The sequence below is a fragment of the Pelmatolapia mariae genome, linkage group LG15 (assembly GCF_036321145.2).
Source record: "Pelmatolapia mariae isolate MD_Pm_ZW linkage group LG15, Pm_UMD_F_2, whole genome shotgun sequence".
Classification (NCBI taxonomy): Eukaryota; Metazoa; Chordata; class Actinopteri; order Cichliformes; family Cichlidae; genus Pelmatolapia; species Pelmatolapia mariae.
The window spans coordinates 7157140-7219173 of NC_086240.1; the positions used below are offsets into that span (position 1 = coordinate 7157140).

The following is a 62034-nucleotide window of genomic DNA, read 5'->3' on the forward strand; positions in this document are numbered from 1 at the left end:
CTTTTGGCAGATGGGCTAATGTCCTTACAGTGGCTGAGAGAGGGGGCCTATATTTAGTGTCCACTCTCTCCCGCTTAACAGGGGATAACAGTGGCCCTGTTCTTCTTTCCATAGCTCATCCATTGCTGCTTAAATTCACCAAGAGACCAACTGAGGCAGAGATGAAGGGAAATGAGTTAACACAGAATTATCATAATAATAATAAACACCTAGATTGAGAGCTGTAATCTCAAATGACTCAAAATAGAAGAGTCACTAGTTATGCACATCAGAATCTTTTCAAAAGCAGGCATGAAAGCAAAAGGAAAAGATAAAGAGGAGAAAACATAAGCAGAGTGTCAAGGAGAGAGACAGAAGAAAGGAAAAAGATGAAAGACAGACTTGAGTAACATTTTTTTTTCCACTGTCAGCAGGGAAAGTGACATCTGGAGGCTGAGGCTTGCGGGCATTAGAGTGATGCAGACCTGGAGCCAATCCACTCAGCAAGTTACCATGTGTCCCTGGAGACCTGGGCTCTGCTGGTAGTAAGGTTTGTAAATTCATGATACCTGCTTGCCGTTTCAGATTCACTTAAAGCTAATTAGGTTGGCACACAGTGTGATGACGGTCGTTGACGCTCATCTGTGACGTCTCACTGAGGGGAAATCCTTCACGTTCAGCTGTTACTTGCTGGCAGCAAGAGTCATGCACTTGTGTGGATGTGCGGGCACTTCAGAGCATTGACCTAATGAGGACTTTTCTCTTAATGTCAAAACCTGGACACCAAATCCAAATGCCAGAGCCATTTACCTCGGCTAAACTAAAGTTCAAGGTGGTGAAACGTCTAGTAATCATCATGCAAAGTGCTACTGCGGCTGGTAGTGTTTGTGATAAGAAAGAAAAATCTTAAAACATCTTATGTCCAATGGGCTCCTTTTGTTTTTAATTAAGAAATTGCTGCACTTGAACACAATCATCAGATGTTTATTTTCAGGTTCAAACAGGATTGCTGTTGAAAACACTGAAAAACAATGAAACAATCTCTTTACAGCAACAGAAATCCACATGGAACAGCTCAGAGCAGAACGTACAATGAACATGTGTAAATGTAAATCTCAACCACTGTATTCACCAAAGCAGGTCTCCATCAGCCAAAATTAATACACAGAAAAGCACCTTTAAATTCAGTGACACAACCTTGTCTGCTAATTCGGCTGAACACAAAGTGTACAAAAATAGAGATCGATAGAAAAATAGAAGATCTGACTTGTTTGAGAGAGAACATTCTGAGTGAAGCGCAGTGTTAAAAACTGGAAATATACTTCCATCACTCCACAATTGTTACAAAAACTCTACTTAAATCTCAGATGAAACACTTTAATGCCTTTCAAATATCCGTGCATTTTCAGTTCTACTTATCTCATTATTTCTTCACTGAGACAAATTTCAGCAGCTGTTAACTGTGTTCTCCTCTGCTGGGCCCGAGCTCTGTTACGACACCCTTGCACACACAAACCAACTTCTACTCCTTTGACAAATTTAGAGCTTATAGCTTGTAACACAATTGTTCTCTTTTTCTGTTACATGTGGTTTTCTTTTAAAGCAGATACATTATGGCAAAATGCATTGGAACTGCATACAAAATGTCTTTATGCATTTGATTTAAAAAAATCAAAAGTGTTTTAAATCTTTTACAATTTTCCAGTGTAATTTTTAGAAAACTGATTGCCCATGTTTTAAAACTTTCTGTTTAACATGTGTTTGTTACTCAAAGGTACCTTGTAGAGTTTGTTTGATTTTAGGAGCTCTAATAGAGCAAAATCTTTGGTTGTATCGTGCATGTGTATGAGAACATGCATACATGTGATGTCATGCATGAGGTCCAGGGCTGGCCATCTGGCCTGTAAGCCAATATAAGCATTTGCATTTGGGTGGACGTACCGGTCTTTCAACAACACGTCAGGAAAAATAGTCAGCGTGCCAAAATGGGTAGGAGTAAAAGGGAAGGCACTTGTGGAGAAAGCCAAAAGACCAAACGCAGATGCTAAGTTTGTCAAATTAAGGACCCGTGGGCCATAGTAGATGATTGTGGTGGCAGGTGCTGTGAGAAGAGGCCCGACAGCCGGACAGTAAATGGAATAAAAAACTTGCAATAAGGAGAAGCTAATTTAATTCAGCGTTTTATATAGCACTAGTTGACTTGGCTTTACTTCAAGGCATTTTTATATTGCAAGAATGCACAAGAACCCCGCCGATCAGACAATCCTCTGCGAGCAACTACTTGGTGACAGTGGAAAAGAAGAACTCCCTTTTAACGGGAAGAGAACTCCAGAAGAGCTAGACTCAGTTAGAGGCAGCCATCTGCTGCAAGGAGGGGAAAAGGGGAATAAAGATGAGCATAGAGAGACAACTAACAATGAGTTGGCTTCTTAGCACTACATTATAGCATGAGGCGATGATACTCTGGATTCAGTGAACCAATCAACACCGACCCGTATTGATGAACTTGGTAGACAAGATAGCTTTTTTGGAGTATTGTTGATAACATTGCAGTTAAATTATTTTGGCAATCTTTGGTCAAATTAATTTGGCTAGTATTTTCACGAATGATGGTGTAGCTTCCTAGCTAGCCAGTCATCACACCAATGTTATAGTGAAATGCATATAATTCGTAATTCTATGAAAGATGTTATGCCAACAGATAAGACTGCTGAAACAGTCATATGAGACAGTGAATCTTTAATTTTCTCCCTGTTGAGCTAAAACCATCTTTAAATGTTGATAAGTTGTCTCAGTGGAAAGTTTTGGTTATTTTTTGTTAGCCAGCATTTATCATTAACAGCGTTTTTAGGCAGTGAGCTTGCTGTTACTCTTCTTGGAGCTGACTTTTCCTTGGCTTTACAGTTTATTGTCTACTTTCTCCCTCTCTCCCTCCCACACACAGGATGTCATTTGGGATTTTTTTAGGATTCATTGCAGAAAGTCGTGCATTTTTGCAGAGCCCCCTTTATGAAGCGTGCAAGTTCCTCTCGCTTGCTCTTCATTCCCTTTTCCTCACTACAAACTTTTAGTGTTTTACGGGAGCATCACAGTTGATATACATATTCAGGGGAATGCAAAGATGGGTAGAGGGTGACCTGATTGTGGTGGGCCAGTTTAAGTGAAAGTGCTGGACCTGACCTATTTCTCACAGTTACGCCCTGATGAGATTGCTGCAGCTGATTTCATGCCATGAACTCACTTCAGCTTTTTAGACCTTAGGGAAATAGTGTAAACAAAGAAAGAAACTCCACAGGGTGCCTTTAAGTAAGCTTGAGTGGTACATCTGAAAAATCTGTTCTTTTAATTTGCATTTCAGTTTGCATCTGGCAAAGTGTACAAAAACACAGGAAAATGTGTTTTAATAAGACCGTATTTTGAAATGCACAATGGGCATACATTTCTTTCTGTCACATTTCACCCCGCACATGAAATAGGTTGCTATACACTCCTTCACCTTAGTTTGCAACCCATCTCTCATTTTAAAATAACCATGCATTATATTTTTATAAGTATTTTTTAGACACTCTTGCCACCCACCTCCTACAGATGATGAGATTATGTTGGTACTTCCTCTTTGGTAATCAGGATGTGTACTTATCCAGCAGCACTGCTGATAAGAGCATAATCTTGAACCAAACACTGTTAAAAACATCAGGTGGTCCGATACCTCCCTCAGTGTTAGAGACCTTAGTCAGCATTGGTAAATTTTCTGACCATCAGTACATTCATAATCATTTTGAAAATGTCATGAGACAATTCAATACTACTCTAAGATAAAGAATCACAAAAAAAACAACTCTTCCCTTTAGGCTTTATCTAGGCACTTAAAAATGTATTCCTGTACAGAAATAAAGCATGCATTGTTTTGTTGTTGGGTTTTTTTTGTTGTTTGTTTTTTTGTTGTTTTTTTTTTTTGTTGTTGTTGTCAGAGTTCAGAAAGAAAAACATGAGTAACAAAGCAGATCTTTGGGTTGTAAACAGTACTCACTTCCTTTTTTTGCAATTGTCTTTGAAAAAAAAGTTCCAGTCACCCACAAACTCAGTGCAGACGGTAAATATGTGAATGAAACCATCTTCTGCATCCTTTGCTGCTCTTTGCTCTTTGTGGCCATTTGTGATCTCATGTTTTGGTTTGCAATGTGAAGAAGATGTGCTTATTACACATGTCAAAACCCACAGCACACCAGAACACTATCCTGTCCAGGCTATTTATGACTCAGAGCCTCAGCGACGGTTTGATCTACCAAACCCTCGAACTGGCAGGCCAGCCCCACTCACTGGCATTTCTCCCTGTGTGCTCACCTCCTGCTGTGGCATCCTAACCCGGGGGGGGGAAAACATTTCTTTCTCTTGCTGCTTTGGTCCTGATTCCTTGTCTTCATTTTCTTTCCTTTCCTTGATTCTCTTCTTCCTTGCCCAATCTCATCTCTTGCTTTCCTTTTGTCCTTTCCACAAACTTCCGTTCTCAAGGAGGAGATTAAAAAAAATCATCACTCCTCCCTTTTATGAGTGGGTGGGAGTCCCAGCAGTTACACAGTGGTGCATGGACATACAAAAGGTTTAGTTACAGGGCAACCAAGTGGCGTACATGGGGTGCTGCAAAGAAGCAAGGTACTGCTGAGGAGGAGAGGGTGGGCATGAGTAGACAGGCTGAACCTGTGCTACGTAATAGTTGCTGAAGTTGCCATCAGAGACATACGGAGCCGGCTGGTAGAAGCAGGTGACATTGGCAGCATTGGGTATGGCATTCTGCTGGACCAGAACCCGAAGGGCCAGCGACGAGATGAGGCTGAGTGTCTGACGCCTCTCGTGGCCCATCAGGCACACAGTGCTCTCTTGCACCACATTGTACAGCGTGGCAAGGTAGTCATACTTCCTGTCCTCCAGGTCTACAAAGTGGTTCTGCAGATAGGACTCCAGCTTTCTCCTCTGCTCACTCACATCAGGAAAGTCTATGAAGAATCGCGAGCACATGTAGCGCTGCAGCAGTTTCATCTCGGCGTCGGAAGCTGCACGGAAACCCCGAACCAGCAGGTGGCAGTACTTCAGCAAGCCCCCGCCGCGTATCTCCTCGGGGCTCCTCGTGCAGATGAGGCGCTTGCGCAGGTGATCGAGGGCGGTGGGGAAGTCACCATAGACACTTTCCCCAAGGATGGTGGGGTGGAAAGTTGCAGCCATTGGGTGCTCCGAGCACTCGTAAAAGAGGAGGAGCGAGTCCAGGCGGATCTGGAAAGAGTCCACGCTGAACTCAAACTGCCGGCGAAGAGAGTCCACAAACTTGAGCTCCACGTTCTTGCCACGGTTGTTGGACAGTGAGATGAGACTCCAGCGATCTGAGTCGTTACACACCTTCACCATCTTCTGCACATAAGCCTCCTACGAACAGACAAACAGACACAAAGTAAAACATGAAAAGTTTCTACACAATAGGAATCATGATCTTCAAGTAAATGTCATATTTTGCAGGCTTTAACCAGCACACTGAAATCATCAATGAAAACTTAAAGACACTGTTGGAACAAAGAGAGTGGACAACAAGGGTTTTATACCCACTTTATATCCACACTGGAATTCTATATGCCCCCTACCTTTTTTATTTGTGTGTCATTAAGGGCTTACAAAAAGCACTGCATTATAAGATGAGTAACTAATTGTATATATCAGCTCAAAATCATTCAAAAACTCGAGGCCCTCCTTCAAACCCTCTCACACAGTCTCACAATCTCTCAACCCCTCCTCCTCCCCCACGTCCTTTTCACAGCTGTGGTAAAGTGAAGTTCTTGCAAAAGTTTACCAAACACTTCTTCTTTCTCTGACCGTGACCTGCTCACCAGATGAACGACTGCATTCTGGGTCAGCAATGGAGATATAATATGTTTTGACAATGTTTAAAACCAGACTTAGTTTGAGCAACAACTCCACATTAATGTGCACCAGATAAAAATCTCTGTCTGGCCTTTTACTCATCATGTTTTGCTGATCACATCTGTTGGTGGGCCATTAGTAGCCTGGGTAGTCCTTGGTATCCAGGTAACTGAGGGCCAACTGATTAATGTGGATCTGACTCCAATTGGATTAGACAGAATCCTCTTTGAACTGGAAACCAACCTTTTTACTATTTGTAGGCTTATATCTCTATGCTGCACTGACATATTCAGACTTATTAGAATTGGGTGCATTATAAAATCTACAATGTATGCAATGACTGAGAAATTTGAACTAATTCTTCTTCATGTATAATTCAGGAATTGAGTAATTTTGAAGCTCTGCATTATATGCGCCAGTGCTTCACAGTTCTCATAAGAATCATAATTTGCTCCGTTTGTGAGTCACAATTCTTCATACACTACCTTTAAGGTCACTGGTGTGATCTTTTCTTTATTCACCCCCTCGGGCAAGAAGTCTAGAAGTGAGTCCAGCACTATATCTTTCACTATCTGAAACGCCATCTCCCCTTTCAGCTCGGCGCAAAATATTAAGTCCAGATCTTTCCATCCCAGACCGCTGTCCTCATGCAGGACGTAGCTGGCTGCTGATCCGTTTAACCGCACCTCCCGAACATGTATCCGCTTCTCCTCCATGCGGCTTCGGACCACCTTGACGATATCTCGTGGCTTCACCTCCAGGGTCGGGAAGCTCCATCGCCCGTGAATGGGGATGGAGCCCGTGAGGATGGTGTCCAGCCGCTGCACTTGTTCCCAGTTGAGCACGCTGAGGTTGATGCTCTCCCCGTGCGAGTAGCTGTCAGCTGCAGCGCACTCAGCGCTCTCGATCATGTTGACAGGAGGTAGAGGAGGATGTAAACGGCAAAACTTTCCACTAACTCCGTCCGGAGCTGCGGCATTAGCCGGAGGCAGCGTTCTGTGGAAATGACCCTTAGGAGCTGAACTCTGTCACAACAACAAGACGGTGAACGACAAAACGTCTTTACGCATGACGAAGAGAACAGGTCGGGCGGCGTTGCCCTACTTCTTACATAAAGTCTGCTTCTCCAGACAAATTCAGTTCATGATCTTGTCAAGCTTTCGCTGGAAGACTACGCGCTCCGATCCGTCTCCGTGTCTAACCTCTGGACAGCGGGTGTCAGCTGTGTCGGTTCTTTCTTTCCGTTTCAGCTTTTCGCGACGTCCCAGTAGCGCTCTGACGCATCCATCTCAACCGAAAAATCCACTGGAGAAGTTTTACTTCTGTCTTCTTTGACTCGCTTTTTGTTTTTTTTGTTACGCACAGCTTATTGCGTATCCATGTTGAGCAAATTTACGCACCGTTTTTTTTTTTTTTTTTTGCAATGCGCGTTTCCGATCCCCACCTACTTTTCAAAAGCAGTGAGCGACTGCAGTTTGTCTTTTACATTTTGGCCGTTTTGGAGCTCGCTGATACTGCGCGATGCACGGAGGTCCCACTCCACGGCTGCTGGAGAGGTTGTGAACAGATCGTTTCCAGTCCGAGAAGCGATGGGGCGGCTCGGTTTGATTGACAGCCCACACCAACTAACACCACCCCCTCCACCCCCTCCGCTTCCCATGGTTAATTTCAGTGGCTTCAAGCTTGAATGCTGAGGCGTGTCTTTAGAAGAATAAAAACTTTTAAATTAAAGTTCTAGCCTTCAGAATCGAGGATTCGTATCCACAAACAGTCACTTTTACTCAAAATCCCATCATTCCGGAGATGCAGCCAACCTACACTTGTCTTCCTGCAGAGGGGAAGCCTGGTCTCACTGGTCCAGTATCAGCTCCCCCCTGTTCAGTTTGACAGAAACCTATGCACGTTATCAAAATCGGGTACTTTGAATTCTTTCCAACCTTCCAAACAGATAAATTTGTGTAAATTACACAAATATAAAACACTACAATTTTACTACTACTACGTGAGGTTTCATATGCACCCTCTCTAGAGATGTTTGTTTTTTCTTCACTAGTTATGACGCAGCTCATCTTATCTCCAAAGTCACACATCGTGAAACCACATTTAATGCGCAATTTTAACAACAGTTTCTGTTTTATTTGTTCTCTTAACACCAACATGAATGTTTAATTTGAGCATTTCTCATATGTGCGATGAAAGCTGTCGGTCATGTTCTTGACTGCGGTCCAGCTTGGGTATGGGCCACCGTCTCCCGGGTTAGTTGTCATAAAGAATCTGTCAGTGCGGAGCTGGGCGCGCATATCTGCGTCACTGCAGACGAGCCCATAAACCAGCTTATCGCAGATTACCCTCTATGTGCAGTGTCACACACGTTAACACCAACACACAGGAAGATGCGCTGTTAGCAAGTGCACTTTCACACATGAGGGTGAAAGTATTGTTATCCAAGAATTGTTTTTGTGCATGCGCAAAAAGCTAAAACACCGAAAAGAAGGAGAAAAGTGATGATAACCGTGAGCCAAGTTTTGAGTAGGACTGAAGCAAAGATCTAATAACACCTGTCAGAAAAAGGGAGGGATGTAAATATGAAAACGCTACATTTTACAGAAAAAACATAAGATATTTGTATCTGTTTAATATCTGTTTGGTATTTTAAAGTCCGACATATGACTCCAGTGAATAATCCATGTCAGTTTACAATCTGATAGGCAGCATTGAGATCAAGTTTACTTTAACTATTCGCCTCAGTATCAGTGTCACTCGTTGATGCAGTGAAGCATATGGCAGCTGCTTTCACTTCTTTGTATTCTTGATGCATTAACAGCAGCTACTTAACATTTAAATAATACGGGAAGAATCACATTTATGTGCAAATGCAAAACTTTTAGCATTAGTGCTGCTGCTGCATTACAGGAAGTACTGTGCCATTATTTCCACACTGCAAATACAGTATGTAGCTCTGTAGGTTGACACACAACAACAGCAGGTCAGTCACACTCGTCACTTTCCCCATTCACCAATTAGCTCAGTTTAAGCCTTACTGCTTACTGTGAAGCAACTACTTACCTGACCTTTGACCTGCCAAGTGGATGACACCGGATTGGTTTCCGATGTCTAACCACTATCCAGGATTTCAGACAGACCGCATGCCTGGCTGCTAAACTTATCTTCATATATGGAAACAAATTTGTGCACACAAGAGTATCTTGAGGTGCGCACTAAATTGTAACCTATCTGTTTATGTGTGAATTATTATTGCACAGGGCCCTCTTTCTATTCAGGAACATGACAGTAAATGAATCAGAGAGTTTTTTTTATTAAAAAATTCAGATGCAGACACATGAAGAAATCTTGGCATCCTGCGTTCTGATCACACTTAAAATATCTTTCCATATCTTCTGCATATTCTTTTGAAATGTTTCCATGTTTTCCTATTAACCCACTATGTCTTCAGTCTCTCTATCCTTTCCTGCTCTTTGCTCATCCTCTTTCCCTTTCCTGTTTTTACCATTACTACAAAGGAAGTTCATTAAGAGATTACAGTGAAGTAGTTAGGTGAATGTCCATCCACTCGCTTCTTCCCACTCTTAACACCTTCTATTATTTTCATATATAGCATGCTGGATCATTTTAGTATCTCAAAGATTTTCCATTAAAAAAAAGAAAAAAAAAAAATCCACATTTAACCCACATGTATTAGCAGCGTGCAGGCCTGCTGACCACCTCCAGATGTAAGACTTTGAGACATTGTCCTGGTGAAGGTCACATTGACAGGAAAATTAGCCTGGCACAATTATGATGGCAGTTCTGTGAGTAGCTGCAGACATAGCAGCAGGGTGTAGTAAAATAAGTAAAATAAGCGTATTAATGTTGTTAAAAGACCTCCAACCATCCGGGATATTTGCTATTTTGGTTTTCTGGGTGTTGGAGAATCTCCTAAAATACCACAGGCTGCATGAAACTGCTAGGCTAAATGAAAGTATTCAAACCTATATGCATTTATATTGCACCGTGTGAAAATGGCAAAAGTAACCGAAATACATTCGCAAGATTCAACACCGTCCCCAGGCAGCCAGGCATAAAAACTTTAGGCTAACAGGATAATAAGGTAACAGGATAACAGGCATAAAGTCTACTGTCTACACGGGCAGCTAAGTCAAATGTAGGGATTTGTACGGCTATCTAAATTGTCTCTGTGGTGAGCAAATGGAGCTACAGGAAGCCTGCAGGGCAACAGCATTTATCAAATAAACTAATTACGCAATTACAAGCTAAACTTTGTCACACGGTACTTAACTGACTGTTTAACACTACTGAACATTGTTTATGCTTCTATTCATTGAATGGGAGTTAGGGGGAAGAGTTTGTGATGTGCGACAAGAGTGTTTGCATTTGTTCTTGAATTGTTATTTTTGTCACCATCAGTTCTGGTGACTTCAGTGTGTTTTTTCTTTCTTTTCTTTCTGGTACGTTTGCACAAAGAACTAAATATCCAAAGAGATTAAATAATACAAGTTTTTATGATGAGGATTATTTCCTGGAGTATTTATTTATTCTTTTGCCAGGATCAACACTACATTAAAACCTCAGTGTTGGCGCTGCTTATTGGGAGGTGCTTTAGGGTCATTTGTAATTACATCAAACTCATTTTAGCTTATGGGCCACATGCAGCCCAGTTGGATCCCAAATGTTTCAGACCAGTAAAACAATTGCATTATATATATATATATATATATATATATATATATATATATATATATATATATATATATATATAAATCTTTCAAGTGTTAAGCAGTACGATCTAAAATTATTTACCAGAGCTAAGGCTTCTTTAAAAAGCTGAAGTCAAAAGTAAGACACCTGCATCCCACACTTTAAACAATTTACCAGATATCAAAGGCATGAAACCTCACCGACAAGTCATATTTGTTGTCTTTATAATTCAAGCGACCTGTCAAGAGATAGAAATACATTTAAATTGCCAGGCACGTTAACAGTAGAAAAGAATTTTATTTAAAAACCAAAGTATTTAATAACAGCAATTTAATTTAAGTGGTTCATCCGAAAAGAACCACTTAAACTAAAATATAAAAAAAAGCTTCCTTTGCCTTCCTAAAGCGCAAAAGAATCTTGTGTCTCAGTGTTTTATTCAATTTTCTATGATATTTTTTGTCTGTCATGTCACATCAGGGCCTGCTGAAATATTTTGCATATGAGTTCCTGTTGTTTTGCCCACAATAACTGTTACAATTTTTAACAAACACTTCATTTTAGCACTGGCGGTGATGCAATCATGCAATTGCAGGCCACCCTGTTTCTGCTACTTAGCATGCAACGCTCGGTCTTTAGCCCGTTGCCCGATCACGTACATATAGCACCGTAGATGTATAGCGGGTATCTGCTAATGTCGACAAAGACAAACCTCAGCAGTATTTCCAATCAGTTTTAACCTTGACCTTCTGAAGTGACCTCTGTTGGCCTCAATCAACCCTAAAGAATATGCTCAGTAGTGTAAGCCCCCTGCTAAACTCTTCCACAGCCACTAATGAGATTCATTGCACTGCTGGAGTGTAAGTCATGCAGCGCAGCGCTCGGAGAAGGTCCTCCACATGGTACTGTGCTAACGACAAGTTTAAGAATTTGTTGAAAAGAAGCCCCACCAGTAAAACCACAATGAACCCTTTCCCTCCTTTTATGCATTTCATACGATTATAGATTAAGAGATTTCATGATTAAAAGTTTCCATTTTTGAATTTAACTTGTAGACGATGTGTTCTCTTATCAGTAAAAAAGACACACACACAAAAAGCCGACCACAATCGACTGTGTCACAGTGTCACAGACGTGCATTGCTCAAGAAAGAAAAAGATGTAAAATTGTGTTTAAAAAAACTTCAAAGTCATTCAATGACCATAAGTATATTTTTACATATATGATTAATTGACCACATATTAGACTTTTTTTTGTACAAGGCTCCTGCTTTGCTTTTGGAAAAATGAAAAGAATAATGTCTGTGAGCTGAACTCAGGTGAATGTTTTAATGCAGCCCCCCAAAAATCACAGAATAGCCCACCACCCCGCAGTTTTTCAGACTGCTTTCTTGACTTGTCATAACAAGGGCCAAAAGACTGCTCTGATAAAATAAACAGGAAGTGAGTCGCCCAATCTGTGACTCAGCTTCCTGTATGATACCGTGGTTGGAGATGTTAATACCACAGCAAATTTCTCTGATGGTTTCTGTCATGTGTAAACAGTTGTACCGCTTGCACACACACATTCATAAACATAAAATTGTGTACATTAGAAGCCAAAGACTAAAATTAATTGGAAGTAGTGACAACATGCAAACATGTTACAGTTTACACCTCGTGAGGCCAGCCTTCCTAAAACAACTTTAACGGGTAGTCTAAAAAAAAAACAAACCCAAAACAAAACTTGGTTTATTAGTTCCAGTTAATGATCATCAGTTCAACTTTAGTTAGAAACCGCCCTAAACCGGTGGTTTCCACAGTGCACAGTGCAGTAGTACACTAAAGTGAACTAATGATTTTTATCGTGTACACTTTATTCAGTCTCTAAATGTGTTGAATATTCCCAGGTTAATGTGTTTAATCATAGGGCCACACAGTAAATTCTACCGTCTGGAATTATAGAAGCTATATAGAAAGAAATGTGAGACATAAAGGTTTTTAAACTCCTCTGTAGATTGATTACATGGCCTCACATGCAAATGGAAAATTATAAGAGAACATTACTTTGTATTAAAATGCTGATCATTCTCACACTGAAGTGTCAGCAGCAACCAAACTGGACATAAAGTGGACTAATCAGAAGCAGTACACATATAGGAAACTCACTCTTTGTCTGATAAATTTGCTTTGATCTCCTTCTCGCATTGTTCTTCTACTTTCATGAGGAAACTGGAAAACCCCTGACAAGTCCCAGCAAAGGTCATGCTTACGCAGCATGAAGGTACCACAGCGCCATCTGCTGGATCATCACAAACAGCCCGGGCTGAGCTGATCTGAGACTCAATGAGCAACTCTATTCACCCCCCCGTAGGTGGCGGTCTTTTCTACAAGTTAAAGGTCAGCGTATGTGTGTCAGTTTCTCAGTTTCCCACATAGCCGCACACACAGAGACACATTGCACAGCTGTGCTCGGTAAACAGTGTCATTCAAGAGCCAAGATAGATCATTTGATCCCTTAATGCGGTGTATGATGATTCTGTTATTAAAAGCTGATTGAGTGAAATGCACTAATTAAATGCACGCAGCTATGACACAATCAAGCGCATTAGTCATCCATCTTTTGAAGCACGTCTCTTCTTCTCTCTGTTCATCATTTGCATCATATGTGCAGACTGACTTGTTCTGTTTAAGATAGTGCTGATGCTGGAGATACTGTGGGTATCTGCCGTGGGAAATCTGCGTGAGCACCGCTGGTGTTGCATTTGATTCTAATATTGTTCCTAACCAATTAAACTTTGATACACGAGACCTGTGTCAGCGTTATTTGGTAGCTTTGTCTGCTGCTTCTCTGTGGGTCGGATGACTCAGACGACTAGTTGCACGTGCAGCAGAGACGAATGCTTGGGATCAACCCCGTTTTGGCTCCGCAGCGTGATTCATGGGGACAAACTGTGCAAAAGTAGGAGGAAAGAAATTCCCTTGAGATATCTGTGAGGGCACATTTCCCAGATGATAATTAAGGCTTTTGATCAGCAGCATCTTTAAGTCAGGATTTCTTGCGTGTGCATGTGAAAATTGAGTGAAAAATGATATTTCCATTGAGCTTCACTTTGAAGCATCTGTAACCGGTTAGCTGCCACTACGAGTGAAAACCCCTTTTTCTCCAGTATCAGTGACAGGGAATGTTGAAATCTCATACAGAGGGGAAATCGAAAAAAAAGAGGACAACAAATGCACATGTGCAGTCACACCCTGCTGCTGATAGCAGTCAGTCTGCTTTATAGGCTCAACATTGACGATGTAAAGTCAAAGTTAGGTTGAGGCTTATTGGTTGAGGGCTCCAGAGGAACAAAGAGGTTCTTAGTGGGAAGATCTCAGTGCAGCTGCAGGTGATGTGGCAGTAATTTTGTGCCTCGGTCAGTCATTTGGCACTTTGCTCTGTCATGAAAGGTTTAGGGTGGAGATCCACTCCTCTGCTCTTCTGAGTAGGTCTTGACTGAGCAGTGATTTATTTAGGGTGAGGTGTACTTTTCTCACACCCACGGAGCAGAGCATTGGTGGGAGATGGGAGGGAGCAGGTCAGTGAATGGAAGATAAAAAGAGAAAAATGCACTCTGGTGTGTAATTGAGGTCTTGGATGAAGACATATATGAGTGAAATACAGAGCAGGAGATGGGAAAAAAAGCGTGTAGTTGGACGTCTTGGAAGGGTGGGGAAGAGGAGGTTGGAAAGCATAAACAAAACATTATGAGCAGAGGTGGATAAATGATAAAGAGAACCGGAGCCCCTGCAGACCACATGACTGCCTCACATTCAGCATCCAGGGTGATGTCACACAACACAGCTCTTTTCATTTACCTTACATGGGAGTGCTTTCCATCCTTACTAATACTGGGCTGTTTCTCATGTCTGTGCTTTGAGCTTTTCTCTACCTTTTTCCTCTTCCTTGTGAGCCAACTTTTATCTTCTGCCTACACTCCCTTCCTTTCTTTGTGTCCTTCAGAGAGGTATTTATTGTATCAGTAAAAATTCTGATTAAAAGAACATCCAAAACACCCGAGGGACCTCATCCAGGTTTAACAAGCCATATAACACACATGTGGCATGATGCCTCAGTTTGTACCTCACAGGTGTTAGCACAAGATTTTATTAAGAAACGAAGTGTTTTTCACAGCAAGTAAAATTGATACATATGTTTCAGAATCCTTTAATGCCCTGTTTTATTCATTTGAAACTGTAAATACACACACACACACACACACACACACACACACACACACACACACACACACACACACACACACACACATATATATATATATATATATATATATGGTGAGTGGAGGTGTATAAGTTCTTTTAAGGAAAACAATATCTTGATGGTAATGAGGTCAAAGTGATTAACAAAGTATTGATCACAGGGCCAGATGGAGCTTTTTGCAGTTTGTCTTAATCAGTCTATTTGATAAAGTGAGCAACAACCCCTTGGCTCTTGTCTTTGGATTCAGAAACATTGTTGAAAACCTTCCCACGAACATCCAGTGTTGTTTTCTGAAAATCTGACACTAAATGTAACAGTGATAAAGGATGTCTGTGGTTCATGTCCCAATTTCAAAGCAGCTGTGTGTTTATGTGACAGCATGTTTGTAATCTTTAATACACTGAAAAAATGACCAGAATTCAACATTTCATTGATCAACCGCATTTCACAATCAACTCTTTCAACTATTTCTTTCTTTGCTGTTGAAAAATGTGCATTCCTGGAATCAGATAACAAAAAGTATTCTTTGCTTTTGCCTCAATAATTGTTACAGTCTGTTTGTAATCAGAGCCTTTCCTGTTTAGGGCAGAGAGGAATAATTCAGGAAGCCGTCTTGGAGATGGAAGAGGGCAGGTGGAACTCTCTGGATATCAGACAAGAGACTGGGAGTGAAAATGTTGCACTGGAGACCGGCTGAGAAGGCTGAGATTGTTTGGGGGCTGGACTGGTGGTCAGCAACAGAAACAACCATCTTCTGAAAGCTTGGCGTCTCGCCACCAATGAAGAAACTTATCAGGAGGCTGAAGGGGCAAACAGTGACAAAGTAGTAGACAGGATCCATTTTGAGGCTTGGTAAAAGTTGGCCAACCTGAAAGGCAAGAAGATGGCCAGGAGCAGCCTACTCTAGATGCAGGTGCTTGGGGAACAGGCTCAAGCAACACGCGACCCCCTAATCAAGGCAACATGTGACTTTCTGTCTTATATTATGGCTGTTAGGGACAGACCTTGACTGACTCTGGCTGCTTAGGACTGCTTGAAACCTTCCAAATCAGTTTCAGGCTTCAGCAGCAGGGAAGTCACTGAAGGCTCTAGACACCCAGGCAGGGACTGTGGAGAACCCACTCCCCTTTTAGGGTCCATACACTTGGAATTCTTGGGCTGGGACTGTGCAGAACCCACTGAAGGCTTTGGACATTCAAGGTAGGACTGTGCAGGAGCCACTCCCACTGAAGGGTTTAGGTACTTGGACTCTTGAGCCTCGGACAGTGCAAGGCACACGCAGGACCCTCTGACACAGGACATATGGGACCTTCTGGCTCAGGTTCCATCTGAGGTTGCACAGAACCCACCAAAGGCTCTGGACACTCATATTGTTGCTGTACAGGACCCACTCTCATTGGAGGGTCTCTACACTTGGAATTCTCAGGGTGTGGCTTACTGAAGGCTCTGAATACTCAGACTCATTGGGCTGGGGCTGCACATGGCACACAGGCTCAGCTGGCTGAGGCCACACGGATCCATGTGCATTTTTGGACAGCAATCTAAGAACTTGCAGCTAGAAGTAAAACAAGGATATTCTTTTACCAACAGGATAGCCTAAAGAGAACGGAGGTCAAAAAGAAAACCAAAGTGTTGATCACAAATAGAAGTTTTGTGCAATTTGTCTTAATCTATCGATTAATAAATTGAGCAACAACCTTCCCACTACTATCCAGTATTGACAAACCGCCAGTGCCATTAATAAAGTTGTTGTTTTCTGAAAATCGGACACTAAACAGTGATAAAAGATGTCAGTGGTTCATGTCTTAATCTCAAAGCAGCTGCATGTTCATTTGATAGTATCATTGTTATTTCTAACGCAGTCAAAACATTTCCAAAATTTAACATTTCACCAATCATTTGCACTTCATGATCATCTCTTTCAGCTATTTCTTTCTTTGCTGTTGAGAACGTGCATTCCTGCACTCAGATAACAACAAGTATTCTTTGCTGTTCCGTCAATAATTGTTGCAGTGTGTTTATAATCAGAACCTTCCCTGTTTAGAGCAGAGTGATAAGAAATGTGTCTTTAATCAAAAGTAATCAGCTGATGATGCTGGCGTGTGCGCATTGAGCCGAGTTGGACCCATACCTTCACCAGCAGCTGATATAACATCAATCCACTTCTATTTTAAGGATCCTGTGCTGAGAATTAGATAATTAGCTCATCCCAGCTTTGTCAAGATACAAAATTATTAAAGTGACATAAAGTGCATTCACTTAAGGAAAGACAGGTCACTCTGAAATACACCAGTATTTCACAATTAAATCACTCAAACTTTCCTGCCAGCTGGCTGCTGCTGTTTTTGTGAAACTCGATCATGGGAATGTGTCAAAGGCTAGTAGATAAAAAGTTAGATTAGAATCAGCAGCTGCACATTATTTCACTTTAATATTGTTCTTACTAAAAAGCTTGCGATATCTACAGTTCAAGTATGGATGTCAATGAATGCAGAAATACGCATTATTATTGATTGGCTTGATTTTTTCCCACCTACAGCAATGAATTCACTCTCGTTTCTCTGTCCAGTTTATTAAAAATAATGCAGTTTTCAGTCCACACGAAAGAAAGCAGTTAAACTGTGCATTTTAATTGCAGGAATTATTATTATTATGTTTTGTGTGTGTGTGTTTTGGCTGTTGAAAGTTTAGGATTGGAACCAGAAGACATAATATGAAATATAAAACGTGTGATGTTTTGCTTCCAAAAAGCAAAAAAAAACAACAACCAAAACCCCCCCCAAACAAAACAAAAAAACACAAAAATGCAAATTCAATTCAAATCTGAAAGGTAAGAACACACACAAAGGTCACATATTACTTACATATAGTTACACAAGTACGATATCTTCCTGTGGCCTCCTCAGGCTGCAGGGGTTTGGAGGTGAGAGCATTACTGAGAGAATCATACACTGAAGCGACTGAGCACAGGACATACAGAGGTCATGTAAGGACAGAGAAATTGCGAATAAAAATCAAATGATGAGTGAAAATCTCTGGGTTTAGAGCCAGTTGTTTGTGTGTTGGCTACTTGGATACAATAACTATATTTTCCATACAGATGGATCCAGACAGACGCAAAAATGATAAAGACCGAAGAGATAAACATACAGCTGGGAGGTGGATGATTTAACTGTGTGTCATTATCTATTTGGTGTGAAGTCTCAGCTTCGCCAAGCTGTCTCCCACTGTCTCACATGGCTGAGTGAAGTTTTCTGTCTCAACCCGAAACAGTGAATCTGGCTTTTTTGTTTTGTTTTCTTTTTTTTTAAGAAGTGGAAAGCTCTGAAAGCTTATAGCATTGTATGACAGCAATGCTAAGCCCCAAGACTGGGGGAAATGCCAGACACACTGAGTTAAAGTCAGATTGATAGAATCTAGCCCCATTAAAAGCAGACCTACCAGCAGTGAACCTCCTGTCTCAGTTCAATCACCACCATGGATTCCACATGCACTGGCTGCATGCTGGTAAACACAACTCATATTCACCATTAGGTTTGCCAATTCCTCCCCCAGTTTAAAGGAGTGCCTTATTAATAGAGTTACAAAAGAGACATGTGGCATGGTTTAAACCTTTAAATCTCAACTGCACTGTTTCCACAGACGTTCAAATTAGTTAGCCTCTGTTTTTTGTTGCAGCTGAAACAGAAGCAACATGGAAAGGTCATTCGCTCCACTTCCTAGTCCTAAAGCTCCATCAGTCAGATGCTGTTGTGTCTGCGGTGAGATTACAGTGGAGAATAATTGTCCTTACTTTACACTGATAGCTAAATGATATGAGGTAGCATTACTTTTCAAGGTGCTAAATCTTCATTATCTTACTTACAACCTGTTATTTACCACCACGCCCTGAAGGCAAATGCAGTTTAACAAAGCGTGCCTTCTGCACAGTAAAAATCAAAGAGCAATACTGGTCTAGAATTAAGTAAACTTTAACCACCATTTTTCCAAATCGACATTTTTTTTCTTATGGAATACAATTATTGCATCTGCTATCAATATAATACGCTGATTCTTTTTTCCAAGATGTGAGGAGTTGCAATTAGTGACAAAGGCTTAATTAATCAGCTTTTTCAGCTGTTAGGTAACACTTGCAGACTCACTATTTCCACAGAATAGAGAGAGAGAGAGAGAGAGAGAGAGAGAGAGAGAGAGAGAGAGAGAGAGAGAGAGACAGAGATATGTGTCCAAAAGCATGCAAGCACTGAATATTACACCCACATGTGAGTTTTAAAGTAGTCGTTCGCTCAAAAATGAGCAAGAAAATCGGTGAGGTTGCCTGCTGAATTTGGGTGAGAGGGCCTGGCTCATACAGAGCATTCCAGTCTATCCCAGTGGTGCTGGGCAGGACCGAAGGTCAGTCTGCACACTAGGCTCAGAAACTAACTTCTTCATGGACATCAGTTTGTGTAGACTGGCCTTTAGCAAGTGCGCATTAAGATTAACAAATCATAAAGTTACAAAGTACAAACCATAAGGAAGTGCCTCCAGGAAAAAGAAAATCCATTAAAGCATCTGGACAGGTGTTTCTGTTTGGCTGTATTGTGTATATGTAAATGGTTCAATGTGTTGGCACTGGAGGTTTTCTGCTACGTAAACAGTGTTTTTGGGGACGGGATCTTATGATTAAATGATTTTCAGCAATTTTTCTTTACATGAGATATTTTGTTTATTATCTATCTATCTATCTATCTATTGATAATCTTATATATGAAAATTTTGTGAGTTTTTGAGGCTTCAGTATCATCTGCAGGATTTTTCCCTCCTGAAAAACCTAAATAAAGTGCAAAATGCATTTGTAAGTAATTAAAAAAATGCCAGATGTAGCAAATAAACGTATATAAAAGTCATATATGGGAGCAAACTTGTCAATATGGTGATGTTTATTGGTGGTTTAATAAACTCTTCATTTTCAAAGATTCTTATTTGTCAAAAGCTTTGTAGTAATTATTTCAGGGTTTAAGGGCTTAAATTTGTAAGATAAGAAACTTTAAGTTTTTAAACACTATTTTGTTTTTTTAATCAAACTTTCACTAGCATTGCTATGGATACAGGTTTTATGTCTTGGTGACCATCCATCCAGCCATTTTTTTCCCACGCGTCTAATTCAGGATCTAAGTGGATTCTATCCCAGCATTCAGAAGGAGCGAGGCGGGGTCTGTCGCAGGACCAACACCGAGGGATAGACAGTCATTCACACCTTTGCATTTATGCATACAGTCATTTTAGAAATGCATGTCTTTGGACTGTGGGAAGAAGGCTGAGTACTTAGAGCAGGGGTGGGCAATCTCAGTCCACGAGGGCCGGTGTCCCTGCAGATTTTAGATGTGTCCTCGAACCAACACAGCTGATTTAAATGGCTAAATTAGCTCCTCAACATGTCCTGAAGTTCTCCAGAGGCCTGGTAACGAACTAATCATGTGATTCAGGTGTGTTGACCCAAGGTGAGATCTAAAACCTGCAGGGACACTGGCCCTTGTGTACTGAGATTGCCCACCCCTGACTTAGAGAGAACCCACAGAGGCCTAAGGAGAGCATGAAGATTTTTTAGTAACAACATGAGCAATTTGCAACTCTGAGACAAAGGGGAGTACATGGGTACTGTTTAGCTTAACAGAGCAAGAGGCCAAAAAGCCTGAGAGAGCATTTCATGCAAGCATAAAGAAGTCATCCTTAAACCTGGTTTGCAGCAAGTACTCACTATCTTGCCATGCATCACTTTGCAGCTTTTTAGTTTTAATTTCTTTCGTGTCCTATTGGTAAACACATGGTGCTCAGATTTCTAATGCACATTGCTGAGTGACAGAATAAAGAAAAAGAGCAAAGAAAAAACCCAGTGACAGTTACTGTGGAAGACAGAATAAATGCTAAGTATGCACCACACATTTGTGCTGGAATGGAGAAAACATGTAAAGCATGTACAAAACACACAACCACACAAGGCCCACAACACACACACACACACACACACACACACACACACACACACACACACACACACACACACACACACACACACACACACACACACATTTAGAATAACAGAACAACAAAATCCTCCTCCTCCTGTTGGAGCGCTAACATGATGACAGAAACCGCACATGTCAGCCTGTTTATGAGATCTTTGCTTATTATAGCAGTGAGACATGACATAAAGGCTTCACAGATGTTTCCTGATTCAAACATCACCACATATTGTCACAATTATTTGGATTTCAGGTTGCTTTCAATTCAAATAACGATAAAGGAGAGGCAGAGTTTGTGCAATAAAGACAATTCAACCTTTGTAAATTTTCACATTTTTGTACGGGAACAAAACAAAGTAATTGAGCTTAACATTTCTGCAGGTGATTATGTCGGCTAAGTTCCTTACATAAATTCGGAGAGACAATTCTTGCATGTTTACTTAGAATGAACTGTGGTGTAGAATTAAAAACAAACTTAACTGAAAAATATCCCATTAATAAAAGTAAATTATAATGTCTCTCTTGCCATTTAACCACAGTGTAGTTTTGAGTATGTGAAAATGTATATGAAGTTATGAAGTGGTCTTGTAACAGCAATAGATTGTGTTTTTGTCTTTTTTAATTAAAAAAAAAAACTTTTGTGAAGGACAGTTATAGCAAACTGAAGTTGTAGTAGTAATGCATTGCAGAAGTGCTGATATTATTAAATAAGTAAAGATAATATTTTTAGTGTTACTTTTCTTTATGCCAGAATATCATTTTAACAGTAAATAAATAAGTAAATATCAATTAAAATACAAGATTTCTATATAAAATTACATCTAAAGACTCTGTGTACACTGACGTAATCATAATTTAACAATAGTTTGTTGTAATTATCAACCAAGTTATTGATTTTACAAAAATATTCTGCCTGTTTTATGTGTGTGATATATTATTTTATTACAGTAAATGTGGATTAAACATAAAAGATTTTTAACATAAAATCCCCAAATAAAATCCAAATAATAACAGTACTCTTCTGTGATTTTAAACTTGATATATTGCATTAATTTATACATTAACCGTAGAACGCTAACGCTGGGTGATTTTCAACCGAGCAAATTTATTTACATGATTTTCAATATGTTGCATTTGGCTAAGTGTCACTGGTCCCTGGATAGCTTCAGCATTGTCTTTGAAGTCGTTGAAGGCGTGGGTGTTTCCCTACCCCAAAGCCTGCTTTTTCCTACAGGCATGTGTTCGGGTGATTGTTACCCGGCAATAGTGATAGAGGGTAAAGCAGGTTTTGGTGGATTTCACCCGATGAGTGTATAAAATCAGACAGTCTTACTGCATTTCAAGGGTGACAACATTCAGGCTCACCATATTTACTGTCCCTTGTCAACTACAGCTGTCATCCTGTCGCAGGATGAGAAGTGCTTCACATTATTTTTTAAGGTCCAAATCTTCAGTCTCCTTCCCGATGGCAGTAAACTGAAAAAACTGTCACCTGTAATGCAGAAGGCTTTTCGGGTGAGGCAGGTGCAATAGATGTCCCAGAGGGAGGGAAAAGAAGCACCCATGATCCTCTCTGCTGCTTTCACAACTTGATGTAGCTTTTTCTGGCAGGACCCAGTGCAGGAGCCATACCACACAGTGACGCAACTGGTGAGGATACTCTCAACAGTGCCTCTGTAGAAGGTGCTGGGGGTTGAGGCTCTTGCTCTACTGAGTTTGGAGAGGAAGTAGAGTCGTTGTTGGGCTTTACTGACCAGTGATGCTGTGTTTTTTGTCCAGGAGAAACTTTCTGAGATGTGCACACCCAGAAACTTGTTTCTGATTTCGCTCTCCACAGCTGCACTATTAATGGTGAGTGGAGCATGCAGGGTGTGAGCTCTCCTGAAGTCTACAATGATCTCTTTATTCGTCTCCACATTCAGGGAAAGGTTGTTGTCGCTGCACCGCTCGGCCAGATGGCTCACTTCACTCCTGTAGTCGGTCTCGTCATTGTTGCTGATGCGACCTACCACAGTTGTGTCATCTGCAAATTTGATGAAGAGGTTGTAGCTGTGTAATGGTGTGTAGTCGTGGGTCAGCAGAGTGAAGATACAGAAAAATACAGAAATCTCCCGTATTATAATTTTGGAAAAATACCTATTTTATGTGATGGCAAAATAAACTGACAATCAACAATTATTTTAGGTATTTTTCTGGCACCACAGATATTTTTTTTTGTACAGTTTAGTGAATCAGGAAATGCAGGGGATTTGTGATTAGGAAGTGAGGACACTTCTATGAAGAAGATGAAGAGTATAAAGGTGGTTGGTACACGAGGTGGGTGAACGAAAAGTATGTGAGGGGCCAGGGGGGATTTGTGACAGAAGGACACCAGTAAGAGTGTAAGAGAAGATTTACAAGGTGTTAGTGAGACCTGCTATATATTTTGGAGATGGTGGCACTGGTTGTACATGTGCAGAGTAGGGAAAGTGAATATACTGGACAAAGGATATTAAATATTATTGATATTAGGATATTAAGGATATTACTAGGATATCATGGAGCTGCCAGGCAGGGGAAAAAGAGGGAAACCACAGAGAAGATTAATGGATTTAGGAAGGAGGGCATGCAATGGGTTGGTGCGACAAAGGAGGATGGTAGGTATAGGGTGAGATGGATAGAGTCAGATAGGATCAAATAAAAATGAACATTATTAATTTAGATGCAGATCCTTTTCTTAATACATAACATGACACGTAACAGTCAACTTCCCTAACCTTTTGTTAAAAAAGGATTTAGTGTCTGCTTGAAAAGACTGTCCCTCCTCCCTTTAAGCCCTCATTAAACTTTGTGGAGCCAAGAAAATATACACCTATTTCTCCAGAACAGCCCTTCCCTTGGCATGTTCTCTTCTGAGACTGCAGATTGCAGACAAAAACATGTGAGCTAAGCTGTCCATTGCACCAATGTTCTGAGTTACAGGAGGTTTGTTTACTTCTGTGAAATATGCGTGATTCAAACAGTCACACTGAAGATTGGGAATTGATTTTTAAAGTATGCCAGGCCTCATTTTAATGAAAACAAAGCATTTCTGGAAAGAATTGTTACAGTGCTCTGCTCTGTTATTTCCATGCGGTGCATACTTGATTCTCATTCATGAAGGGGAAAAATATAGTTAATCATGTAATTTTTTCTTACGTGCTAAACTTGCACTTCTCAGTATCAGGTTTGTCTGCAAAGACTTTTAGCTATGAAGGGTGACTTCCAGCTTAGCCTCTTTGGCAAGTATTTATCATACTTGATCTTTCCAGTTTAAAGTCATCAAGAAAGCCTGGAGAACTATTGCTCAAGAGCACTTTCAAGATTACAAGAAAGTCATGAAGAAACAAGGGCAGGTGCAAGACTTTCACACAGTACAATATGAGCTGATACTATCAGTAAGTGAACGAAGTAATGGTGATAGGAAATGATGCAACAACAACAGCTTTGGTTGGCTTAAATAATACATTTAATATACAGAATGCACAAATGCATGCATCTGTACATCTGCACGGAGATTCTTCTTCACCAGCAGTGACATGTGCTGATATTTACAGACAGAATACAGTGTGAAACACAAGGCTATTAAACTGCCAGCTCCTGCTTTTAAAAGTTATTTTTTGGACATTGGCTGCTGTTTTAATCATTTTAAGTCCAGTTCTTGAACCTTAACATTTGCAGAGGAATGTTTTTTTCATGGGCTTTTTTGAGCCATTTAACACTGAGCTATGAATTATTCAGCTATTAAAAAGCACCTAAAAATGCATACTTTATTAATCCCGTAGGAAATTAGTCCTCTGGATTTAACCCATTCACTCTGTGAAGCAGTGGGCAGCCACCAATCCAGCACCGGGGGAGCAGTGTGTAGCGACGGTACATTGCTCAGTGGTACCTCAGGGTAGCCATTCTGTGGATTTGAACCCCCGACTTAGTAGGTAGTTCATGGGGTGAACACCCTACCTACTGAGCTATCCCTGCCCCTAACGCAAAGGATGAACCAGTTTTGTGCCTACGCATAACAGACAACTGTGAAGATTTGAAATGATACCCTTCTGTATTTTTTGCTAACAGCAACAACAAATAATTTGTTCTGACTTATTTATTTGAACTGACAAAAAATGCCAGACATTACACAGTTTTACAGGCATAAAATTTAATTTTTTTCTTCACCAAAAATGTGATTCTCACAGAGCTATTAGGAAAATGCTTGGTATATCTCTGCATGGTGTGCAGTGCATCCTTAAAACGTAAAAAGTGGAGGACTGAAGAAAAAGTGGCAGGCCTAAAAACTAGAAACAGCCAATGAACTCAGTCTGAAAGTCATGACCTTTGGCCACATGGCCACAGGTCTCATGGACTAATAAATTAAATCTGACATTTTTGTTTCAAATTGTCATCAGAATATAAGGCAGAGGTCAACAGACTGGAACAACAGTGAGTGTCTGCAGCCATCTGTAAAACACAGTGGAGGCTCTTTCATGGTTAGAGGCTTCATTTGAGCCGGTGGTGTTGGGGATCTTGTCAAAGGTGATGGAATTATGAGTGCACAAAAGCACCATTAGAATTTATCAGAGTTCAGACTGTGTTGAAGGCTAAAGGTGGTCATACAAAATATTGACTTTCGAGCTCTGCACTGCTGAGAAAAAGCTAAGAAGCTGTCAGATTGTTTGAGCCACAATAAAAAAGGTAAATGAGAAAACATGATATGAATTTATCTCAAAGAATTTTATGGTCATATTTGGTAGGCATGTTATGGCATAATTATAGCTGTCAGTGCAAGCAGTTTAATACCTATTAAACAAACCAATTGGAATGTCTGTGTAACTCACCCGGTGACATGTATGCACATGAAGAATTAACCAAACAGACAAACACACCCTGACACTCATCACAAGACATTTCTTCTGTCTGCTTCATCCCATGAACCTATTCTCCTAAACAAACCCTTTTTTTTAATGAAAAGTAATATTTTTGTCAAGATCCAAACACTGTCAGTTTACTGCCGCTCTATTTACCTTACTTTGTTGATTTGTGCTTACAGCTGGAGATCTCAGACAAACTTTATCAGATTCATATTTCTCAAGAGGTCACACTGAACCTGAAATCTCTTAGATTGGTGCTGTGGGGGGGAGATTTTCATTTAACTGCAGTCTCCCACTAAAACTAAGAATTACAGCTGGACAGAAAACAGAAAAGCTCTATTATGAGACACAGAGTGAGCCAAGGTAAACCATCTCCTGTTCTCTTCTTTGCTTTTTCCTCAGTCATGTTTCTTTCCTCACCTCCTCTCCTGCCAGCTGTAGCCAGTTTCTTACTGGGAGAGGGGGCTGTTGTTTTTGTTTTGTTGACTCTAGAGACGGTGTTCAGGGACGGAGGAATTGAAGACAAAAAGAAAGAAGAGTTAAATAAAGGGCAGGACAGCAGAGGAGAGATTAGTAATTGAGGGATGTGGGGGAAAGAAAAGCAAAACCGAGATGCGTGAGAAGAGAGCAGTGAGCAGGCAACAGTGAGTCATCAATTGTCCCAGGGCAATTAAATGCTGTTATCTCTAGCTCCCCATAGACTAGACTCCACTTACTGAATGCATTTTGATAATTTTATATGGAGAACTGTGACCTTATGTCAATGGCTTGTTTCCTTATTTCTACTAATTCAATCATCCGGTTTAAAAATAGAAATATTATTTTAGGAAGACCGTGCTACAGTCAAGAGCTAGCTGGCTTAGTTTTGCACTTAAGTGTTAAATGGTAGCATGCAGAGATCTAAGAAGGAACCAGTCTTCACACTTTATAGTCCTTTATGATTCTCTTTAAGTCGAGAATCACTTTAGCCCCATTTGAATCATTTTAATGTCCCCTTCAAAGCTTTGTCCATATATGAAGTGAGTCGCTCTCATCGCTTTGTAGTTAAAGGTTAAATTGCTATTGGACGTTCAAGCTCTGGTCATGAAGGTAAACCTCTGATGTATTTAACAACTTGTCAATCAGTGGTATCATTCACTCCTATGGGCAGTCACTTCAGCAATCAAAGTTGGTCCCACTTTGCATCGCTAACAATTGTCCTGCCTCTCGTTGTCACAAATCACTGAGTTTCATTGATATTGTGCAGTCTGTAGTCACTACATCACTTTAAGCATTCTTCTGTGACCCTTTAGATGTGTCAAGGGTGAGAATTACATTTTCCCAATGAGAAAATTGGCTTGCATAAGAAACTGAGACTGTTGTGGATGCCCACACCAATAAACTGAACCTGGCCCCCAGCAACAGTCCCAGTTAGATGAAATAAAATAGCAAACATGACGATGTAATAACATTTAAATTTGATGTTTTCTTGATTTTTTTTAATAGCTTATAATGGTTTTTAATAGTTTGGTTAAGTTTGTTTGGTCCTCCCTAATTGTTTTTTCAGTATTTTCTTTGGGAGAGCAGACAGATAATGCTGACTTTTTATAACTTTGCATTATTGATCAGAGAGGAGTCCTTAAAGGACTTAAAACATTTATTTTGACTAAAATAAATATTATGTTATTATCTTTTATACATCGTTTGGTTTCTTCTGCTCTCAGACTTGCCAAGATATGTTTAGTTATCAATTACCATTGGCTAAGTAGACTGACTTTTTGCTCTCAACAGATTTACTACTGATTTAACATCACACTTGGGAGAAAGAAGATTTACGTAATTGTGTTTTCCTTTAAGTGAGAGCATCCTATTACATTTTGCCAATAACACAGCATTATAATTATGACTTTCTTACTATAATATTTCTTCAGAACACATCCCTTCAGATGGTGCAATGATAGACAAAGTTAATACAGAAAGAGACATTTGTCATTTTGTTTTGTATTCAAGACTTTGCATCCAAGTTTAAAAATGATTCAGCTTTGTATGTTTTCTTGCTTTACCAGTCCAGAAAACCCCCTTTTGATTACCAAAAGTGTGTGTTACACATTGTGAAAATCTTTAATGAGCATCTTGGCAGGGGTGCACAGAGACCAGACAAGTCAAACTTGGATGGGAAAGAGTTTCTTCTGTTCCTTACAAGAGGCAGGAGAAAACCCCGCCTGGGCCCAAAGGAACAGCTGGGGGAAATACTGAATCACCAACCACATTCTCTCGTGCAGTAGTCCTGACCCTTTGGGTGGGACGGATTTAACAGTAGTGTCTAGACAGAGTTTTGCACTGAGGTTGAACAAGACAGCTGTCCATTAAGCCTGAGAGCATAAAAAGGAGGAAGAACCCCTGGGTGACTTGGCTAATCAAACATATCAGTGCAAATATCCTGAAACATTTCAGTCGAAGAACAATGCAGAGTTTTATTGAGAATTTCCACGAATATGATCACAGATGCTGTGGAAGTAACAAAGTGAAGCCTTTAAAAATACAAATCAATTTCTCTGGAAGTCATCTTTGCTGAACTGTGGGTTATATATACTACTATGAAGCGGACACACACACACACACGCACGCACGCACGCACGCACGCACACACACACACACACAGTTACCTTGTAACAGTATATCAGAATCAGAATCAGAATCAGAATACTTTATTGATCCCTAGGGGAAATTATTTTTTTGTTACAGTGCTCCATTACAAACAAACATTAACAAAGACAGACAATACACTAACTAAGAATAGCAAAATATATACAGGCATATATATATACATAAAGTCACTTATTAATAAATAGCTGAAAAACAAACATGTTGCAGTACTGCTGTTGCAGTAAACAGTGTGTTAAGTGGATGAGTTGTACAGGGAGATGGCCACAGGCAGGAATGATTTCCTGTGTCGTTCAGTGGTGCTTTTCGGTACTCTCAGTCTCTCACTGAACGTGCTCCTGTGACTGACCAGCATGTCATGGAGTGGGTGGGAGGTGTTACCCAACATTGTCTTTATCTTGAACAACATCCGCCTCTCCGACACCACCTTGAGGGAGTCCAGCTCCATCCCCACAACATTACTGGCCTTACAGATCAGTTTATCGAGTCTGTTGGCATCTGTGACCCTCAGCCTGCTCCCCCAGCATGCAACAGCATAGAGGATCGCACTGGCCACAACAGACTCGTAGAAAATCCTGAGCATTTTCTGGCAGATGTTGAAGGACCTCAGTCGCCTCAAAAAATAGAGACGACTCTGGCCCTTCCTGTGAAGTGCTGTGGTGTTTTTAGCCCAGTCCAGTTTATTGTCAATGTGTACTCCAAGGTATTTATAGTCCTCCACAATGTCAACACTGACCCCCTGGATTGAAACAGGGGTCAAGTGTTTCCTGGTCTTCCTGAAGTCCACTATCAATTCCTTGGTCTTTCCCACGTTGAGCTGCAGATGATTCTGCTCACACCACGTGACAAAGGAGTCGATCACAGCCCGGTACTCTGTCTCATCATCCCTGCTGATGCATCCAACCACTGCAGAGTCATCAGAAAACTTCTGAAGATGGCAGGTCTCTGTGCAGTGGCTGAAGTCTGTGGTGTAGAGGGTGAAGAGGAAGGGAGAGAGGACAGTCCCCTGTGGTGCCCCTATGTTGCTGATTACCTTGTCAGACACACACTGTGGGAGACGTACATATTGCGGTCTTCCTGTCAGGTAATCAACAATCCAGGACACCAGAGAAGCATCCACCTGCATCGCTCTTAACTTATCACCCAGTAGGGTCGGCCTGATGGTGTTGAAAGCACTGGAAAAGTCAAAAAACATGACCCTCACAGTGCTCGCCGGCTGGTCCAGATGGGTGTAGACACGATTGAGCAGGTAGATGATGGCGTCCTCTGTTCCGAGACGAGGCTGATAGGCAAATTGAAGGGGATCCAGATGTGGTCTGACAATGGGTCGCAGCTGGTCCAGGATGAGCCTTTCCAGGGTCTTCATGATGTGGGAGGTCAGTGCCACGGGCCTGTGTGCGTAACACACTTGTATAATATGATAAACTGTGGAACCAAAACTATGCAACAGTTTTGGAACAAACTAGAGCTAATTTATAAATATATCACATCAGTATTAAATATAATTGAGAATTATAGGAGATCATTTAAGTACTTTTCTGTACCCATAATGATACTATATAGTATTTGATAAATATGTTACCTTATTGTTGAGTTAGGTAACCTGAACCTGGGTCGGTCTCTAGTTAGCCAGCTGCTAGCTTTGCATTTACAGTACAGACATGAAGGTGCTTTCAGTGTTCTCATCAAATCCTCATGAACTTAGATAAATATAAACATTCAGAATTCACAAAACTTTCTCTAATAAACATTGAAACTATTACAGAACATTTAAAGCTATGGTGAAGTCATTTTTATTGTGTTCCCACTCTTAATAGGAAGAACATACAGGTACTTCCTCTACCTGTGATAACTGCACTTTTGGTAAAACCATTCACCATTTTGAATTTTAAAATTCCCTTTATATGCTTTTAATGGCATTGTACAATGTGCCTGTTTTCATACTATTTTAAAATGCCCATGAATAAAAACAAAGATATTAACAAAATAAAAGTGAAATGACGAGTTAATGGAAGGATAATTGAGTTTACACACATCTGCTTGCTGTATTAGAGCAGCACTCTCTCTGTCCTTTCTGTGGGTAACATCACAGACAGAAGGCCATTCCTGTTGATGGAGGAGCTCCAGTGAAAACATTTATTCAGTCTTTTCATTAATTGTTGTTTCTTCCGACCGGCTGATGGATCTAAAGTCCACAAAAACACCCAAACTGCACATGAGAAAATTAAAAACATGTAGAAACTGCTTTGATTGTCATCAAGCCAGTGAATGGTTGATATCAGCTGGTGTCACTGTCATAGATATGCTTACTTCAATTTCCTAGCTGTCTCAGATTAATGGAGATTACATTATAATTTCAGATGAAATTCTTTGTAATTATATGTAATTTGATAGGTACTTTGATTCTATTGAATGTTTGCCTGATTCATTTTCAACAATCATGTGTTTTTATAGCTCTGGCTGAAGACCAGATGTAATAAGCACACGACTGATTTGAGGGGAGATGTTGCTTAACTTTGAAATTCATCATTAAACCAACAGTTGGCTGTGACAAATAAAGAGGACCCTGTGCGTATCAGAAGGAGAGAGGAGATATTTTGACTCAAAATATAATTTCCAGTATCAGCAGGGCAAAAATTATTCTTCAAAGATGTTCAACATTAAGGTGCTGCTTCTGCAGGGACATCTGTTGACTTAGACAGATTTTGGGGAAATCTGAACTTCTCCACTAAATGTTCAGCATTTTTTTGGCAAAGAGTGAACAAACGATTAGAAGTAAAGGCATACAGGAGTGGATTTACGGCACTGTTTACAAATGTTACAGAGGCGAAAGCGTTCCAGGTGTCCTCGCTAAACTTTAACAAGGATTTTTTATCGAGGGAAACAGCTGCAATCTCCACCACATTCATGGCACGATATGGCACCCACAGGACAAATACAGTCACTATGATGCTGGTAATCAGTCTGGTGGTCTGTGGATTGTTGAAAAAGGCTGCCCGATTCACCTTTCTGTAGAGACTGATGTATGAAAAAGCCATGACAGAAAATGACACAACTCCTACCAGGAGTCCTGTCAACAGCACAGCTACCCTCTGACCCTTGGAGGAGTAGTGAGGTTTGCAACATGTCCAATGCTGATCTTTGTCCAGCCATCGAACCACTAAAGCAGGGATGGACAGGGTCATCGAAGCCAGCCAGAGAGGAGCCAACAGCAACCTTGCTTTCACTAGATTTAAACTCCTCTGCAGGTGAACCACCTGAAGGTAACGCTGAACACTGAGCACAGTCACAGTCAGCAGACTGGCATAAATGCTGCAGTACCCAATGTACGTTATAAGCTTGCAGGCTACCAAGCTGAAGGCCCAGCCATAGAGAAAAGAGTAAATCCACAGTGGAAGGGTAACCAAGCAGAGCAGGTCTGACACAGCCAGATTCAGCATCAAACTCTGGCTCAGACTGGACATGTTCTCCCAGTTTGGCTTGAGAACGATGACAGCGATGTTTCCAGGGAATCCCAGCAGAAAGCAGATGGACAGCACCACTACAGGAACAAGACTCCTGGAGTCCAAAGTAGGATGAGGTGAATCTCCAGGAGAGGAAGAGATGTTACAAGTAAACGTGGTGGAGTTGACTTGTGCCATGCTGGAAACTTGGTGTGAGTGCCACGCACTAATAATGATAAATGATGAAGGTGTTCACCTTAGATGAATCAAAGGGGAACTAATAACAAGGAAACTGTGATGCTAATGCAAATGAGGATTAATCCCTTAATATCACATTGTCACAACAGATGGAACAACACCAAGGAAGTATAGATTTCACATGTATAAAGACTGAGAACTAATTTTCAGCGTTTACGTTATAGAACTGGACGTTTTACGCTTTCCTCGGAACTGGTCAGGCTATTTTGACTTCATAGAAACAAAGGTTGACAAACCATGAGAATAACACAATAACATAAGAATAAAATCTCTGCAGCAGCAACTAAATACAACTTGTGAGTGAAACAATTTGGCAACTGCTGTTCACACAAAATATATACAATACTTAATAGTTAAATCCTGCTATTTTCGCAGATGCTTCAAGCATGTACGTGTGTTATACACATGATTTGCCATGTGAGAATCAAATCAGTGAGAGGGGTGGGGCATCTGATAGGAATAACGAGTAATTGCCTGTAGCAGAGTCTTTGTTGACATAAACCGCAGGGGTTAAACTACAGGTGAGAGCTGCACTGGACTCATGTCTAGAAACACTTTGATAGGTCGTTTGAAATACATTTAAATACACACACACACACACACACACACACACACACACACACACACACACACACACACACACACACACACACACACCACATAAACCTACACTCAAAGTTCCTCGAGGCTGATTTATATGTAAGAGCAATAAATGTTTATGTTTAAATACAGTTCTAAAAGAACGAAATAACAACATAAACCGAAATCTGTGTCCACACGACTGCAACTTTGACCTCAAACGTGATGTCATCACTTGCTAAAAAAACAAAAACCTTCATGCTGCTGGGCTGGTTCATCCCTCTGCATGCCTGGTGCTGACTTTTTTTTTTATACATCGGAGTGGGATGTGGATGTCTATGAGGACCCTGCACGCTGCCTCTCTTTGCGCTCCCCCCTCTTTTTTTCTTTGAGCTCAGCAAATGATGGAAGCAGTCTGCGGGAAGTATTTCGGATAGAGAGAGTTTTTTTAATCCACAGTAAGGACAACGCTAAATGGGAGTGCTTATTTATTTTATCTGCAGGTAGGAATGTTTTATATTTTTCATTTTTTTGCATGCCGCTAACAACGAAAAGGTCACATTAGCTTATTTACATTAATAAGAATATCTGTAAAATGTATGTATTTTTAAATTTACGGGTTATGCAGATTTATTTTCATAGCTTTCACGTTGTTTGTTATTGACCTGCTTAACTTTGCAATAAATACATTAGTTTGAATCCAGAAAATATGTTTTCGGTTTTATAGGAAAGTTAATGATTATATTTCGTGATTAGATTAGAAATAATTTTCAAAGTTAACGGAAATAACTAACATGTCATTTTAATTTAAAGTGAAATCTTAAACATTTAGCTGCCCAGCTATTTCCAATTCATACATAAAGCTTGTGCGCCATCTGCTGGCCGTTTAACTCCTAGCCTCAGTGTAAAAATCTTGTGGTATTTCTCTCCAACTCTCAAATATTTTTTTTTTTTACTGTATTTTCAGCGGGATGGCCCTGAGACATTTGAAGTGTGTGCTGCTCTGTGCAGCTGCACTTTCAGCTTCTGGTGTTTTTGGCAACAGTGAGAGCAGCGAGGTGCACAGGTGGACCAGACAGAGCCTTCCTGAGCTGCTGGCCACACGCACAGCACTTTTAAGCACACCTTTGTTCACAGGGCAGGAAGAGGAAAAAGAAGAATTAGAAAGAAGAGCGGCAAAGATGCTCTGTGGAATAGAATGTCAAAGCACCCTACCACCTGTAGACCAAACTGAGCAAGAGAGAAATCTGGGATATGAGACGTTGTATGAAAATGGCACTCGCACACATACAGACATGAGTTTGCAGGGGATCAACAAGATGTCTACAAGACCACCGGCACATTCAACAGGTCTTCCCCGCAGGAAACGGCAGGTTTATGGAGCAGATGGTCGTTTTGTGATCTCAGACTCCCATTTCATCACCAACTACCCATTCTCTGCTGCAGTCCGCATCTCTACGGGCTGCACTGGAGTCCTGATATCTTCAAAACATGTGCTAACAGCAGCACACTGCATCCATGATGGCAGGGACTACCTGGAGGGTGCCAGGAAGGTTAGAGTAGGTTTGTTACAGCTGAAAACTACAAGAGGAAGGGGGGGGAGGAGAAGAGGAGGGAGGAGAAGACAAGGAAGGAAAGGAGGGGCTGAGAAAGGTGAGAAGGAAGGAGAGGAGCAGCTAATGGATGGAGGTGGGGAGATGAATAGTTTAGTTGGGGAGAGAGGAAGAAAGGGAGTTGAAGGTAGAAGACGTAGAGGGAGAAAAAGGGCTGAGGAGGGAACAGCTGATGGTGGAAACAAAAAGTCTGAGAGAAGAGGGAGACGAAAAGGCCTCAATCGTGTACGCCGCAGTACTGGGGCCACACAGGAACCAGTGTTTCGCTGGACTCGAGTTAAGCAAACCAAAATCCCTCAAGGATGGATCCACACCCAGAACTCTACTAATTCTCTTTCCCCCGACTATGACTACGCCCTTCTGGAGCTGAAACGACCAGTAAAGCAAAAGCACATGGAGCTCGGAGTAGCACCCTCGACTGCACCCCTCACAAGGATCCACTTCTCAGGCTATGATGCTGACAAAAACCTGCCTGACGGCATCGGAGATGAGAGGGTGGTTTATCGCTTCTGCTCAGTGGCAAAGGAGTCTGATGATCTGATGTATCAGCACTGCGACGCGCAGGCCGGTGCTACAGGGGCGGGTGTTTACATCCGACTCAGGCAGGAAGCGGGACACACAGGCAGCAAGGGGAAGTGGAAGAGGAGGGTGATTGGAGTGTTTTCAGGCCATCATTGGGTGAAGGTGGAGGGGGGTGAGCAGAGGGACTTTAATGTTGCAGTGAGGATCACACCTCCTAAATACGCCCAGATCTGCCACTGGATCCATGGAGATCCAAGTCTTTGTAAAGAGGTCTGAAGATACAGAGAGACAGAGCAGAGGGTATGTGAGAGGCAAAGAGGGACTTAAAGATCAGGGACACTGTGCATAAAACCTCTAGAGAACTGTCTCATCATTGGTGCTAAATAATTAATCCATGATAAATAATAATAATAATAATAATAATAATAATAATAATAGAGCTTTAGAAGCTTCGTATAGACAAACCCCACAACCCACCCCCCCAAAAATCATTTTAGTAGAAGTATTTTTAAAAATAATCACATCTTCAAAGTGCAATATGTCAGAATGGGGCTAAATATTTCATGTTCTTAAGATCATTCTAGGATGAAAGAAGAAAACTTGAGGATTTTTATTTTACAGATACATTCACAATACCGATTTACATATAAAAGAAGCAGAGTTTCCAGTAAAACATTTCCATAAAATAATTCTTCATCAAATAATGTGAAAACATAATACCTACATGATCCATAATGCAATCCCACTGCCACAGTCTGGTTGGAGGTTAGAATAATAGTGATGTCTTTAAACTTAACTGCAACTTTTAACTGCAAAGGCTGAAGTCATGAACCTTAAGCACGGACAAGGAGCAGATGATTTTTTTTCCCTTTTATTATTTAAGTCACTTTAATTTCAATTTTAACAACAGTTATTGTGTTTTCTATTTCTAAATTGTATATAATAGGATTGTGGGTTTAAAAGAGCTGTAGCTTTTAATAAATTGTAAAAATGTGAAAAAAAAATATGATCTGAAATCAGCTTCTCTCTTCAATGAGAGTTTGACAAACCAACCTTGAGTTGAAGACTGCTGCATTTGTCTCTGATTCTGGATCTGTATCCTGTTCAGCCATTTATTGGGTTATTTAGAGAAGTTGGTTTTAGTTGTTGTACTTGTTATGGAAATACTGGTCTACATAACATATGTATGGATTTTTTATTACTGTAATTTTGTTGATTTTTGACAGTGTTGATGCAACAAACACATTTTCTTGTGTAATTCTTGCTGTAAAGAAATAAAATAAAATTTCTGATACAAACCAAAGCAGACAAGTCTGAGCCACGAGGGTCACTGAGATCAATGTATTGATGTATCCTTCATATTTCATATTCATCCACATTTTATACTTCCTTTATTTTTCTTTCAACACTTTGTTATGCTACTCTGGATTAAGATACAGTGACTTTTTGGAAATAATGTACAGAACATCCAGCATATACTCGAGTGCTTTAGACTTCAGCAGCAGCATATGAACCAACGTACTAATTGCTGCTTCACCACAAATCACTCAAAATAAACTGAGGCCCCTTTCTAATTACAAACACAAAAACTTTCTTGTTTCTTTGATTTCCAGCTTGAACTCACTATACATGCAGACAGAAACAAGAAAAAGAGTGCCAGATTCACCGGTTGCACTGTATAATGCAGTACCACCCAACACCAGGAAAGGGCGACACAGTACACGCTCTATTAATCACTGCCTTTGTTACAGCTTCAGAGGATAGGTACAAACAGTGCTAACCACTGTAACAATATATAAGCCAATGAAGCCAATGAAAAATTAGTTAACGACTTGCAGCATGGAAATTACTTTATTCATACATCATTAAAATTATCTAAAGGTATAGTTAACAGTTCCAGATAAGTTTTTTAAACGATAGGTGTTGCCAGTCAGAGAATATCACGTCATACGTGCTGAAAAAACAGAGAAGAAATCAAAACCGGAAGCCAAGACTTCTTTGAGGGTTTTTTTTTTGCAAAGTTCTTTTTAAAAACAAACTCTTTTCAAACATTTGCAACATCTCCCTCTGTGTCTCAGCATGTCTCAGCTTTTGTGCAGGATTGTCATTAAAATGGCTGTAAAGAACGGTACGATTGTGCACTCGTGTCTTCAACCAACCGCAGCGCATTGTGCCAAGTTGCAAAGATCCAGACCACAGCAAGGATTGTGTCTCATGACACAGGATGTGATGTGAAAATTGTCACGCAACACAAGGGAGGTTGCAGCAGTGGGGAAAGCGACCATTGCGGTGGGTATACTGGGACCTTTAGGCTGCTTTCAGCATTGGTAGTGTGGTTGGTTAGGTTAGGCAGCAAAACTAATTGATTTGGTTTTGGAAAAATCAGGTTTAGCACACAGTCGATTTGACAGGAGATGTTGCTTAACCTCATAGTTTATTATTAAACCACCAATCACCAACAGATTTCTGTGATAAATAGAGTGGACTGCACCCTGTGTGCATCAGCAGGAGAGTGGAGATCTCTTCACTTAAGATACAATATTCATTATTCATAATCTTATTATGTTATCTTCTTATTATTATCTTATTATTATTATTATTATTATTATTAATAATAATAATAATAATAATAATAATAATAATAATAATAGTAATATAACAGTGTGGTTGAATTCTGCCATGCAGGAAAATCACTAAGATGCTGGTTCTGTAGTGATATCTCTTGATTCAGGCAGGTTTTGAGCTATTCTGAACTTCTGTATTAAATTTTCAGCAATTTTTTGGCACATTGTGGACAAACGATCAGAAGTAAAGGCATACAGGAGTGGATTCACAGCACTATTTACAAATGTTAGTGCTCCAACAGTAATCCAGCTGTCTTCACAAAATATTAGCAGGGCCTCATTTTTTAGGGAAATGGCTGCCACACCCAGCACATCAATAACAAAATATGGGACCCACAGGACAACAAAGGTCACAATGATGCTGGTAATCAGTTTTGTGGTCTGTGGATTGTTGAAAAAGGCTCCCCGATTCACCTTTCTGTAGAGACTGATGTATGAAAAAACAATGACAGAAAGGGACCCAAATCCTACAAGGGCCTCTGTCAACAGTATAGCCATCCTCTGTCCCTCGGAGGAGTACTGAGGTCTGCAATAAGTCCTTTGCTGATCTACTTCAACTAGCTGTTGAGCTAGTAAAGCAGGAGTGGACAGGGTCATTGCAGACATCCAGAGTGGAACCAGCAGCTTCCTTGCTCTTACCTGATTTAAACTCCTCTGCATGTGAACAATCTGAAGGTATCGCTGGACACTGAGCACAGTCACAGTCAGCAGACTGGCATAAACACTGCCATACACAAAGTATGTTATGAGTTTGCAGGGCACCAGGCTGAAGGCCCAGCTATAGAGGAAAGAGTAAATCCACAATGGAAGGGTAACTGAGCAGAGCATGTCTGACACAGCCAGACTCAGCATCAAACTCTGGCTCAGACTGGACATGTTCTCCCAGTTTGGCTTGAGAATGATGACAGCGATGTTTCCAGGGAATCCCAGCAGGAAGCAGATGGACATCACCAATGCAGGAACCAGATTGGTGGAGTACCAGACAGTCCCAGGTGAATATCCAGGAGGTGAGGAGATGTTATAGGTAGCCACGGTGGAGTTGACTTGTGCCATGCTGGAAACTTGCTGTCAGTGTTGTGCACTGAGCAAGTGATGATGATGATGAAGTCACTTTTGATGAAGTCAAAGAGGAACTAATAACAAAGATACTGTGATGCTGATCCAAACATTTGCATTGATGGTTTCAGGATTTTTGCATGACTCTTTTTAAAAAAATCTTTGCATTTATTTCTATTTATTCAGAGAGCACCAGTGTAAGAACATCTAGAAACACAAGTCAAACTTTCACACTTTGATGTCATCGAATTGTAGATTTTCTACTTTTTAAGGATTTTGAGCCATTTAACATCATAGAAGCCTAGACATGTGGTTGGACAGCTATGTTTTTTTGTTTTGTTTTTACAACAAGGAGAGCATTTATTGCCAGCTGTGGATGTGCTTATTTTATTTGCAGTTTTTGCATTTTTGTATGTAAGCATATTTGCATGTCTTTCACTAACTTTCACCTTACCTTTTTATGGAAATAGAGTGGAACATGAAACTGCATTAAATTTATTTCCACCTGCAAATACAAATATGTAATACAAATTTACTCCTCATGGATTTCACACTAATTCACAATTCAGCTCATAACTCTGGAGACATAAGTTTTATAATTTATAATACAGTCTGGCTGTATTAACCTACAACCAGAAATGAATGACAATTCAATATCTTGATGAAGATATCTTTTAATAAACCAGATTAGGAAATACCTGAAAGTTGATTCCTTTCATTTCAATGCCATATTTTCAGTGGGAGAAATGTTTGACTCCTCATCCAAGTGACTTCTTCTTCTGCATTTCATGGCTTCAGGTTTGTTTTGTTTATTCTTCCCAGTTTAGGTTTTTCTTAGTTTTTGTCCCTGCCCATCTCTGCCTCTGTTTGTATTCTCACTAATTGTAAATAAAGCTCACCCGCAGTAAAGTCAGTGCCTGAAATTGGGTTCTTCTCTTACCACTCCACACGTCTGTTGTTGCAACAGTGACAGTGCTATTAACAGCGTGTTTGGGGAAAGGCTGAGGTCACCGCACTGTAAGGTGTTGACAGATGTGCTCTTAGGACCTTCCTCAGTTCAGAAGAAATTGTTCTCTTTTCACATAAATGGCCTCCATGCCTCCTTGGTCAAACCAGCAATCCTCTCTGTCCAGGATGTCTGCATTCTCATCACTAAAGCTGACCAGTAGTCTCTAGATGCACATAGACTGCAGAGTCCTGACTCGACAAGGTGGCTCTTCTGTGTTGCAGCATCGACTTAGCTCACAGCTGTTTATTTTCCCACAGTGTATAATTCATAAAAAACAGTGTCTGTATCTGGAAGTTGGGATTTTAGGATTCTTGTTGCTGTAGATCCTATTGGTGTGAATCGATTCACTCCTGACATAAAGCTTGATGTCATCATTGTGGCTAACGGTTTGCTCCGATCTATAGTCATGAGTCATAGACTTTCTTGTGGTTCAATTCATGTCGTACACACATCGGTCAATCTTGTTTCATAGTCTTAGGTGATTACTCTATCTACCAGTAGCCTTTTTTTTTTTGGGGCCCTCTCATGTATAGAGTCACAGAAGCTTCCATATTGTGCTGAGGCAGGTTTTTTGGCTGATAGCTTAATGGGACTGGTCCCTTCTGGGGATCCTTGGGGACCAGGACTGTCCAGCCTTCAGTTAGCCATTCTGGGTGTGTCTCATCCATTAGCAGCTGGTTCATTTGTGCTGCCAGGAGCTCATGAAGTGCAGTTAACTTTTTTAGCCAATAGGTGTGAATCATGTCAGGACCTGGTGTTGTAGTATAATATTCTATCTTGGATGTTTGCCACCATGATAGTTTTTGGAGCCTGTTTAGGGAGGTATACACAGGTTTTATGCAACAAGACATTTGTCCATAAAGCCCATATAAAATATGCATTGTAAAACTGTAACAGTATATAAACTAGTAAAACAATGACTCATCTTCAACCACCTACACCATGGAAAAAAACACCATGAAACTTATTCATATATGCATCTACTACTGTGAATATGTTATTCAGAGCTACAGGAGACAATTGTCTTATACATTTAGATATATCATTACTTTGGGAAATATGCAACTTTAATTTTGACTTATAATGACGGTAATGAATCCGGGTAGGTGTCTTGTTAGCTAGGTGCTACCTGCCAGATTAACATGGATGGATATATATCTTTACATAGAAATGAAGGCTGACAACATAGAGAATGCAATATATCAGCACAATGACGTCTTCAGAAATGAATGTAAAAAACTATTGTGGCATGCTGAGTTATCTAGCAACCATTGTTTAAACTCATTAACCTATTCCCATCCCTTATTATTTTTGCGATGACGGCTCCTATAACACGAGCCAAAAAATGCAAAATATGCCAGAGCTGCTTTGATAAAAGCGTTTTGAACCAGTGTTTTGAACCAGTGTGCTTCAGTAGAGTGAAACAGTCTTCAGAGCGTCAGTGTCTCATTTCCATTGTTAAGAATTATTTCTGAGTAGAGTTCAGTTTAGTTCACGTCTTTTATGAACACATATTTCTTAAAATAGGGTATTTTTTATCATTGTGTATTTAGATATCTTCTTTTGCTTTTTTTTAGTGTGGTATATAAAACCCTTATTTTGGAATTTATACATATATGGTACTCTATGCCTGTAAGTCATTGGCTGTTTGGGGCCTGATAGACGGAAACAAGGAATGTAGCTTATTCAAAGTACCTCTCAGATTTGCCTGTTACATACTATATGATACAGTACCACTCCACAGCAGCAAAGGGCGCTGCAGCTCACACTCTGATCAAAATTTCCATTCATATCCAAACTGTGCTTTAAGTAAAGCGGTGGTTTCCAGCCTCTGTGGTTTAATGCTGTTTTCCTAAAACATTTTTAGAATGTGTGCTTACCACACCGCTGCATGACCCTGGACGCTTTAGTCAGAGATATAGCCAGGTGTACAGAGACAGAGCACAATGTGTCTTAAGTACCCATCTCTGTCAGAGAACAGGATACATATAATAGTTTCAAACATCAGTTAAAAAGATGGTTGATTGATAATCAGTTTTGTCAGCATTGAGGTGGTTTTATTCTCCCAGTGGCATGTTGTGTTATTGTTTTTAGTATAGGTTTTCTGTTATGTATTTTTTTCTCATTTCTCCTTCTTCCTACCTTTTATTTATTTTATTTTATTTATTTTGTTTTTATGTTGCTTTTAAGATCTAATATGAATATGAATGAAAATTTGCAAATTTATTAATTTACATTTGTTAAAAACAAAACAAAGCTAATGACAACGATATTTAGATTTTTTTATGGGTAGTATATCCTTTTAATACATTAAATATATCTAGAAGAGAAGTACAAATGACAGATCACACTATTCTGAAATTTTAAACCTGATTAATTGTGTTACAACTGACCGATGTCAAAGTAAAATGTGTATTAGACATGCCGGTCCACTGTGTCCACTTCATGCTTTGCATCTCCAAAATGTAAAATGAAATACGCATGCAGAAGTTCATTACCAGCAGGGGGAGATAACACACCATTTAAAGGCAATAAGCCTTTAAATGTCTTAATATTAATTTAACTAGAGACTTTTGAGGAATACAATTTGCATCATAGTATTTTTATATTTTTTTTATTTAACTTTTTTTTTTTTTAAAGGTTATAGGTTGATATAGACAGCTGTCCATAGAACATAAGAGTACATTTGATCTGACCAGTAATTAGTCCAAGAAAAGCCTTTTTTCTCAACCATACAAACAGAGGAAGACCCCCTTGATTTCATGGTTCACCTCACATATCAGTGCTGAAGTCACTTCTGGTTGCTCTTTAAGTTAGTGAAAAGAAAGCTAGAAGGTGACCACTGGACAGAAAATAAATTATAACATGAGGATGCAGACAGTAATAAAACAAATATAATCCATGTCAAAATTTCCAGTGAATATAATCAGTGAGACTGTGAGTAAACAAAGTGCAGCTTTTAAAAAATACAAATGAAGTATTTAGGAAGTCTCTATTCCAGAGGCCTGCAGTCTATATATAGTCCTATGAAACACATACATTTACTTTATAACAGTAACAGGTACACAGGTTCAGTCTGAAGAAATAACTTGGAGGAGTGACAAAACACTTCACCCACTGAAAACGTTACATCCAGATGAACAGAATCAACTTTGTGGGTTGTCCTTACATGGATGATTGAGCCTGTGTCAAGGGAGTAACAGGTTACATTACAGATTTAGATGTTAGTTACAACAAAATTAAGAAACTTGCATCAAATCAGCCATTGCAAAATAAAACTATAATATAAAGTAGCGATACATTAGATCCACCTTACCCAGCTACAACAGAGAAAATAACTTCAAGCTCGGGTCCTCTACCAGAGTCCTGGGAGCTTGAGGGTCCTGCACAGTATCTTAGCTGTTCCTAGGACTGCGCTCTTCTGGACAGAGATCTCCAATGTTGTTCCCGGGATCTGCTGGAGCCACTCGCTTAGCTTGGGAGTCACTGCAACTAGTGCTCCGATTACCACTGGGACCACCGTTACCTTCACCCTCCACATCTTCTCGAGCTCTTCTCTGAGCCCTTGGTATTTCTCGAGCTTCTCGTGTTCCTTCTTCCTGATGTTGCTGTCAGCTACACCGATCACTACAGCCGTCTTCTTCTGTTTGTCTACCACCACTATGTCCGGTTGGTTAGCCACCACCATTTTGTCCGTCTGTATCTGGAAGTCCCACAGGATCTTAGCTCGGTCATTCTCCACTACCCTTGGGGGCGTCTCCCATTTTGACCTCTGGACTTCCACGTTATACTCGGCACAGATGTTCCCGTACACTATGCCGGCCGCTTGGTTATGGTGTTCCATGTATGCCTTGCCTGCTAGCATATTGCACCCTGCTGTTATGTGCTGGATTGTCTCAGGAGCATCTTTACACAGCCTGCACCTGGGGTCTTGCCTCTATGGCCTCTACCCCAGCCTCTATGGATCTTGTGCTCAGAGCTTGTTCCTGTGCTGCCATGATTAGTGCCTCCGTGCTGTCTTTCAGTCCAGCCTTGTATATGTATATATGTATATGTATATATATATATATATATATATATATATATATATATATATATATATATATATATATATATATAATATATATATATATTCAATGTGGTCGAAGTAGTGATTCAGGGAAAACCAGATAGGCTAGCTTCCACTTTAAGTCACCTCCTAGGTGGGGCAATGTCCATCCCTGATGACACAGCAAAAACCATTGTCCATTTTGTGCAGACAAAAAAAACTGTTTCTGCTCAGGGGCGCCTGAGAACAGGTCAGAAAGACAAAGTCATGCCAGCTGGTAGCGTAACCTGGGTAAAATGTAGAGTACCACCACAGTTTGACCCTGGTGACCCCCTAGTGCTGTTCGAACCTGAGGAAAATTGCCCACAGTTACAACAGCTAGATGTGGGTGAGGGTCTCTTAGAAGTTCAGATGGGCAGAACTCCACATGTGAATTTGCCTTTAGGGAACCAGACAAAACATGACATTATTCTACCTCGAAAAGCTTTGATTGGCAGTATCCAGCCTATCAAAAAAATTGTTGAGACTGACTCACTCCCAAACAGAGACCTAGAGATTCAGAGTCCTACCACTGCACCACCTACTCCAAGTTGTTCCACTCTATTGTGGCATCCACCGGTTGACGTACATCACCTCACAGAGGAGCAGCAGGGAGTTGTAAGGAAAATGCTGTTTGAGGAGTCAGCTGCTTTTGCAAAGGATGCTAATGATATAGGCTGTATTACAAGTCTAGAGCTGTCACTAAATCTTAAAGATGACATCCCTGTGCAAAAAGCCTACAGCTCAGTTCCAAAGCCATTATTCAATGAAGTAAAGGAGTACATCCAGGACCTTTTAGCAAAGGGCTGGATAATCAAATCAAAATCTCCTTATGCTGCCCCTGTTGTATGTGTCCGCAAAAAGGATGGCACATTACGCCTGTGCATCAAATATCGGTTACTGAACCAGAAAACCATTCCTGATAGGCACCCACTGCCCCGTCTCCAAGATCTGATTGATACGCTGGGGGGGCCATTGCTGGTTCAGTATTCTTGACCAAGGAAAGGCATACCACCAGGGATTTATGGCAGAGGGCTCAAGGCATCTCACAGCCTTTGTAACTCTCTGGGGGTTGTATGAGTGGGTCAGAATACCCTTTGGCCTCTCCAATGCGCCTGCAGCCTTTCAGAGGAGTATGGAGGAGATGCTGGATGCATTTAGGGATGAATGTTGCATTCCCTACCTAGATGACATCCTCCGCTATGCCAAAAGCTTTGAGGAGCATGTTGAGGGCGTCCGTAAAGTTTTGAAAGCACTTCAGCATCACGGTGTGAAGCTAAGGCCTGAAAAGTGCAAACTCTTTCGCAGACAAGTAAGATATCTGGGTCGCCTTGTATCAGCAGAGGGTGTGCAAATTGACCCAAAGGATCTAGAGGCTGTGCAGTCACTCAGGGCCAAAACACCGCAGACTGTTGGTGATGTGAGGCGGCTCCTGGGCTTCCTCAGCTATTACCGTAGCTATATTCAGGACTTCTCAGCGTATCGCAAAGCCTGTGTATGAGCTTCTCCAAGCCAAGTCTGACATGTCACGAGCACCATCTCACCAGAGGAAACCCAAAGGCAGTCAGCTGTCTTCCAATACTCCTGTGGTGTGGACTGGTGAACACCAGGGGGCACTGGAGTGACTCATTGACATGCTCACCCACCCTCCAGTCCTGGCCTACCCAGACTTCCACTTACCTTTCTTGCTACACACAGATGCCTCAAAGCAAGGCCTTGGCGCTGTACTCTATCAGCAGCAGGATGGTAAGCTAAGGGTTATTGGGTATGGCTCCAGAACGCTGTCTCCAGCTGAGAAAAACTATTGCCTGCACAGTGGGAAATTAGAATTTCTGGCGCTTAAATGGGCGGTGTGTGAAAAGTTTAGAGATTAGGCTCAAAGGGAAGACCCAGCAGTGGGAGAAACCATTTCTTCTTGGACCAACTGTAACCCACATAATTTCCTTAAGGATTAATAAAGTATTCTGATTATGACTCTGATTGTTTCAGGATACATGACCTGCCATTATCCAATGACACATCTGCTTACCTGTATCTTTTGCTCGTTTCTCCTCCTCTTCTTTTCTCTTTTTTCTGAACTGAGCACCTGATGGCTTTGAACTTTTCTTGTCCATCTTCCATTGGTTTTAATTTTGCACTCCAGTATGAACACCCATCCCCCAACTCGAGGATCACCACAACATAACCTAATAGACCTGTACCTTAGTTCACAGATTCACTTTGTCTAGGGTTTATTTCTGGGATTTCACACAACCCAGGATTCAAATCATGAATACATAACGGACTTGGATTTACAACATTATGAATGAAATGTGCTCAATTTGGAAGCAGCCGGCCCCCTCCCCTTTCGACGGGTTATGTGTGTGAGACTTTAAATCATCAAACTGTAAACTATAAATTTTAAATTGTTATTGATCCCTTTACCCCGAGTCCTAAAGTGTATATTTATTTTCTTACTCTTCTTATATATATTGTTTGTTTACTTGCACTGCTGTAACTGGAGACTCGTCGTCTCTCGATACACTGTACTGTATAAAGCGGAGATGACAATAAAGTTTACTTTGACTTCAGCAGCGAGCAGGCTCACCGAGGGCTCTCGCGCTCACTTTTCGCGTATAGAATTTCGAAAAAACATCGGTGCAAATTATAAGTCTGTATCATAATGTCTGGTGTTTTCGTGTTTGTTGGTTTGTTTTTATTTTGTTTTATTTTGAGAGTTGGTTATTAGATGCTGCTCCAGCCAGCCAGAGAATCCCCCGCCGCCCTGCCCTCTCCTCTCTGTGCCGCAAGCAGCAGGCGCACCTCGCAAACGGAGGGCGCCCTTACTCCCAGCAAATGGGCGATAGAAAACCGATCGGTGCCTGTGACATTCCCAATATGCGCTGGCATGACGTCGGGGCAGCATGAGTACAAGCAACCTTTTTTTTTTTTTGCCGTTATGCCGCCCCCCACCACGATGCCGCCCCGGGCAACCGCCCGTGTCGCCCGTATCAAAAACCGCTACTGGAGAGAGGAAACACACTACCTGTCGTCCATCTCATGATTTATCTGTTTTCTTTCAGAACCAGACATAATCTGTCAGCCATCCTCTTGCTTGGGGCGTATTACACTTTACATACACTGCACTGACACCAGTTTACCTCTTCTTGAGAGTCCATCAGGACAGTCGTGACTTCAAGACTGCTGCACTTGTCTCTGACTCTGGCTATGTATTCTGTTCAGTTATCTATCAGATGATTTGTTTGATTGGTTTTATAATACTTCATATATTAATTTTTGCCTGTTTCATATGTAACAGGTACTGGGTTGCAGTGCCTGTGAACAGTTGTGTAAAATGTACCATGTACCACATACCTGAAAAAAAAAAACCCACAATGGTGACAAAAAGGGTTGAATCCTCCTCAGGTATATTTTATTAACCAATTCACTGTCAACATTGCCCCTCTCAACATTTATCCAGCAAAACCTTGCTGTATATATGTTGTCTCTCGAGACATCTTTCAGGATAAAAAAAAAACACATGCATGACCAAAATATCTTATCAATTTGATACAAAATGCATCTTAAGTACACAAATTCAATATCCCAGACTGACAGTGGCCATATTTGCACCACAAATGCCCTTTTTACCCACATATTGAAGATGTTTTAAGACACATCGTACTTTACAGCAGTATGTGAGTAGATGCAGTTTAAACATATACATATACTTTTAATCATTTTTTACACAAATTTGTACATATCAACTTTTAGCTTGAATATATCTTCCATGGGGAAACCAAAACAAAAGAAAAAACAAGTACATACCAGATACCTGTAAAAACAGAAAGACAAATATGACACGGCAGATGTGGCTTGTTCTCGTTAAATCCTCCTAAACTACGAGGGTGACCAGCGGGACTGACTCCCCTCCTTTGTGACATCTCAGATAATGATCCATGGAGATCTAAGTCTATGTAAAGAGGTCTGAACATCTAGAGTAGCAGGTAAATGAGGAAACAAGTATCTGATGCCATTTTTGAAGAGACTCAAAGAATCAGGGTCACTGTTTAAGAAATTTCCATTCCAGCTATTTCCAAACCCAAAAGTGCTGTGGTCACCCAATCTTAAATCAACGCTATAATCAAAATGCAAGAGAAACTGATGTATTTCCTTAAAGATTTGTTAAAAACCTAACCGTACGAATGCTACTCAGTCATATAAGTGTTAAGCCCAATGTCTGACCGCCTGCAACCAGGACACAAACTTCAATACAGGAGCAGGAGTGTCCCTCCATAACAATAAATGGCTTTGTACAGCCATTCTTTGTTTCCCAAAAGAACCACTCTGACATGCAAAACCAATGAGGTTTGTTTGTTTTTTTATGTCACTTTAATTTGCAATTTCTTCTACATTGAAATTATTGGTTTAGCAGTAATTGTTCTGTTTTCTATGATTTAGATAAGGAAATAAAACATTTAGGAAGACTCAAAGTAATTTAAACGTTTAATTGTATACAATAGCAGTTTGGGTATTAAGAACTGTAGCTTCGTGATAAATATAAAAATGTCACAAAAATGACACAGAGGGCACCACACCCTGTGTGTAACAGCAGGAAAGAGGAGATTTTTTAATACAATTAGATTTTTTAATACAAAAAACCCTAAAGTAATGCCAACCCAAAAGCTTAGTGGGGGATTCTCTCCATCCTTTTCCACCATTTCGTCATGCAAAGTCATGTATCCACAATGTTCTGCCAGACAATGCAGTGCAGTATGGAAGCTGCTGTCCTACTCACCCATCTTTACCACTTTTTCACACTCGGAAGCTCAATCTCAATACTGAAATCATTACTCTAGCCCGATCATCTTCTCACTCCCCTTCTTTGAGCCAATCAGCCTCCGTTTCGCATGGTTTCAATTTTTGCTGTCAGTCATTCTCCTTTTCAGGATCCCTTTCCATTTACCAACCTCCTTCCCATCTCCACCTCAGACACCTCAGCCAGAGCTCCATCCAGCTGCAGTCATCTTCACCACCACCTGTGTCTGGAGGGTCCTGTTCTAAATCCTATTGCTGCATGGATTCTGTTCTTGCATGATGGGTCATCGGAGTCTAATTGCCTAGTACATTACTTGCTCTTTCACTATAAATCATGTTTAATTCCTCCAAGTGATTTTTCCTTCTTGAAATGACACATCATCAGATGAATGAGAGGCGAAGAGCCTGTGTATTCATTTAACTACAGCTGCATGGGGCAGGAGACCAGTTGACTAAGATCTGATTTAGACAGATGGCTGTATTGTTTTAAGGCGCCAGATCTGTAGCCACATGGTTTGAATTGCAATCTCAAGCTGTGGGGTCATGGTGCTGATTCAGAATCAGAGAGACTTAATTTCAGAGAGAAATTGAGTGGATGTCTATGAGGACCCTAAACGCAGCCCCCGTACCAATGAGTCCTTTGAGCCCCAAAAGTGATGGAACCAGTCATCTGAACTGGATTTTCTACAGTAATAACAATTTTAAATTTTAGTTTTTAAGATTTTTATTTTTATTTTATCTTTTGTTTTGTTTTTTCTTTTTTGCTGGTAGTAATATTATATATTTTTGTGATACTTTGGATTAAAGCTAGATTTACAAATTAAATTACAGATTTAAATTACAGTGATGAATGAATCTAGTAATTTTTTAAATTTTTATTTTATTGACAAGGCAGACAAAATTGTATGTGTTTTGAATATGTTTATTTGTTTGCATGTGAGAACTTTTTGAATTTTGCATTTTTGTAACACAACATATTTAAATGTTTTTCAGTGCTAACATAAAAGAAAAGAACCTATATTATAATGTTAGTAGTTTTTTATGAAGGAAGAAGTCTGCATCCATATATACTGCACTCGCTGATATTTAGATTAACATTTTAGATTTTCCTACAGTTGTTTTAACCATCACACCATACAAGCTCATACAAAAAGTTTGCCTCTAACCAAAAAATAACCACAACTATAAAAAAAATCACAAGTCATGCAAAACTAGACACCAAATAAAATAAACTATTATTCCCCTGCACAACATTCCTTCAGACGCTTTTCTATGAAAGGTAATCTGCCACCTCTCTCTGGCTGTACCTTATACACAAGCCTTGTATTCTCCACTTGTTCCAAAACCACATTCAGCTCAGCATCCCAGTAAGTACAAAGCTCTCTCTCCTGATATCAATGACAATGCTATAACTAAAAGTTAGAAAAACAACAATCCTTGAATATAGAATGCTTTAAAAATAAACAAGAATTCAGAAAGAAAAGAAAAACAAAACAAGAAAAGAAAACCGTCATGACAAAAAAAGAAAAGAAAACAGAGATTATACTATATGAAGTAAATATATAAAGTAAAAATTGTTAACATGTTCAATTCAATTTAATGTGTACATTGATTCCTTTTAATGCTTTTCCTTTCTTTTCCACAAACATGTAATTCCTCTGTTTGAGGACCAGCTGTAATCAGCACACATATGATTTGAGGCAAGATGTTGCTTAACCTCAAAGTTTATCGTTACACCAGCAATCACCAACAGCTTTCTGTGATAAATAGAGCGGAGGGCATACCGTGTGTATCAGTGAGATAGAGGAGATTTTTTGACTTAATTTTCCAATAAGCTTATGTCATTGAGTTGCTTCTTCAGTAGTGGGAGCTGTGGACATAGTTTGGGAAATTCTGAACTTCTGTATGAAAAGTTGAGCAGATTTGTGGCACAGGCTGGACAAACGTAAAGTAAAGGCATACAGAAGTGGATTCAGGGCACTGTTTACAAATACTATTGCAGCAACAGTGTCCCTAATGTCATGAGAAAACTTCACCAGGCCCTCTTTCTTTAGAGAAATCGCTGCCACACTAATTACATTAATGACAAGATATGGCATCCACAGGATAACCAAGGTCACAGTGATGCTGGTAATCAGTCTGGTGGTCTGTGGATTGTTGAAAAATGCTGCCTGATTCACTTTTCTGTACAGATTGATGTATGAAAAAACAATGACAGAAAGCGACACAAATCCTACAAGAGTCTCTGTCAACACCACAGCCATCCTCTGGCCCTCGGCGGAGTATTGATTACTGCATGTTGTCCGTTTCTGATTTTCAGATAACTGTCCAAAGACTAAAGCAGGAGTGGACAGGATCATTGAAGCCAGCCAGAGCGGAAGTAGCAGCATCCTTGCTCTTACCCGATTTAAACTCCTCTGCAGGTTAACGACCTGAAGGTATCGCTGGAAACTCAGCACAGTCACAGTCAGCAGACTGGCATAAAGACTGCAATAAACAAAGTATGTTATGATTTTACAGCCCACCAGCCTAAAGGTCCAGCCATAGAGGAATGAGTAAATCCACAGTGGAAGGGTAACCAAGCAGAGCAGGTCTGACACAGCCAGACTCAGCATCAAACTCTGACTCAGACTGGACATGTTCTCCCAGTTTGGCTTGACAATGATGACAGCGATGTTTCCAGGACATCCCAGCAGGAAGCAGATGGACAGCACTACTGCAGGAACCAGACCGCTGGAGTCCAAGGAAGGATGAGGTGAATCCCCAGGAGAGGAGGAGATGTTAGAAGTAACCATGGTGGAGTTGAATTGTGCCATGCTGCAAACTTGCTGATTGTTGTGCACTGAGCAAGTGAGGATGATGATAAATGTGCACCCACACAAACAAGATGTTATTTTTGATGAAGTGAAAGAGGAACTAATAATAAAGGTACTGTCAGAGAATTGTGTCCTAATATGGTGTCATTGTGCAGAAGGAGCTAGACAATTAGAAGATTTATTTTCAGCTTTCTTAATTTTACACTGCAAGCATAGCCAGCGACAACGTCCTGTTTTTAAGTTTAGCAGGACTGCTCACTTCTGCTTTTTACATGCTTTGTACATCTTGGTATATTAAAGGGTCACGCCATAAATGGAGCGACTGAAAGACTGAAAGAGGTTGTGCCATAGTGACCAGAAGTGTCACACACACATACAGTCCCTTAGAACTTCTGAATAACTTTGAAAGGAACATTAATACCGATAATATGCCATTTTCAAGCTGCCAAAAAGTGATTACCGCCTATAACTTGTCACTGAAATACTGTTACTACTTCAAAGTTGTTGGAAATCAGTTGTTGGTGCTTTATATCTACGTCATCATCATCAAGTTCGCTGATGGCACCATGGTAGTCGGACTCATCTCAGGGTATGCAAAAGAGAATTTCTCACCAAGAACTGAGGCAGTTCAGAAGGAACACGGAAGTTCAGCATGTTACTAGGAAGAGATACCTCTTAAAGTGGCCGTGAGCATAGCTTATGTAAGAACAAAACAAAACACAGTTGCTTTGAGTATCCTTGTATCCCAAATTATTCATTTATTCATTTATTTTTTAATTCATTCATTTATGTGTTTGATTCTGGATGAATTTCATTATTGTTCCCAACTTCTGAGTTCAGCTTTGCTTTCAATTGGTTTGTTTAATTATTCCAGTATTTTGTGTTTTTTCACATGTTAGAGTTGTAGTTACTGGGGGCAAGGAATTTATATATATATATATGTAGTTCCTTGGTTTCCTTGTGTTTAGCCTCCACTATACCCCCTGTTTCTGCTCTGTTAGTATAGTTCCATTGGCGTTCTCTTATTTACTTAGATGTAATTGTTTGGGTTTATTTGTTTTTGTTTCAATTCAAAGGTGCTTTATTGGCATGACATTTGTTTTTCCCTCGTGTTTTGTCTTTACTATTACTTACTGTCCCTGATTTGTTTAAGAGGATCTCCTCCCACCTGTTTACATTAGGCCATTACTCCATGTTTTGTGTTATTTTGTGAATTACAAGGTTTTGGACATTTGAGTTTCTTTGTTCTGTCCAATAAAGGCTAGCTTTAAGTTTGCAGTATAATGTGTCACATATGACCCTTCTGAATGACATCCAGCAAGTTTGAAGCAGAAATATTGTTTCAGTGACAAGTTATAGGTGGCAATCAGTTTTTGGCAGCTTGAAAATGACATATTATCGGTATTAATGTTCCTTTAAAAGTTATTCAGCAGTTCTTAGAGACTGTTTGGGGTACTATGTGTCACACATAACCCTTCAGAATGATTTCCAACAACTTTGAAGTAGTAACAGTATTTCAGTGACAAGTTATAGGTGACAATCAGTTTTTGGCAGCTTGAAAATGACATATTATCGGTATTAATGTTCCTTTCAAAGTTATTCAGAAGTTCTAAGGGACTGTTTGGGGTACTACTATGTGTCACATATTGTGAGTAGAATAAACCAAAGATTAGAGTACAATGTGCTCAAGTTTCCTTAGATAATAGGGGCAGGTGCAGATCAGAAGAACAGGAAATGATTCATAAGTTTGTTTTGTAAGGATGACTTGGTCAACCCTTGTTTAACGGACAATTGTGGACTTTTATTCTCAAAACATTTAATGTGACCTTAAAGCTCTCAACCTCTGAATGCCAAATGAGTTGGATTAGCTATAAGTCCTGGCGTGCAACGTGTAAAGTAAGGACTTTATTGACAGTGGGGGTTTGCCTGTCATAAAATGAGGAGCAAAAGTTGCCTCAGTAAGATAAACAGTAATCCGCAGTTACAAGCCAGGTGAGGACAGTCCCCCTGTAGCATCCCCGGTTGAAAAGATGGCCTCTCAAACTGATGGTTCACAATCCTTTTATTAAACAGCTGTGTATGTGAACACACTGTAAGAGCTACAGCATACAGGACCATTTGCAAATCAAACAGTTTGTTACCTTTAACCTTTTCCTTTTTCATTAATAACAAATTAATTATCTTTACCTTACATAACATATAACAGTGAAACTTGTAAATGGTTGCAATCGTTACCAACCTTGTTCCCTCATCAACCAGGTGCTAAGGAACCACTTGCAACTCAGAATTGCACCTTAATAGCCGTTTTTTCTCGTTCCCGTTCCTTAACCTTCTCTCTGTGCATTAAAAAACTCACGCTTCTACTGTATAGTTTACACCACTTGATTTATCGCACCTTGTGGCTCTATAACTTTCAAAGTAAAAGCATCAGCTGGGTCCAAGCTGCAACAAAATAATAGCCACTCATAAACCAATTTAACCAACAATAGAATTAGTGGAAAACTACTGAAGAGGGGTGACACAAGGCAGCCCCCCCACTTACTCTATATAGGTGTGTGTAAAAGGAAAGATCCTCAGATCCACTTGATGCTTGCTGTGACTGCATGTAGTGTGATCTCCCAGTGCGCATTGGTAATAAAGCTTTGATGAAAAATACTCCAGCCTCATCTGACCCTTCTTCTCCACCTGGGATATCAAACGGTCGGTGAGGTCAAGAAAAAGTAAACCTCAACAGCAGCTTTGTTTATGTTCAGCTGCCTGGGAAGTGCACCTCCTTGCTGTTTATTTTAAAGTTAGTGTTTAGCGTTGGTCATGACCACAGCAGACCCGAAGACATGAACATGCCTTGCAGCATCCTTTATTAAGACTTTCACGGTTGCTCTTACAAATATTTGGCTGCAGCTTCCCAGCTGCCAGCCACACACCAACAACAACCTCTCAGGACCCAGTACAATACTTAGGTCGGCAGGGCATGATTGCAGATACCGTGTAAGTGCATCCGCCTTCCCTGCATGTCACCGCAGACCACGCCCCACCGCATACCTCCATAGGCCGACTGAGGTTTGGGGAGCCATCCGGCCGAACCTACTCCCCTACCCCGGCGAGCGGGAGAGGGAATCGGCCTCTCAGACCTTGAATATCCTTAAATATATGAAATGCTTTAAAAATAAACAAGAATTCAGAAAGAAAAGAAAAACAAAACAAGAAATGACAAAAAAGAAAAGAAAACGGAGATTATACTATATGAAGTAAATATATAAAGTTTGCATGCTGAATTCAATTTAATGTGTACATTGATACTTTTTAATGCTTTTCCTTATTTCTTTTCCACAAACATGTAATTCCTCTGTCTGAGGACCAGCTGTAATCAGCACACAGGTGATTTGAGGGGAGATGTTGCTTAACCTCAGAGTTTATCGTTACACCAGCAATCGCCATCAGCTTTCTGTGATAAATAGAGCGGAGGGCACACCGTGTGTATCAGTGGGATAGAGGAGATTTTTTGACTTAATTTCCCAGTCAGCTTTTGTCATTGAGTTGCTTCTTCTGTAGTGAGAGCTGTGGACATAGTTTGGGAAATTCTGAACTTCTGTATGAAAAGTTGAGCAGTTTTGTGGCACAGGCTGGACAAACGATTAGAAGTAAAGGCATACAGGAGTGGATTTAGGGGCACTGTTTACAAATACTATTGCTGCAACAGTGTCCCTAATGTCATGATAAAACTTCAAGCTTGCCCACAGCTGGTGCAAATCCTCGACTTGATTTTTATCTGGTGCAAGGAAGAAATAGCACATCACTCCAATTTTAGCTTCCCTTCACTGGGTTTCAGTTCATTTAAATAATTTAAATAATTTTGTTTGTGTTTAAGTAATGGCTCTGCCTGATTTAATCTGTCTGAGCTGCTGCACTCTTATGTCCCACCTTGTTCTCTCATGTCAGCAGACCAGATGCTTCTGCTCATTCCAAAGATGCAATGTAAACTCAGAGCTGATAGAGCTTTAGCAGTTACAGCTTCAAAACTGTGGAACAATTTGCCATTGCTCGCCTTCAGTCTTGAGTCCTGATGGAATACACCACCAAAGGAGGTTGAGAGGACCATGGCTATGTATTAGAAGTGCTCAGTTGTGATCAGTTTGGCAGTTCCAATGAATAGCAACATCAGGAAAGAATACGAAAACTAAAGAAGAAAAATGTTCAAAGGGCACCCAGTTGCGTTAGGAGCATTAAGAGCTGTAACCTCTGTGTTGTTATTGAAATAACATAACATGAATGACCTTTGAAAATTTTAGTCAGCTTTACATACACTGAACTGACACCAGTTTTCCTCTTTTTGAGAGTCCGTCAGGACAGTCGTGACTTCAAGACTGCTGCACTTGTCTCTGACTTTAGCTATGTATTCTGTTCAGTTATCTTTCAGATGCTTTGATTGGTTGGTTTTATTATACTTCGTATATTAATTTTTGCCTGTTTCATATGTAACAGGTACCGGCATAGCTGGACTGGCCATCGGGCATACCGACAACGATGGTGATTTTTCGTTTTTATGGGCCGATTTTTTTGTTTGTTTTTTTTGTAATGGCATAAACAATGAAAGGTGGTGGATTGGCCAGATGCTGGTCGATGTGTAAAAATAACTCAGTTGTTTGGTGGTGGCTATGGTGGAGCTTCTACAGGTGGTTGAGGGAAAAGGGGAGGCAGGAGGAGGAGAGACCCGAGGCGGCCGAGTATCAGGTGAACTGAACTTCAGGTAAGAAGTTATGACCTGCAGTCTATCTGGGTCAGATATAAACCAAGTTTAGGTGTAGTTTATTTTCGTTGTGCTGACTTTTTACCATCAGTTACAATAACTCGTGCTGCGTACTAGCTAGCATGACGGAGTATCTATACAGCTGGGTGGGTGCTATGATGTTACTGATAGTGAACTTTATTTTATTCATAAGGTTATTTAGTAGAGTTGCCAACCGACCCGTAAAAAACAGAATCGTCCCGTATTCAGAGAAAATATCACGCGTTTCGTATTGAGCTGAGAAGGAACACAGTTTGTCCCGTACTTCAGCTAGAATGAAAAAAAGACACAAAGCTGGAGTTCTGTGTTTACGCCACACAACTGCTGCTTCTTCTCTGATTCTCTCCCTCTCCTGTTGCTACTTCAATCATGAAACTGATCAACGATCAGCTGATCGGCTTTTCTGACGCAAGTCCCGTCTCTCTTGTTTTTTTATTGCCCACTTTGCACCAGAAACAGGAAACCAGCGGATGTCGCGCTAAACAACAGCAGCACGTTTAAACTTGATCAGCTGTTGTTAGAATTTATTTAATATTCGTTTCTAGTATCAGCTGATGTTTGCTGGAGCCACAGCTGTAACAGTTACTGGTCATGATATTGGTTTGGATATGTGGTGAGAGGGAAACATGAAGATGAAACCAGGAGATGTCCTTACTGAATCATCAGAGCTGAACAGGTGATGGAGAAACAGGTTTACCTTTTAGATGACATGAATGAGTTGAAGGGAAGTTATGAATTGTTTCTGAGAGACAAGTAACACCAGGATCCTTTTCTACGTAAGCTGACAGCTGGTAACTGTGCAGGGACGGGTCTAGCAAAGTTTTGCCAGGGGGCCAGGTAGGACATTAACAGGGAAAGGGGGGCACAAAGAAATACTTTTCTTTCTTCTCATTTAAAATGTCTCCTTTTAATAAATAATTATCTGAATCTTACAAAGTTTTTATCTGACGTAAAATGTATAGAAATCATACATATACCAACAAGAAAGTGTACATCACTGTCACAACAGTATTTGTTTTCGTTCAAAGGCTCTATGGCTTTAATACCTGGTGGGCCGGTCTCAAGTCAAAATGCCTGGGCCGATTTTTTTGTCCCAGTCCAGCCCTGGGTACCGGGTTGCAATGCCTGTGAACAGTTGTGTAAAATGTATTACGTACCACATGCCTGTAAAAAACCCACAAAGGCGACAAAAAAGGTTGAATCCTCCTCAGGTATTTTATTAACCAATTCACTCTCAACATTGTCCTTCTCAACATTTATCCAGCATCACCTTGCTGTATATATGTTGTCTCTCGAGACATCTTTCAGGATAGATAAAAAAAAAAAAAAAAAAAAAAAAAAAAAAAAAAAAACCCACAAGCATGACCAAAACATCTTATCAATTTGATATGAAACGTATCTTAAGCACACAAATTCAGTATCCCAGACTGACAGTGGCTATATTTGCACCTCAAATGCCCTTTTTACCCAAATAAAGACATTTTAAGACACGTTGTACTGTACAGCAGTATGTGAATAGATGCAGTTTAAATATATACATATACCTTTAACCATTTTTACACAACTTTGTACATATCAACCATTAGCCTGAATATATCTTCCACGGGGAAACCAAAATAAAAGAAAACACATGTAATTTGCATACATACCAGATACCTGTAAAAACAGACGTGGCTTGTTCTTGCTGAATCCTCCAAAGCTACGAGGGTGACCAGCGTGACTGACGCCCCTCCTTTGTGACTTCTCAGATGATGAGATCTAAGTCTATGTAAAGAGGTGTTACGTCCCCCCGAAGGGGTCTAGGCATGCGAGTGAGGGGACCAGTAACAAATGAGTCCAGAACAGAATGAAAGGAGAACAGACAGGTGTTTTTAGTAAATAAAAGTCTTTATTATAGATAATCTTAACATAAAGAGCCGGCAACGCCGTTTTACCAATAACACTTGGAAAAAGGAAAAAAGGTTGCAACAACATCCCTAGCTTAAATAGCCTCAGAGGTGATTGCTGACTGGATTCAGGTGGCAAACGAGGCTAACCAAGGGCAGCTGTGTCCTGGGGAGAGAGGAGAGAGAGAAACAAGGGGTAGGAGTGGCAAGAGAGGAGGAGGTGGGGAAAAACACCACGCCCACACAAGGGCAGTTTCAGGAGGCCCAGCTAGGGCCGTAACACCCCCTCCCATAAATACAAACCAGTGGTTTGTCACAGAATGTCCTACCCAACTTTTAAACATATCACTTACCATGCACCATAATAACGGTTAGGTATAGCCTGCCGAATCTGCCAAGACCTTTTCGATGGGTCCAAAACACTGAATGGGGTTGGCTCGATTCCCTCAAAATAGTGTCTCGAGTGACAGTCAGATGTTTTTCGAGTCATTACATAAGGAGAACCCAACGGATAGCTAGAAGGCCTTACTGAAACACTTTTCAGGCGCTTATTTGCTAGGTCATGGCGACAGGCATGCTGGTTAGCCAGAGGTGCAGGTTGGAATGGTTGTGTCACACACTATCACAAAGCAGGTCATCTAGACCTGAAAGACTGTCAACAGGTGGCGGATCACAATTAGTCGATTTCTGACAGTGACCAAATGACACCACCGAGCAATTATGCTCCAATTGTCGTCTCAGACTGGCAACTTTGTCCGTTTGTGAACCACGATTCACTCTTTTGAAAGCAGATCGATTTTGCTTTGAGTCGGCTTTTGAACAGTGAGCAATCAGGTGGCCAGATTTGTGGCAAAAGAAACAGAGCTTTATTTTGGCTGTATAAGCATTGTTAGCTGGCACATTCCTAAATCTTGAGACTGTTTCTGTTTGTAGGCCTCACAATTTGCTATTAAATGGCCAGACTTGAAACAGAAAAAACACTTTCTTTTTGCCTTGGAATGGGACACAAGTACCTCACCCTTTGGGTACTGTGTAGCTGGCACATCACTAACCTTCACTAGGTCATCGCGTCGGTTCTGCTTAATGACACTGGTTTTATGGATGAGGGCAAACTCATCAGCTAGTGTTGCAGCCTGGTGTAATGAGGAAACCTTCTGTTCACTGAGGTATACTGCAATCTGCTCGGAGATGCAGTTCTTAAATTCCTCCACCAGCATTAATTCACGCATCAACGCCAGGTCAGTAGCTTTGCTGGACACACACCAACGATCAAAAAGCACACTTTTCCTCCTTGCAAAATCTCGGTAGGATTGACCCTGTCCCCTTTTTAATCCCCGGAAACGCTGCCTATAAGCTTCTGGGACTAGCTCATAAGCTAGCAGGATGGCACTTTTCAGCTTGTCATAATTCAGACTGTCCTGAGCTGACAATGAGGAACAAACTTCCTGAGCCTTACCTACCAGCTTACATCGTAGCAAAATAGCCCACGAATCCCGTTCAAAAAACTCGAAGTAGCTGTCAACCTCAGTATCACGTAACACCGGAACCAGACGACTGTTTTTCCCTACATCAAACAGTGTGTCTGCCTGCCGAATGGAGGCAGTCGCAGGAAGAGAAGCCTGCTGGAGTACCAACTGTCGCAACTTGACAGTTGTCTCCGCCTCCACCTTTTTCAGTTCAACCTCCCTGGCTCTGGCAAGCTCTGCCTCTAAACGCTTAAGCTCCAACTCCTTCCTTAACTGGAACTCCCTCTCACGATCCTCCTTTTCCCACTGGAGACAAGCCAGGCGTACACAGAGCCTAGCATTCTGCTTCGAGCCTACACTTGATTCAATGGAGAGAGGTTCGAAGCGAGGCAATGTCATGGGTTTGTCCTCAGGCAGCCCCTGAGGAACAGGTGTAGACACCGATGGACCTACAGCTTGAGCTGGCACCTGCGGAACAGGCTGAGACGCTATACCATGCTCAAGTGGACTGGCAGACACTGGCAAGGCCACTATCCCTTTCTCCACCAAGCCAGACACAAGAGCAGCTTTCAGCTCAGCCTTACGCAGAGCTGTGGAGACACAAATTCTGGAGTATACCAGGCTCGAGGCAACTTTAAAGGCTAAGCATCAAGTGCACAAAGCACCGACAAGCCTACCCCCGACAGGGAACTAATCCCCACCCGGGATTACTCTGAAAATAAAAAAGGCAAAATAAAAAATGAGTGCCTGAAGGAGGAGCTTACGCTCAACTAGACACTCCCCTTTGCTAACTGGAGAGAGAGCGCAGCAGATACAATACAACTAAACAAGCCACCGGCAAACAACTCACTAAAACTCAATTGCTGTTCCTTCCATTCATATCCCGGACGAGCCCCCACATTGTTACGTCCCCCCGAAGGGATCTAGGCATGCGAGTGAGGGGACCAGTAACAAATGAGTCCAGAACAGAATGAAAGGAAAACAGACAGGTGTTTTTAGTAAATAAAATAGTCTTTATTATAGATGTAAGAGCCAATTAAAGGTTAATTTTATTGGTACTGATAAAATGATTAGAGGAGAAATATACATGTTTGTTATTAAGAATATAATTTCTAGTTAATTTCAAAATACTGTTTTGTTAAAGGTATAGAACATAGAAGTGCGACATTCTAATGCGCTTTTTAGTATTTTGGGCTTCCGGCACACTGTAATTACGTAGTTGGGGAGTCGGATAAGTTGGAAGCAACACAGTTTTTTGACCGAGTCTTGCCATGTAAATACAAAAAGTTTCAATAAACATCTTTTTTGCAAGGAAAGTACCTGGACTTGCTCGCGTTCAAATGCATGTTGCCGGACTGACTCCTAAAGGTGGTACAGAAGAGTGAAATAGAGATGGAGTGCCGCCGCTACAATAGATAATCTTAACATAAAGAGCCGGCAACACTGTTTTACCAATAACACTTGGAAAAAGGAAAAAAGGTTGCAACAACAAAGAACACAACAACCAAACAAAAACTCCACACCACGAGGAGGCACTTCCAGGTGCCCACAAGCTCACCCTGTCACTAGCAGCAGCTAGCTTTACTGCTGCCGAGGCCCACAAGCCCACACTACTCACATGAAGCAGCTACACTGCACACTGCTTCCACACTATAGGATCTCTCCCGACACCTTCGACACCCAATGTGGGAACACCAGAGAAAACCCCCCTTGCTCACAGCTCATCCCCAGCTTAAATAGCCTCAGAGGTGATTGCTGACTGGATTCAGGTGGCAAATGAGGCTTGCCACTCCTACCCCCTGTTAAGGGGGTAGGAGTGGCAAGAGAGGAGGAGGCAGGGAAAAACACCACGCCCACACAAGGGCAGTTTCAGGAGGCCCAGCTAGGGCCGTAACAAGAGGTCTGAACATCTAGAGTAGCAGGTAAATGAGGATACAAAGAGCTGATGCCATTTTTGAAGAGACTCAAGAATCAGGGTCACTGTTTATAAAATTTCCATTCCAGCTATTTCCAAACCCAAAAGTGCTGTGGTCACCCAATCTTAAATGTACACTATAATCAAAATGCAAGAGAAACTGATGTATTTCCTTAAAGATTTGTTAAAAAACCTAACCGTACGAATGCTACTCAGTGATATAAGTGTTAAGCCCAATGTCTGACCCCCTGCAACCAGGACACAAACTTCAATACAGGAGCAGGAGTGTCCCTCCATAACAATAAATGGCTTTGTACAGCCATTCTTTGTTTCCCAAAAGAACCACTCTGACATGCAAAACCAATGAGGTTGTTTGTTTGTTTTTTATGTCACTTTAATTTGCAATTTCATCTAAATTGTAACTATTGGTTTAGCAGTAATTGTTGTGTTTTGTATGATTTACATAAATAAGAGAAATAAAACATTTAGGAAGACTCAAAGTAATTTAAACATTTAATTGTATACAATAAGAGTGTGGGTACTAAGAACTGTAGCTTCTGATAAATATAAAAATGTGAGCAAAATGAAAAAGATAAAAGAACAAGCCTTTGAGCAGTTTCACATACAATGATTGAGTTTCCATTTCCAGTATCCATTTCTTTGCCTACAAAATGTCACACTGAAAGATGTTTTGAAAAGCTGGAGTAAATTAAATTACTTTCTAGTCTAATCTGTTACAGTTGAGATGCGCTCCAACCTTTCTGTTACAAACACCAGCATACGTGCTGGGCGCATGGCCATCGACACA

The 62034-nt window shown here is 40.7% G+C and overlaps 5 protein-coding genes across 5 annotated transcripts; 1 reads left to right on the top strand and 4 right to left on the bottom strand.

The window, feature by feature from the left end:
* Positions 1-942: 942 nt before the first annotated feature.
* On the bottom strand, positions 943-7484 carry LOC134642869 (terminal nucleotidyltransferase 5A-like). The gene is made up of 2 exons (XM_063494909.1): positions 6372-7484; positions 943-5397 (listed from the first exon to the last, which is right to left on the bottom strand). Exons 1-2 carry the CDS (start codon positions 6795-6797, stop codon positions 4582-4584), a joined length of 1242 nt encoding a protein of 413 aa, XP_063350979.1. The 5' UTR covers positions 6798-7484; the 3' UTR covers positions 943-4581.
* Positions 7485-31029: 23545 nt separating this feature from the next.
* Positions 31030-32010, bottom strand: LOC134643544 (leukotriene B4 receptor 1-like). The gene has a single exon (XM_063495970.1). The coding sequence runs from the start codon at positions 32008-32010 to the stop codon at positions 31030-31032; it is 981 nt and encodes a 326-aa protein (XP_063352040.1).
* A 977-nt stretch (positions 32011-32987) lies between these two features.
* LOC134643084 (serine protease 23-like) lies at positions 32988-36341 on the top strand. Its single transcript, XM_063495299.1, has 2 exons — positions 32988-33152; positions 33617-36341. The coding sequence occupies exons 1-2, from the start codon at positions 33124-33126 to the stop codon at positions 35058-35060; spliced, it is 1473 nt and encodes a 490-aa protein (XP_063351369.1). The 5' UTR covers positions 32988-33123; the 3' UTR covers positions 35061-36341.
* Positions 36342-37477: 1136 nt separating this feature from the next.
* On the bottom strand, positions 37478-38461 carry LOC134643545 (leukotriene B4 receptor 1-like). Its single transcript, XM_063495971.1, has one exon. It carries the CDS (start codon positions 38459-38461, stop codon positions 37478-37480), a length of 984 nt encoding a protein of 327 aa, XP_063352041.1.
* An 11737-nt stretch (positions 38462-50198) lies between these two features.
* On the bottom strand, positions 50199-51173 carry LOC134643546 (leukotriene B4 receptor 1-like). The gene has a single exon (XM_063495972.1). It carries the CDS (start codon positions 51171-51173, stop codon positions 50199-50201), a length of 975 nt encoding a protein of 324 aa, XP_063352042.1.
* Between the last annotated feature and the right edge of the window lie 10861 nt (positions 51174-62034).

Excerpts from the sequence above, each read along its gene's own strand:
- LOC134642869 (XM_063494909.1), bottom strand. The coding sequence starts at position 6,797 with ATGATCGAGAGCGCTGAGTGCGCTGCAGCTGACAGCTACTCGCACGGG. Across the intron at positions 5,398-6,371 it reads TCACACCAGTGACCTTAAAG|GAGGCTTATGTGCAGAAGAT; the intron begins GTAGTGTATGAA and ends GTCTGTTCGTAG.
- LOC134643544 (XM_063495970.1), bottom strand. The coding sequence starts at position 32,010 with ATGGCACAAGTCAACTCCACCACGTTTACTTGTAACATCTCTTCCTCT.
- LOC134643084 (XM_063495299.1), top strand. The coding sequence starts at position 33,124 with ATGGGAGTGCTTATTTATTTTATCTGCAG. Across the intron at positions 33,153-33,616 it reads CTTATTTATTTTATCTGCAG|CGGGATGGCCCTGAGACATT; the intron begins GTAGGAATGTTT and ends CTGTATTTTCAG.
- LOC134643545 (XM_063495971.1), bottom strand. The coding sequence starts at position 38,461 with ATGGCACAAGTCAACTCCACCGTGGCTACCTATAACATCTCCTCACCT.
- LOC134643546 (XM_063495972.1), bottom strand. The coding sequence starts at position 51,173 with ATGGCACAATTCAACTCCACCATGGTTACTTCTAACATCTCCTCCTCT.